Consider the following 72,089-nt stretch of genomic DNA (forward strand, 5'->3'; position numbering starts at 1 on the left):
GGTTTAACAACCCCAATCGGGCTAGTCGCTCTAGTATCGTAAACGGTTGCATAGTACTTCGTTTTTACTACACTTTGTACAGTGTAGGGAGATTTCATAATAAAGGGAATATGCCACATTAATTGTTAAGTATGGTTACCGAAGCGCTCAACAACTTATAGAATACTTTTATACACTTGCGAGTGTACGGATATTTATGGAAACTGAAATCTTGTGGTCTATTACTATTACGGAAATGATTGATTATGATAAACTAATGAACTCACCAACCTTTTGGTTGACACTTTAAAGCATGTTTATTCTCAGGTATTAAAGAAATCTTCCGCTGTGCATTAACTCATTTTAAGGATATTAATTGGAATCATTCATGATATACTCTGAAAGATGTTGCATTCGAGTCGTTGAGTTCATAAAAATTAATATTAAGTCAATTATAGTAGGATGTAATATGAAATGGTATGCATGCCGTCAATTTTTGAGGTAAAAAAAGTTTGTCTTTTAAAAATGAATGCAATGTTTGTAAAATGTATCATATAGAGGTCAAATACCTCGCGATGTAATCAACTATTGTGAATCGTTTATAATGTATATGAACGAGTCCTTTCAGTTGGTATCAGAGCGGTGGTCTTAGCGAACCAGGTCTTGCATTAGTGTGTCTAACTAGTAGTTGTTAGGATGCATTAATGAGTCTGGACTTCGACCTTAGCTGCATGTCAAAAGTTTTGCTTATTATTTTGTGTCGAAAATTACCTGCTTATCATTCTTAGGGAATCACTTGCTTATCATTCTTAGTCTAGACACATCTTACTGCATTGATTCCATGAATAGTGTATAGACAAAATTCATATCTTAGCGTATCTGTTACTGTAGACTTTGTCTGACACGTTTTCTTAATTTCCCCCATAATCTACGGGATCTTTTGTACTATACATAGATATTCTATGTAATTAGAATATTATCCGATATCCGAAAATCATTTCATAAAAAAAAAATTCTTTGCCTAACCGTGCAAGATGAATTCCGCAACCAGTTCAAGTTCATCGGATTCCGGTAACTATTCCGATATGGATTTTCACTCGAGCTCTGAAAGCAGTGTAACCGGAATGGATCAACCGATTAGCCATCATCTATTCTGGATGAATTGGGGCTGGGTTCGTAACCTCCTCAACCATTGGAGACAAGAAGAAGATGATCCTTTTCATCTACCACATTGCCCTCTTGGCGAAGAACCTGAAGCACTTACCGGCGAACCTATCCGAAACACCATTTTCTCTCTCATTTCCAGGGTATCTCGTCACGATTATATACTATACCAAAATTCTAGATCATATTTATCCACTCGTCCGAACCAACAATCACCCCGGTGTAATAGAAGAAGTCAACGAGCTTCGCGCTCGGGTAGTGGCTTTGGAGAATATGGTGCAAAGGTTACAAACACCAACAACAGCACCAGCAGCATAACCAGTACCACCATCACCAACACCAATAGTACCATTACCACCACCAACAACAACCGCATCGCAAACCTCAACTTCACAATCTGTCACAGGAGTACCAACAACAATGACCGATGAAGTATTAGTTCATAACTTCATTGAAGAAATATTCTGCGAAGAATATGTGGTTTCTAAAAGTTTTAGAGATTATTTATTCTAGCTCAAACCGAAAATCAAATGAGTTTAATATCATATTGACTCATTAAATCCATAATTACATCTGAAGAAAATATATATGTATATATATTTTCATAAAGATTGTAATTAAAAATTCTTTCGTACAAACTGTTAATGGTGAAAATATTTTAACGGGTAGGTAATACCTGAAGAATATTTAGATTTCACATTAATAAGTTATACTGTACATTCTTTGAATCTGATTCAACGGTTATTTACTATCCTACTTACATCCACGAGATATACGAATCCGTTCACCACAAAATAACCATTCTCATTAAATTTCATATTTGGATTTTGACTTACCAGAATCCAACGAGTGGCATAATGAAGAAAACATTGGACAAAATAAAATTTGTTAGAAACAAACAAATTAACTATGAGAAATTCTGTTAAGAATCCACGCTAACAAAGTCCTAGCTAACTATTCCTAGCTAACTGTTAATTCCTTATTACATTTATTTATCGCAATTTAATTATCGCAATTTATTTATCACAATTTAAATTCTCGCAATTTTATTTATTGTAATTTAATTTCTGTTATTTATTTTACGCACTTTAAATATCGGGACGCGTGTACAAGGTTTTGACATATCATATCGACGCATCTATATATATTATTTGGAATAACCATTGACACTCTATATGCAGTAATGCTTGAGTTAGCTATACAGGGTTAAGGTTGATTCTACAATAATATATATACTTTGAGTTGTGATCGAGTTTGAGACATGTATACAATGGGTCATGATACGTATTAATTAATTCGAATATTATATATTAAACTATATATGAATTATTGGACTGTCAACTGTGGACTATCGACTGTGAACTAATAACATTGGACAATTAAAATGAATTAAAATATTGATTATAACATATGCAACTAAACATTTCTTCAAGTTGCCACTTGATTTCATCGTAAACCTCATTTGTATCTTGATAATTCCAATCTGCGTTCAAACCGTTCACGAATCTTGAAAATACCTCAATCGAGAGGATGAATCAACCGCACTTCATCTACGAAAGGAAAGATTGATACATATAGTTATGCACCTGAAAACACTCGGAACCTGAGTAAACGTTTAACACGTATCTGTGCTAGCTCTTTTGGCGTTGTTATTACCGAAAATAACTTTGCAATTCCTTTTCAAATTAGTCAATTTTATCACAGCTTCAGCAAATCAACTTCTAATTTCATTCGGATTAGCCTGTTATAACCTTGATATATATGCGTGCTCTTTTATTGTAGCCGGAGAACCTTTATTATCCCACCACATTAGCAGTAAACTTACCAGGAACTTCATTACTCATTGGCTTAAGTCTCTCTGAAAAACCATTATATTTGTTCATTAAAACCCTATCATATACTCGTTCGTATCTTGTAACAAGAATTGCCATACCAATTACCGGGAATCAACAAATCTGTATTTTGAATCTCGCAACGTTTTTACATCAAAAATTATACGTATAACATTTATCGCTTAGAATTATGATCTTTCATTCTAAAATTTAGAAAAGCACCCAGTCTACTAATCAATATTCTGAGTTTTGAAAAAGCTGAATGAGGCAGCAAAAACCTGTAAACGATCTTAACAGTCGAAAGTTTGATGGTAAAGAATAGTATGTTGGCAAAGCTCAGAAAAGTTGGGACTGGAAAACGGATTGAGCAAACCATGTAGGAGGCTGTGGATAAATTACAAAGATGAAATCTACCTGCAAAGAATCCAAATGATTCAGTGTCTGCTGAAATCCTTAGCAATTACCTTGCTCTTTACTCTAAAACCCTTACGGACGATATTCTTCATCATCCTCTTATCTTAAATATTCTAAGATATCATCGTATCTTTCATTATAAATATCCCCCATATTTCTGAAGATATTTTCATAACTATTCTTAACTGAAATCTTTTATTTTTCCGCGATATCAGTATTACATCAGAAAGGAAACTGTTTTAGTTTCTAAATTCTAAAACCTTCGAGTGTAAAATATGAATGTTTTTGAAGTAGTGTTGGGAACTGAAGCATGAGTTAGTATAATATAATGACACTTGATCAACGTGATTATATTACAGTAAGTCATGCTGAGTTTCTAATGGGACATGACGATTCACAGACCATACCGTCATCATGTGCCATGTTACATGACTCTGGTATTCTATTAAACCTCTAAAAATATCAAGAAAATATTTTCTTGATAATTCAGTCTTTACCAGGATATTCTGGTAATTTGACAAATCAAGATCGTGCCATTTAAATTTCTCTCTTAGAACATTAGTTATTGTTCATTTGAAACTCCATACCTACAAATTTTGGACCATTACTTGCGAAGAGAAAATAAAAGCATGAAGCTCCGAAATAGAAATGGGAGTATAAATCACAGCAAATATGAGAAAGCATTAACTGTGGATGTCAATGATTATAGAAAGACAGAAGCAGGGATTCTGAAATATAAGGGAAGAAATAAAGCCCAACAACAACTTAGAAATTACAAACCGTGTATATCGATACATATAGTAATATAAAGAAACGAGAGAACTAAAAACACTAGAAAACCAAGAGTATAGTAGAAGTAAATAGATTCTTCCGACGGAAGATGAAAAAGAAGAATGACAGATATGAAAGTTAGGATTATATTAAGAATCAGAACTGGATGGAGTATATTGACGAATGCTTTAAAGTATGAATTGAGGGAGGAAGAATAGAAGGTATGAGCTGTGGAAATAAGGAAATGAAGAGGGTGGATTTATACTGAAATATCCGACAGGGCAATCAAAACAGATTATCGCATTTAACCAAAGAGGATCCTAATTTCCTTAATTTTCGAAGAATCAAATCTTATTTAAATTTCGAAGATTTTCCTCTAAAATTCCTTGATTTCCAAAAATCAACCGTGGCTCACCGGATAAGACGAACATGTATTTACTCATTTTCACTCTTTTGCTATAGCTTCACTCGTACTCTTCACAAAATCAAATTGATTTATCTATATTATTCAATGATGATAAAAGTCTAATTTTTAGCTCTTATGCGTCATGAAAACATACATATTGTCAGCCATGACGATCCCAATCAAATTTCGGGACGGAATTTCTTTAACGGGTAGGTACTGTGACGACCCGGAATTTTTCGACCAAAAATTAAACTTAATCTTTATATGATAACATTATTCCGACATGATAAGCAATAAATTTTGAAAAGTTTTAAAACTTTTGAAATGAGTTTCATACAAACAATTGACCAACCATTTGTTCGATGATTCACGAACGTCATAACTTGTATTATATATATACTTATGTATATATGGATTATATCTAACTTGAATATATGATAGTTAAGTATCTCATTAAGTATATTAATAATGGGTTTTATATATATAAATTGAGACTACTAACTTAAGGGTTTCGAAAACAATATATATATGTAACATTTAACGACGTAATAACCCTTATGTTAAAATGAATATATATGTATTGTATTAAGATGTATTAATACACTTTTGAAAGACTTAAATACATATATTAACATAAGTATATTCAACAAAGATAGCTATACTCGTAATCGCATTCTATTTCCTCATGAACTCTATTCGTATTTTTACGGTATTTTTACCCGTCTAATACGCAGCTTATAGATGTATAACTATTGAAAAATACACTCCTTAGCAGCCCCATTTTTGGATCCTAGCATCTTTTGTCTTGTTAATGAGTCATGATACAAAAACTCACAAGTTTACTAACCATTTTGGCAACATATGACTCAATTATTAACTTAAAATTCGTCCATATGTACCACCCCATTTTTCCATTCCATTTTCTCATTCTTTACTCCAAATTACTCTCTCAAAACACTTCTATCTTCATACTAGATCATCACCGAGCATTTTACTCATCATCTAGTTTCAAAATCAAGGTAGAACACTTCTTAAAACTCTTGTTAAATTCCTACTCTATTGCTATCTTAATAAGTTTATAAAACTTGTAAAAACTAGAACTTGTTTTGGTGGAAACTAAGCATGTTTATAAACTAATGTAACCTTACTAACTTGACTTTAAAAACACTTATTTATATGTATTATGATATTATATTAAGTTATTATAAGAATTTATAACTTGTATATATGTATAACACCTTAGAACTTAATATACAACAATTGATCTCTTTCGGTTCTTGAAAACTATTTTGACACACGAATTTAAAAGCTATCTTAAACTTTGTTTTAGAGAATATAACTTTGGATATATGTTAATATATATAAATCAAGATTTCTATAATTTTTTCATGATTTTAGACGAAGTGAAAGTATTTTTAAAAAAATTCATTAGTTGACTGATGACAGGTTTTATCCGATTCTGTCCACCGTTACAAGTTAATGGCATAAGCCTAACTTCGACTATGAAACCAAAACTTTTCGATTATGTTTTGAAAACAAAACATATTAAGGAGTCTCCGGCAACTTGATTCATTAAAAAACATGTCGTAACAAATAATTTATGAACCGAAAGATTTGGTTAAGATTAATGTTGTATGCTTAATCAATCTTACTAGAAAACTATGCTAACTAAGACCTGGGCTATTTTTCTTGATAACACCTGTTAGTGTATATGTTAACAACTAAAAAATAGAAGGATAATAAAAAATATTGAGTTTAGCTATTTTTCATAGCCTACGGACTGTTCCTATGATGAATTATTGAACTGTGCGGACAGATTTACGCACGTGTGACAAAATGAAATTTTAACTAACCTATACTTCGATTCAGAACATATGCCAATTATGGATGGTTAGAGGACTCAAATACCTTTCCAATAATGGCTCTTACACCTATAGAAGTCGAACACACTATGAAATATACCTATCGGGAGTTGACTATTTAAAATCAGGAAATCTATATAAGATTTAAAATATGACTAACAACTAATTACTAACTTAAACAGGTAAAAATATTATATAATTAATATATAAACTTGTTTTATCAATATTATATGTTAATATATATATATATATATATATATATATATATATATATATATATATATATATATATATATATATATATATGATATAGGTTCGTGAATCCGAGACAAACCCTGAACTTGTTCAGTGCCATCATATACATAATTGCTACAAAATACAGTATTGTGAGTTTCATTACTCCCTTTTTATATATATATTTTTGGGCTGAGAATACATGCGCTGTTTTATAACTGTTTTACGAAATGGACACAAGTACTAAAAATATATTCTACGTTGAGTTATACCACTTTGCATATTTTTACCTAATAGCTTGGTAATTAATATTTACATGTTGTAAGAGCATCTAAGCGCGAATCCTATTGATAGATCTATCGGGTTTAACAACCCCAATCGGGCTAGTCGCTCTAGTATCGTAAACGGTTGCATAGTACTTCGTTTTTACTACACTTGGTACAGTGTAGGGAGATTTCATAATAAAGGGAATATGCCATATTAATTGTTAAGTATGGTTACCGAAGTGCTCAACAACTTATAGAATACTTTTATACACTTGCGAATGTACGGATATTTATGGAAACTGAAATCTTGTGGTCTATTACTGTTACGGAAATGATTGATTATGATAAACTAATGAACTCACCAACCTTTTGGTTGACACTTTAAAGCATGTTTATTCTCAGGTATTAAAGAAATCTTCCGCTGTGCATTAGCTCAATTTAAGGATATTAATTGGAGTCATTCATGATATACTCTGAAAGACGTTGCATTCGAGTCGTTGAGTTCATCAAAATTAATATTAATTCAATTATAGTAGGATGTAATATGAAATGGTATGCATGTCATCAATTTTTTATGTAAAGAAAGTTTGTCTTTTAAAAATGAATGCAATGTTTGTAAAATGTATCATATAGAGGTCAAATACCTCGTGATGTAATCAACTATTGTGAATCGTTTATAATGTATATGAACGGGTCCTTTCAGTTAGTGCTTCAGGTTCTTCGCCAAGAGGGCAATGTGGTGGATGGAAGGGATCATCTTCTTCTTGTCTCCAATGACCAAGTAGACTACGAACCCATCCCCAATTCATCCAGAATAGATGATGGCTGTTTGGTTGATCCCTTCCGGTCACACTGCTTTCGAAGCTTGAGTGGAATTCCTTTTCAGAATCCGAGGGACTTGAACTAATGACGAATTCCATTTCGTACGATTGAATAAAGGATTTTTCGATATGAAATAATTTTCGGCTATCGGATGGTATTCTAATTACATTGAATACCTATATATATATATATATACATATATATATATATATATATATATATATATATATATATATATATATATATATAGCAAAATATTTCGTGGATTACGGAGGGATTTACGGAATATGTCAGGCAAAGTTTACAGTAATAGATACGCTAAGATATGAATTGGCAGATACGCTAAGATATGAATTTTGTCTATACACTATTCATGCAATCAATGCAATAAGATGTGTCTAGACTAAGAATGATAAGTAGGTAATTTCATAAAGATGGTAAATAGATGATTTCCGACTAGAAATGATAAGCAAAACTCTTGACATGCAGACACGATCGAAGTCCAGACTCACTAATGCATCTAAACAACTATCAGTTAGACACACTAATGCAAGACCTGGTTCGCTAAGACCACCGCTCTGATACCAACTGAAAGGACCCGTTCATATCGATTATAAACGATTCACAATAGTTGATTACATCGCGAGGTACTTGACCTCTATATGAAACATTTTACAAACATTGCATTCGTTTTTAAAAGACAAACTTTCATTTCAACGAAAGTTGAAAGGCATGCATACCATTTCATAATATATCTAAACTATAAATGACTTGATAATATTCTTGATGAACTCAATGACTCGAATGCAATGTGTTTTGAAATATGTCATGAATGACTCCAAATAATATCTCTAAGATGAGCAAATGCACAGCGGAAGATTTCTTTCGTACCTGAGAATAAACATGCTTTAAAGTGTCAACCAAAAGGTTGGTGAGTTCATTAGTTTATCATAATCAATCATTTTCATAATTTTAATAGACCACAAGATTTCCTTTATTCAATAATCATACACTCACAAGTGTTTAAAAATCATTCATATGGATTGAACACCTGGTAACCGACGTTAACATAATGCATACAGAATAACCCAAAAATAGAAATCCATCTGTATTAATAACTCGAAGTACTAAAGCATACCATTTTCCAGTATGGGGGGGAGTTAGTGCCCGTAGATCTACCTTTAGGATTCGCGTCAATTAGGGTGTCTGTTCCCTAATTCTTAGGCTACCAAGCTAAAAGGTGATATTCGATTCGATAATCTAACCATATAATGTAATTTTCGAGTACTTGTGTCTATTTTGTTAAACATTTATAAAAGTAGCGCATGTATTCTTAGTTCCAAAAATATATATTGCAAAAGCATTTAAAAAGTGAGCAAATGAAACTCACAATACTGTATTTTGTAGTAATTACGCATATGATGGCACTGAACAAATGTAAGGTTGGCCTCGGATTCACGAACCTATATTAATTATATATACTTATATGTTGGTCAATATCTGTATAACAATTTAGGTCAAGTCATAGTGTACCACAATCCTAATGCTCGAGATTATCATGCAAAAGTCAACAAAAGTCAATCCGACAAAAATGATTTCCAAAATCTATACATGATTACTATATAACTTAAATATAGTCATTTTATATATTTAAATATTTTTAACAGATTTTATTAGAGTAAATGATATAATTCATAACATTTTGTATTAAAATTTATATAATAAAAATATACTTTTATATATCTTAAGTAATAAAATTTATAAAGTTCATTTAATATCATGAAAATATAATGATAGGTATTATTAATGTAATTTATATTATATGTAGTAAAATATCTTTGTATCACATATTTATTCAATAAAATAATATCGATAATAACAATAATAAGTAAAAGTTGTATTATTTTGTAATAATAACAATTATTATTATTCTATTAATAAAAATAATAACAATATTTATATTTACTAAAGATGATATTAATTTTGATAAAATGATAATTCTAAACATGATAATCTTAATAATAACGATACTTTTTAATATTAACCGTAATAATAATAATATTTTATAAAAATAATAATTCTTTTCAAAATGATAATTTTTATTAATAATAATACTAAAATGATAATAAAAGTGTTATTTTACAATAGCAATGATATTTCTATTAACAATAATAAGTTTAATAAAAATGATAGTTTTAATATTAATAATACTTTTAATAATAAAAGTAATGATAAAAATAATGAAAATGATATTTTTATCTAAATAAATATCTTACCATATTTTAATTTCATCATGATACTCATACTCATTATTTCCTAATCGATTTGTTTAATAGTTTTTAATCCTCTTTTATATCGCATTCATAATAATGATAATAATTGCAATCATAATAATTAGATAATACTATATTAGTTTTAAAGATAATGATACTAATAAGTATTATAATAATATTAATAATAATACTAGTAATTATAATAATAATGATGATAGTATTAATAATAATTTCTGATAATAATAACAATAATAATAATAATAATAATAAAATACGATTTTTAAATAATGATGCATATATTAATAATGATAATATTAATAATAATAAGAATAATAATAATAATAATAATTAGGGAATAATAATAATAACGACGATAATAACGATGATAGTAATAATAATCATTTTAACAATAATACAAAAATTCAGTTGACTATAACTTCTAATATGTTCATCGAAACCATTCGATATCTAAATGAAAAGTTCTTAATTTTTCGCTAGCTTTCCAACGACATGCATATCATATACCCTATCTCAGTAGCATATGTATCTAATTCAGGATTCATCATAACCTATCTAACGATAATATCAAATGTACAAGCATGCATAATCCTATATACTCGAGCACTAGTCAGGGATACACTATTTATATATATAAGTTAAATTATGAGTGCTCACGTATCAATATTGAGATTCAATATTATAGGAAAGTACGTAGACGCAACGGAGATGATAAATACAAGATTGACCTTACGAGCATACCCTCAAACATTACCCATCACCTCCATAGCTATAACCCATAATTTCCTTAGCTCTATCCCGTTGAAAACTTATTTTGAAATCTCCTGAACATAACTCCGTCGTAGTATTTTATGTATACTAATAATATCTTGAAATAATACTGAGTAAATATATATATGTAAATTGATTGAGAGATGATAATGCTAAAAACGAACATATATTTCATATCATTATCCCTCAAGAAAGACAAGCTTTTAGTTGCAATTGTTCTATTTACAAGTGATATTCGTTTAAATAATAAAAGGTGAAGACAAAAGACAGATTCGACGAATTGAAGACGCAAACGACCATAAAGCTCAAAAGTACAAAGTACAATCAAAGTAGTTCCAATTATTGATGAGAAACGTCTCAAATATACAATAGTACAAGACGCGAAACGCAAAATACAAGATATTAAATTGTACGCAAGGACGTTCGAAAATCCGGAACCGGGACCAAAGTCAACTCTCAACGCTCGACGCAACGGACTAAAAATTACAAGTCAACTATGCACATGAATATAATATAATATATAATTAATTCTTAAAATTAATTTATATATTATTTTATATAATAAAAACCGTCGGCAGAAGAAACAAAGACATGTGAGCTGAATTTTAGGGCCATGCGATCGCATGGCCTGGAAGGCAAAAAGCCATGCGATCGCATGGCAGTAGGTAGCAGCTGACATGCCTATAAATTTCGAGCTTTGGTGCATCATATATCCTATCTCTCTATCTATCATACGTAATATATATATATATATATATATATATATATATATATATATATATATATATATATTATAATTTTAATTTTAATTTTAATTTCTAATAATAAGGATATGTTAGCGAATGTTGTAAGGGTGTAAGTCGGAACTCTGTCCGTGTAACGCTACGCTATTTTTAACCACTGTAAGTTATGTTTATGTTATTTTCATTAATGTCTCGTAGCTAAGTTATTATTATGCTTATTTAATGCCGAAGTAATCATGATGTTGGGCTAAAATACTAAAAATTGGGTAATTGAGCTTTGTACCATAATTGGGGTTTGAACAAAAGAAATACACTTGTGAAAATTAGACTATGGGCTATTAATGGGCTTTATATTTGTTTAACTAAATGATAGTTTGTTAATTTAATGTAAAGATTTACAATTGGACGTACCTATAAATAACACTACACACTCGATCAGACACGATGGGCGGGATATTTATATGTACGAATAATCGTTCATTTAACCGGACACGGGAATGGATTAATAGTTAATGGAATTATTAAAACAAGGGTGAAATTATGTACAAGGACACTTGGCGTAATTGTTAACAAAGTATTAAACCTTGGGTTATACGCAGTCGATATCCTGGTGTAATTATTAAACAAAGTATTAAAACCTTGTTACAGTTTAAGTCCCCAATTAGTTGGAATATTTGACTTCGGATATAAGGATAATTTGACGAGGATACTCGCACTTTATATTTATGACTGATGGACTGTTATGGACAAAAACCAGACGGACATATTGAATAATCCAGGACAAAGGACAATTAACCCATAGGAATAAACTAAAATCAACACGTCAAACATCATGATTACGGAAGTTTAAATAAGCATAATTCCTTTTATTTAATATTTAATTGCACTTTTATTTATTGTCTTTGTATTTAATTGCACTTTTAATTATCGTACTCTTTAATTATCAAAATTTTATTTTATCGCATTTTTATTTATCGCAATTTCATTATCGTTATTTACTTTACGCCTTAAATTAAGTCTTTTATATATTTAATATTTTACATTAGGTTTTAACTGCGACTAAAAGTTTTAAAATCGACAAACCGGTCATTAAACGGTAAAAACCCCCTTTTATAATAATAATATTACTTATATATATATATATATATATATATATATATATATATATATATATATATATATATATATATATATATATATATATATATATATATATATATATTTGTATTTTTATAAATTTAAAACTAATATAGCATTAAGCTTGTTTAAAAGATTCCCTGTGGAACGAACCGTACTTACTAAAAACTACACTACTGTACGATTAGGTACACTGCCTATAAGTGTTGTAGGAAGGTTTAGGTATATCCATTCTTTAAATAAATAAATATCTTGTGTAAAATTGTATCGTATTTAATAGTATTTCGTAGTAAAGTTAATACTATTTCCTGGTACACCTCGAACTACATCAAGTATTTTTGGCGCCGCTACCGGAGAATCTACATAAACGCCAAAAGCGCAACGCTAAATATTTGTCTAAAAAAAAACAAAAACAAAATTTATATATTTTTAAGAGTTTGTTAAATATTTAAGTTCTATCAAGTTTCTTTTTATTTATTTTTAAGTTTGTAAAAATATAAATTTTATTTAAATATTTTGTATTTATTTAAAACAAAAATTTAAAACTGAAAAAAAAAAAGTCTCGGCCCGATCACTGTAGCAGCCCATTAACTGGCCCAAAACCCTAGCTCATGCGATCGCATGAGCCCGAAGGCAAATTCTCATGCGATCGCATGAGAGTCTCTGACACGCCACAGGAAACCCTAAACAGCAATCATTACGGAGTATAATTATTAATTATAATTAATTATAACCCTAATTAGGGTTTAGGTTATTTAATTATTTAGTTTTTTTTTAATTTGTATTATTAAGTTTAATTAGTTTATTTAAATTACAAAATTAATAGTTTTATAAAATAATTAATATAAAAATAATATTTTTTATAAAAATTGTACTTTTTACAACTTTAAGTATATTTTTATATTTTATTTCTTTTTAATTGTTTTAGCATAATATTTGTATTTTTCGCTCGTATTTAATTTTAAGTTATAGTTTTTGTCATAGTTATTTTTATTTCTAGATTTTTAGGCTTTGCCGTAAAATCCCTTAAGTACTTTTTCTTTAGACTAAGATTTAGATGCTTTAGAATTTTGCGACGCCGTTTATATATTTTAGTACCTTTTTAAGTATTGCCATTTGGGATATAGTATTCTTTTTAGGCTTTAATACCTTTAGACGCAACTTTTAATTCTTAGTTTTTAATTCCTTTTTAAGTTTCGACGCGCTACTTTCTTATTTTTATTTTTCGACGCCTATTATTTTTCGACGTTTTTTGACGCGCTCTTTTTCTTTCTTATTTCTCGCCGCTCTAGTTTTAGGACATAGAATTTTCTATTTCTTCTCTAAAATTTCTTTAAATTACGAAAAATTATTTTAAGTGGTTAAATTGATAGACATCAAAATTTTCTGGTTCGTAGTAATAGTTGGATTTGTACGTGGACCGGGTTATTGGAGCCAAACAGTACTCAATTATATTGAGACCAAACGAATCATGCCCCTCTGCTGCATCTTTTGGCTATTCGAAACGTGGGCAAAATCAGAAAAGTCTATTAATTGGATAACTTATATAATTTTTCTTTCTTAAAAAAAAAACTAATAGGATATTCAGTGAATGCACCGAGCAAAACGTTCACCACATTTTGTACGTTCACCACCTGTAACTCGATCAAGACATCTAGCAAATATTGTCGCCGTTGATTTTTCTTTAGAATCGTCATCCAGTCGACCAAGTACTCCAATTCAAATTTTCGATAATCCATTTTTTGAACCCGACCTCACAATTAAGAATCCGGAGAATATTCAGGGACAATTCATAGATCCTGAACCACTAATCTTTCCTCCGGAACCACCAATCATTCAAACAGAGATTGTTGTGGAACGAACCATTAAATCAGAATCCTCTAGTGATTCAGATTCAACAAATTCAATTATGGAAAATCTGAAACCTCTAAGTATGGAAGACCGAATGAGAGCTAAACGCACTGGCCAAGGTCATGCAATTACTCAACCAGACATTAATGCGCCAGATTATGAAATCAAAGGACAAATCCTACACATGGTGACAAATCAATGCCAATTTAGTGGTGCGCCGACGGAAGATCTAAATGAACATCTTCGTACCTTTAATAGGATCTGTACACTATTTAAATTAAGAGAAGTGGAGGATGAACAGATATATCTCATGTTATTTCCCTGGACTTTAAAGGAAGAAGCCAAAGATTGGTTAGAATCGTTACCTGAAGGGGCGATTGATACATGGAATGTTTTAGTTGAAAAAGTTCTTAAACAATTCTTTCCGGCATCTAAAGCCGTGAGACTTCAAGGAGAAATTGTTACGTTCTCACAAAAACCAAATGAAACTCTATATGAGGCGTGGACAAGATTTGGAAAGTTATTAAGAGGATGTCCGCAACATGGTTTAGACACTTGTCAAATAGTACAAATATTCTACCAAGGATGCGACATCACAACAAGAAAAGACATCGATATAGCAGCTGGTGGTTCCATTATGAAGAAAACAGCAACTGATGCTTACAAAATTATTGATAACACTGCTTCCCACGCACATGAGTGGCACCAAGAAAAAGATATTGTTAGATCATCTAAAGCAGCTAGAGCCGATTCTAGCCATGACTTAGATTCCATTTCTGCAAAGATAGATGCTGTCGAGAGACGAATGGAAAAGATGACTAAGGATATCCACTCAATACAAATTAGTTGTGAGCAGTGTGGAGGACCACATTTGACAAAAGATTGTCTTAGTATTGAACTAACAATGGAACAAAGAGAGAATCTTTCATACATAAACCAAAGGCCTGGAAATAATTATCAGAATAATTATCAACCGCCAAGACCAATCTACAATCAAAATCAGAATTATAACCGAAATGTTCCATACAACAACCAACAAGGTCCTAGCAATCAACAAGTATCCAACAATACTTACAATCAGCAAAGACCTAATTTTCAAAACAAACCACCACAAACCGATGATAAAAAGCCAAATTTAGAAGATATGATGTCGAAGCTAGTTGAATCTCAAACACAATTTTTCACATCTCAGAAACAAAACAATGAACAAAATGCTCAAGCATTTAGAAATCAACAAGCTTCTATTCAAAATCTGGAGCAAGAAGTGAGCAACCTAGAAAGGTTGATAGGTGAAAGAAAACTGGGAAGTCTACCTAGCGATACAAATGCTAACCCCCATAATGAAATAGCTAAAGCCATTACCACAAGCAGTGGTATTACACTTAAACCACCTGAAATACCTGTAATTTCTGATGAAGCTATTCCTACTCCATAAGAACCACAATCTGAACAAGATAAGGAAAAAGAACCGGTAGTTGAAAAGGTTAATGAAGATAACATAGTTAAGGCTAAACCTTATGTTAAACCATACCAACCACCACTTCCTTACCCGAGTAAAATGAGAAAAGAGAGACTCGAAGCCGAGCAATCCAAATTCTTGGATATGTTTAAACAGATAAATGTCAATCTTCCTTTCATTGATGTGATTTCAGGAATGCCTAGATATGCTAAATTTCTGAAAGATCTAATCACAAATAGAAAGAAAATGGAAGAACTCTCGGCCGTTACTATGAATGCAAATTGTTCTGCAGTACTGTTGAATAAGATACCAGAAAAATTATCTGATCCAGGAAGTTTCACAATTCCATGTTTTCTGGGTAGTCTTAGTTCAATAGAAGCATTGGCAGACTTAGGTGCTAGTATAAATTTAATGCCGTATTCATTATACACTAAACTAGACCTTGGAGAATTGAAACCAACACGAATAAGCATACAACTAGCCGATCGATCAGTAAAATATCCTAGAGGGATAATGGAGAATATGCTAGTTAAAGTTGGTACTTTAGTATTTCCAGTAGATTTTGTTATTCTGGACATGGAAGAAGATTCTCAAGTTCCTCTCATATTAGGAAGACCATTCTTAAACACGGCTAAAGCAATTATAGACGTGTTCGGTAAGAAACTGACCCTAAGTATAGAGGACGAGAGTGTTACCTTTTCTGTGGATAGAGCAATGCAACAATCACAATCTGCAGATGATACATGTTATTATATTCAAACTATAGAATCACATGCAGAATTGTTAAAAGAATTTCCAGAATTACAAGGAACAGGAGAATGTTCTTTAGGAGAAAGAACTGAACCAATTGATGAAACTGAAATGTTAGCTACATTTATGGCTAATGGATATGAACCAACAACAGAAGAAATTCAAATGCTAAAAGAGGAAGACAAATATCGATATAAATCATCGATAGAGGAACCACCGACAGTAGAGTTAAAGCTACTTCCAAACCATTTGTAATATGCTTATTTACATGGTGAATCTGAATTACCTGTAATAATATCGTCTTCTCTTACTGAAAATGAAAAATCTCAACTCATTTCTGTGCTAAAAGCTCATAAACCAGCTATTGCATGGAAGATTCATGATATTGAAGGAATCAGTCCTTCGTATTGTACACATAAAATCCTTATGGAAGAAGGTCATAAAACGTATGTGCAACGCCAACGAAGACTAAATCCTAATATGCAAGATGTTGTTAAGAAAGAAATTATTAAACTGCTTGATGCAGGTTTAATTTATCCAATTTCTGATAGTCCATGGGTAAGCCCAGTTCAATGCGTACCTAAGAAGGGTGGCATGACTGTCATTATAAATGAGAAAAATGAGCTTATTCCTACTAGGACTGTAACAGGATGGCGTGTTTGTATTGATTATAGAAAATAAAATGACGCCACCAGAAAAGATCACTTTCCCTTACCTTTCATTGATCAAATGTTGGAAAGATTAGCCGGAAATAGTTACTATTGTTTTCTTGATGGTTTTTCCGGATACTTTCAAATTCCAATAGCACCCGAGGACCAAGAGAAAACCACATTCATGTGCCCTTATGGTACTTTTGCTTACAAACGCATGCCATTTGAACTTTGCAACGCCCCGGCAACCTTTCAAAGGTGCATGATGGCGATTTTTCATGACATGATGGAAGAATGCATGGAAGTTTTCATGGATGACTTTTCAGTCTTCGGTGATACATTTGAAACATGTCTAGTTAATCTTGAACGAATGCTTATTAGATGCGAACAATCAAATCTAGTACTTAATTGGGAGAAATGCCATTTCATGGTTAAAGAAGGCATCGTTCTTGGACATAAAATTTCAAAGGAAGGAATTGAAGTGGATAGAGCTAAAGTAGATGTAATTGCTAAACTTCCACATCCCACCAATGTTAGAGGAGTTAGGAGTTTTCGAGGGCATGCCGGTTTTTATCGACGTTTCATAAAAGATTTTTCTAAAATTGCCACTCCTATGAATAAACTCCTATAAAAGGATGCTCCATTCATCTTTTCAGGTGAATGCATCAAATCTTTTAATATTTTTAAAGAAAAACTCACTAATGCGCCGATCATGATAACTCCAAATTGGAATTTACCGTTTGAACTTATGTGCGATGCAAGTGATTTTGCAATGGGAGTCGTTTTAGGACAAAGGATTGAAAAAGGATTTCAACCTATATATTATGCTAGTAAGACGTTACAAGGAGCACAAACAAATTAGACAACTACTGAAAAAGAACTCCTTGCTATTGTCTTTGCTTTTGACAAATTTCGTTCATATCTCGTTCTAGTAAAACGGTGGTCTATACCGACCATTCTGCTCTTAGATACCTTTTCTCGAAACAAGATGCTAAACCAAGATTAATCCGTTGGATCTTACTCTTACAAGAGTTCGATATTGAAATCTGAGATAAAAGGGGAGCAGAAAATCTCGCCGCTGAACATCTTTCTCATCTTGAAAATCCTGAATTAGAAGTTCTAAATGAATCGGCCATACAAGACAACTTTCCTGATGAATATCTATTGAAGATAGATTATAATGAAATTCCATGGTTTGCAGACTATGCAAACTACTTAGTATGTGGATTCCTTGAAAAAGGGTTGTCGTACCAAAAACGAAAGAAATTCTTTAGTGATATAAAACACTATTTCTGGGAAGATCCACATTTGTTTAAAAGTTGTCCCGATGGAATAATACGCCGATGTGTATTCGAAGATGAAGCTAGTAAAATCTTAAACCATTGTCACACGGGACCAACAGGAGGGCATTATGGGCCTCAACTTACAGCAAGAAAAGTTTATGATGCTGGATTCTATTGGCCTACAATTTTCAAAGACGCACACCTTCTTTGCAAATCCTGTGATGCTTGTCAAATGGCCGGAAAAATAAGTCAACGTGATGAAATGCCACAAAATGTCATTCAAGTATGTGAAGTATTTGACATTTGGGGTATTGACTTTATGGGTCCATTTCCAAAATCTCATAATAATCTCTACATTCTCGTTGCCATTGATTATGTATCTAAATGGGCGGAAGCACAAGCTCTCCCAACTAACGATGCACAAGTTGTAGTCAACTTTTTAAAACGTCTTTTTGCAAGGTTCGAAACACCGAAAGCTTTAATAAGTGATCGGGGTACTCATTTTTGTAATAATCAATTTGAGAAAGTTCTTAAAAGATATGGAGTAACTCATAAAATCTCCACCGCTTATCATCCACAGACAAGTGGACAAGTTGAAAATACCAACCGAGCTTTAAAACGTATTCTAGAGAAAACCGTAGGATCAAATCCGAAGGAATGGTCCATGAAATTGGAGGATGCACTCTGGGCTTTTAGAACAGCCTACAAAACTCCAATTGAAACCACACCTTTTAGACTCGTTTACGGAAAAGCATGTCATCTTCCAGTAGAAATTGAACTCAAAGCATTTTGGGCTTTAAAGACATGTAATCTTGATTTACATGAAGCCGGACGTCTACGGTTAAGTCAATTAAACGAATTAGAAGAATTAAGACATGAAGCATATGAAAATTCGTTAATCTATAAGGAAAGAACGAAGAAATGGCATGATAAAAGAATCAGAAGTTCAAAAGAATTTAAGGAAGGAGACAGAGTTCTTCTTTTCAATTCACGATTCAAGCTATTTCCTGGAAAATTGAAATCAAGATGGTCTGGACCATTCATAGTCAAAAGAGTTTTCCCATACGGAATAGTAGAATTAATAAATTCAAATGGGATTAAATTTAAGGTTAATGGTCACAGAGTTAAACATTACATAGATAGTCCAATGGAAGTTGACAACGAAGTTAATCACAATTTCGACACCACAGCTAACTAAGTGTGGGGAGAATCAAGTCTTTAAAGGATAATATGTATTTCTGTTAGAGTTAGATTTTCTGTTTTCGTGTAGTTCTCGAAAATGGAACCCGAATGGTCTTTCCCTAGCAGACCCTAAAGAACTAGTCTTCTCCCCCCATTCTGAATTTTTATTTTTTTTAGGTTTTACGAGATGAAGACTTCCTGTGAATTAAACCATGGTCTAATGATACACGCTTTGATCACTAAACGTAATAATGACACCCTTCCAAGTGAAATAGTATCATTAATCAGAGGTAAATTAGACGGATTAAGAAAAGAATCCAGGAACGAAGATAATAAGTTACAATTTAGTAAAGGAAAATCAAAATCCACAGCGAAAAGAAGAGCTCGACACCTTGAAAGATGTCACAAATGCGGAAAATGGTTACACGAAGGAAAATGTTCGATGAATCAGACATATTCCAATACCGAATTCATTACTTTATGCAGAGATGGACCATTCATATGTTTAGAAGAAAAAACATTGAATGCTCGAGGTTACGCCTATGTAGCTATGGAAAACCAATTAGTCCGACTATCTTATGAGTGGGCTAGAGCATATCACTAAGAAATCTATCTCACAGGTAAGTATGTACAGTTTTCATTTTTATTTTTATTTTTAACCTTTTGATAATAAACGCTAAATTGTTCGCTATAAAGTATTAAATTGGTATTCAATAAAATTAGGTCTTGCGACCGAAATTATTATATCATACAAAAATTTATTACATCACTGCGAAATTTACCGTTTATTCTTAAGGTATAAATATCTTTAATCAATCAACCCAAAATATTTCAAAAATTCGTCATGAGTTAAACTAGGTTATGTAAAAGAAATTACTTTACCGAAAAGAGGGGCGTATGTTTTTGATAATATTTGATTGATTAAAGTGGGATAAAAGACCCAAAAGATTTTTAATTTTATTTTTACTTTGTTTTTAAAATTAATATTAAAATAATATTGTAAACTTTTTAAATCAATATATTTAAAATTGTAAATATTTGAAAAATTAATATTTTTAATATAAGTTTGTATGTATAAAAACAAAAATATAATTTAAGTTTGGTATGAATTTTTAATATGAATTTTTAATTTTATGCATCTTAAATTTAAGTTTTGTGTGAATTTAAAAACAAAAATTTACTTTATTTCGTTAAGTTAAAAATTTGATTTTTAAAATTCGTCTTGAGTTGAAGACTAAGTCGTTGAACCGAAATTGCTCTACCCAATGGAGGGACGAGAACTTTTATTATCATTATTTTTAATCTTATTGAACTAAAGTATGCCAAAAACATTAAAAAAACCCAAAAATCTTTACTTTTAAAACCGCGCTTTGAATTGACAAATTTTAAAATTTTGTCAAGGGACGGACTAGGACATCGATCCGAAACGCCCTCATCCTAAAAAGAAACAAATTTTTAAAATTTTATTAATTATATGTTTTAGAAGTTATAAGGTTTTTATAAAAAAAAAATTAAAAAAAAATAAGCAAATGGTACTATACCCAGACCCCCATGCGATCGCATGGGTTTTGAACTTCAACTCCATGCGATCGCATGGAGCTGGAAAATTGGCCAGGATCAAAAGGCAGTCTGTTCTGCCTCACTCCACAAACACACACATATACACATGAAAATACTCTCAAATCCTCACCAAATTTCACCAAAATTCACCGTAATTCGTCAAATTTTTCGCTCTAATCCTGAAATTGTTCAGAAGTTTATCAAAAAAGGTAAAAATTACACCCCTAAACTCTTAAATTTTCTAGTTTTTGTGATAATTACCAATATTTTACCTAATAAAATTTTGTTAATTTCTAGTGTAATTAGTGTTAAATTGATAGTATTTTATGCATGTATAACCTAGATTGATGCTATTTATCATGATTTGAAGCCAAAAACTTCAAATTTTTTAGAAATCTAGGGTTTGTGTTCTTGAGCAATTTGGGGCTTTTTGATATAAACAGGTTATGGCCGATTTTTGTCATGAATTATTGCTAAATTGAGTAGTGTAACATGTTTAGGTAACTAAATGATCCAAACATTGATCCTAAACATGATTTTTGGAGATTAAAGTGGACTTTTTAAGTCTAAAATTCATGAACTTGATTAATTTGATATAATTTCTATTTGAGACTTGTTTAATTGCTAGTAATGACTATTTTGACATGTTATTTGAGTTAAACGCTTATGAACTTTGTCTACATTTTCATATGTGCTTATTTGAAAAAGTGTAGAATTGTAAAAGTTGTGAAAATGCGTATAAGTTTAAGTTTGATTTGACATTTTATTGTGGTTAATTTAAGTTGTTATTTTGCAAACACTAATGCATATTTAGATGCACAAATTTTGTGTTTAATGTGTTTTGCAGAGAGCCGATACTGGAGGTTCATCATCATCATCATCTAGACGACCTGCTCCAGAACCTGAACCAGAAATGCAATATGAACCCGAACAAGAATCACAACATGAACCACAACATCAGCCTGATTAGCATATACCTTATTATGATCCGCTACAATTTGTTACTGAATTCTTAGTATTTCCGATACATCCACCTGTAGAATACCCAATGATTCCTGAACACACGTTGCATCCTAATCTGAGATTCGATAGACGATGGAGAGTTTACCCGGCATATCAAAGTAATAAATTCAAATTAATAACGAAAGATGTAGAGGTGCCTAGGGTAATTGATTGGGATCCTTTGGAAAGGGTCCAACTTGCTGACCGTGTTAGGGAGCATTTGATAAAAAGGTATGGCAGTTCTTCTTTTTACTGATTGGGAACGTTTATTCACCATTCGTAGACCTGTATATAAGAAATGGTGTGTTGAGCTGATGAGTACTATAGCCTTAAATGTAGATGTAGATAGATTAGATGATAGAAGTTTTCTTAGATTTATACTTGGCGGTAGGATGTACAGGATGTCCATGCTGGACATGGCCAGGGCATTACAGATTTACACTCCTAGTGAATTACTACTACCCGATTGTATGAATTTGATTAATCGTGGTGAAAGGGTAGATAGGAATTTTGATGCAAACGCCGTCTGGAGGCGTATGTCCGAATATAATGTTTTTGGGCGGGGAGGAACACATACCTACTTACATATTAACAAAGCCGAGCTTCGCATAGTTCATAGATTTTTGGCTAACTCGATTACACAGAGAGGTCACAACAAGGAAAAATTGACCTTACATGATTTATTTTACCTAAAGTGTATTCGAGACCCAAGAGGCTTTGTTAATATCCCCTACTGTGTTGGTTTTTATTTATCTAAGATGGTTGAAGGAATACAGGAAGGGGGGATAATTGGAGGAGGTATTTTTGTTACTCTCATTGGAGAGTATTTAGGTGTAGATAAGGACCAAGGGGGTCCACTTATGGAATGTAGGGAACAGGTTGAGCTTTTAGGATTGAGGGTTTATGCGGGTGCTAAGGTATTGAAGAGTAGACGCAACCAGGTAATACCCTATGTAGGTAGTCATCCGCAGGTAGAGAGAGGATCAGACGAGGAGATGGAGGAAGTGGATGACATTAGGGATGTCATTCAGGAGGCTATGACTGATGTCTACCAGCGTGTAGAGGAGGTAGATATGACAAATGCGGAGAGATTTCGTCGGATGGAGCAGTGGCAAGCTCGGAATGATTACGAGCATTTCAGGCAACGATAGCATGATAGATGGGACTATCATCGGCGTCTGATTATGAGCCGGCTGTCACCTCAGGAGCACTACGTCCCGACCCGACCAGCTTACTATCCTCCACATCAGCCCGAGATGAGACCGCCATTCACTCTCTACGACCCTAACCAGGCCTACCAGTACACCTATCACCAACCATGGAACCCGGACGATGACATGAACTGGAACCCCTATCCATGATTGATATAGTTCCTGTTGGTAATTTTTATGATTTTTATCTATTTATTATTTCTGTTTATTTATGTTTAAACACATTATATTATGATACTTTTATGTATTGTTTAATATTTTTATTATGTTGTACTAATATTTCATATTTGATTTGAAAGTGGGATTTTAAGTCCCATTTCAAATTACCATGCATGTTTATATTTGTATTGTATGTATTTTATTTCATGTACACAACAGGGTAAAACAGCACATTTTCAAAGACTGGCATTAAGTTCAGCAAAAGCTAGTACTTTTGACGACAAAACGAAAAACAAATGTGATGTAACAACAAAACGGAATGAACAAATGATGTGCACCATTTATCATTCAAAAAACAAACGCCAATATGTTTGAAAACTTTGGTAAAATTTAATTATTTTTCTACGCTAAACACCCTCAATAATTTAAATTGTTACTGATTTCTTGCAAATGAGGGCATTGCAAGATCTTAAGTGTGGGAAGGGGATAAATTCTTTCGGATTTAAAATTTTTTTGCATTAATACACTTGGTTACCATTAAAAATACTAGTAACGCAGTAGTTGTATTAGAATCTAGTGCTCTCTGATAATAAAGAACAACCCTAGTCTTATATACTGACTACCCAATTCTAGTAAAATTTTTCAAAATTTTCAATTAAATGAACTCAAAATCATGTTTATACATATTTATGAACGATAAAACTAGGTGTTAATACCGAAATTATTGTTACCTCGGAAAGGACATAAATTGAGAAACAAACCAAAATGTTAGAGTTCATTCAAAATGGAATAGAGGACAATAAAAAGGAAAATAAAAGCCAAGTGTGGGAAAAATTACTAAGTTATTTTGAACATATACCATATATTTCTGTAACAAATAATTGAAGATACTTTTGCTTTGGACTAATCTAATCAGTTTTACCCGATTTACTGTAATATATTTAAAAGAAAAGATGGATCTACACGATGAATCAATTCCATCATTAAAAGGAAGTAAAGTCTTCTGAAAAAGAAACGCGCTTCTTGATTTAGGTCATGAAGTTGTCGTCCAAACCAGCTGTAGGTTGACGAAAAATCTAGAAAAGTCATCTCTAAAATCAGCAGGAAATCCACGGACCTCAGCATCAAACAAGGTCGCCAAGTGGTCAGACTTATCCTAACCTGAGAGGATCTGTCTTGTAAAATGGGGAGGACGCTGTGTAAATTAGCTGGATAAGACTAATGAATCAGATCCCCAGAAAGGATAATCTCCTTAAAGATTAAAAATCAGATTTTAAGACTGATATTACTCAATCCTTGAGATTGACCTTAACGATTGAGAATTACAAACTCATGGAATTCAATGATATCTAAACTCGAGCTTGAACGAGAAAATATTTTGATCAACATTACAAACCGATTTGTTTTCTGAAAACCCATTTTCAATGCGTTCATTACCATTGAACGTAAAATCCTAGGAATTCACCTAGAATTCATTAGGTCACCTGAACCAAATTAGGTGTCAACCGTAAGAACGATGGTTGCATAGCATGGTCAACGACAGGACCTTGTGCCAGGCCAAAAAATTATAAGGGTGAGCTTTACTATTGCTCCTACCAAGGATAGTAATTGCATCCGACACGTTATAGACCATAATTAAAAGCATGTCAGGGGACATTGCCTTAACAGTTGCTTGTTCAACGCTTTCCTTTACAACCGGACGGTAGTTTATCGAAAGGTAATATACGGAGCAAGTATACTGGACGTGTTGCTTTCCTAATACAATGTTAGCAAGTGGGTGACACAAAACCGTAAGTTTCGAGCTAAACTTTTCAAATCTGAAACCCACCAAACCCACAAAAATATTTTGCAAACACCGGTGAAGGGTTATTCCGGAAAACTTATCTAGGGTAAAAGCTAGATTGTATTTTCAAAAGATCAAATGTTTTCATAAAGATCCAATTTCCTTAAAAGATCTAAATTTTATAGTCATGTGGGACTGTAAACCACAATGTTACTACCATTGTTTATACCGCCATATAGAAATCACTGATGTACAAAGTGTGAAGAATAAAGAAGTGATTCTAGTATTTTTATTTCAAGACTATATTGCTTGAGGACAAGCAACGCTCAAGTGTGGAAATTTTTGATAATGCTAAAAACGAACATATATTTCATAGCATTATCCCTCAAGAAAGACAAACTTTTAGTTGCAATTGTTCTATTTACAAGTGATATTCGTTTAAATAATAAAAGGTGAAGACAAAAGACAGATTCGACGAATTGAAGACGCCAACGACCATAAAGCTCAAAAGTACAAATTACAATCAAAGTGGTTCCAATTATTGATGAGAAACGTCTCAAAAATACAATAGTACAAGACGCGAAACACAAAATACAAGATATTAAATTGTACGCAAGGACGTTCGAAAATCCGGAACCGGGACCAAAGTCAACTCTCAACGCTCGACGCAACGGACTAAAAATTACAAGTCAACTATGCACATGAATATAATATAATATATAATTAATTCTTAAAATTAATTTATATATTATTTTATATAATAAAAACCGTCGGCAGAAGAAACAAAGACATGTGAGCTGAATTCCAGGGCCATGCGATCGCATGGCCTGGAAGGCAAAAAGCCATGCGATCGCATGGCAGTAGGTAGCAGCTGACATGCCTATAAATTTCGAGCTTTGGTGCATCATATATCCTATCTCTCTATCTATCATACGTAAAATATATATATATATATATATATATATATATATATATATATATATATATATTATAATTTTATTTTTAATTTTAATTTTAATTTCTAATAATAAGGATATGTTAGCGAATGTTGTAAGGGTGTAAGTTGAAACTCTGTCCGTGTAACGCTACGCTATTTTTAACCACTGTAAGTTATGTTTATGTTATTTTCATTAATGTCTCGTAGCTAAGTTATTATTATGCTTATTTAATGCCGAAGTAATCATGATGTTGGGCTAAAATACTAAAAATTGGGTAATTGAGCTTTGTACCATAATTGGGGTTTGAACAAAAGAACGACACTTGTGAAAATTAGACTATGCACTATTAATGGGCTTTATATTTGTTTAACTAAATGATAGTTTGTTAATTTAATGTAAAGATTTACAATTGGACGTACCTATAAATAACACTATACACTCGATCAGACACGATGGGCGGGATATTTATATGTACGAATAATCGTTCATTTAACCGGACACGGGAATGGATTAATAGTTAATGGAATTATTAAAACAAGGGTGAAATTATGTACAAGAACACTTGGCGTAATTGTTAACAAAGTATTAAACCTTGGGTTACACGCAGTCGATATCCTGATGTAATTATTAAACAAAGTATTAAAACCTTGTTACAGTTTAAGTCCCCAATTAGTTGGAATATTTGACTTCGAATATAAGGATAATTTGACGAGGATAATCGCACTTTATATTTATGACTGATGGACTGTTATGGACAAAAACCAGACGGACATATTGAATAATCCAGGACAAAGGACAATTAACCCATAGGAATAAACTAAAATCAACACGTCAAACATCATGATTACGGAAGTTTAAATAAGCATAATTCCTTTTATTTCATATTTAATTGCACTTTTAATTATCGCACTTTTATTTATTGTCTTTGTATTTAATTGCACTTTTAATTATCGTACTCTTTAATTATCAAAATTTTATTTTATCGCATTTTTATTTATCGCAATTTCATTATCATTATTTACTTTACGCCTTAAATTAAGTCTTTTATATATTTAATATTTTACATTAGGTTTTAACTGCGACTAAAAGTTTTAAAATCGATAAACCGGTCATTAAACAGTAAAAACCCCCTTTTATAATAATAATATTACTTATATATATATATATATTTGTATTTTTATAAATTTAAAACTAATATAGCGTTAAGCTTGTTTAAAAGATTCCCTGTGGAACGAACCGGACTTACTAAAAACTACACTACTGTACGATTAGGTACACTGCCTATAAGTGTTGTAGGAAGGTTTAGGTATATCCAATCTTTAAATAAATAAATATCTTGTGTAAAATTGTATCGTATTTAATAGTATTTCGTAGTAAAATTAATACTATTTCCTAGTACACCTCGCACACATCAAGAGAGTATAGAGAGATATATTTCAAGTTTCTATGAAATAATGAAACCTATTGAATTCTATTTATAATAGATTTTTGAATTATTAAAGTGAATTATTAAAGTGAATTTGTGACAACCCGGAAATTTTCGACAAAATTTAAACCTAACTTTGATATGATTCCGACGATTCACGAACCATTATTTATAAATAATTATGTATTAATATTAATTTTTATATTAATATTATTATTTATCATCGTTCACAAGTAGTATTACTCTAAATATTATTAATAATATTATTATTATCATTAATATTATTATCACTTTTACTAAAAGTGAAAAGATCATCATAAATATCATTATTATTAATACAACTTATTATTAATAATATTATTGTTATTATAAATAGTATTATTAAAATTTTATAATGATTATTATCATTATTACTAATAATAATTAAAATTATTATTTTTATCATTAATATTGTCATAATAATATTGTTATCATTATTTTTACCATTTATAATAATAGTATTATTGATAATAGTATTAAAAGTATAATTATTAATTGTATTATTATTATTATTAGTATTATTTTGATATTATTAATAATATTATTATTATTAATTCTATTATTATTATTAAAAGTATTATTACTTTATGAATATTAAGTACTAATATAAATTAGATAAATTAGGTATTTTGCTTTTGAACAGATCATGATCCAGCTTTATATTTTTATACCAGGTATTGTATCCATCTAAATCTGCTTTTGGTATTTTTTTTTATATCTTCTCCTCCTGATTTTTTATTATGTCGATCCACTTTTATTTATTTATTCTCTTTTGATCATGTCGCCATTTTTTTTAATCATGTTATATTTTTTATTTCTCCTATTGGTTATGATTTTGTATCTAGTGACCACAATAATGCTATAATAATCATCTCCTGCAATCACAATTGAGAAAACATATTTTTTTTTAAAACCGATACCTCTGTTCTATACTTGTTTTTGCCAAAAAGTGAAATCGAAATTTACTTCAAAATCCATAATTGCAGTGATGTTAGGAATCATGTATCTAAACTATGTGCAGAGTATCACTCTCCAATTTCTAATATCGAGCTTTAATTCGCGGGTCAAAGGTTTCGGTTTTAAAAGTCAACTTAAGTGTTCATCAAGAAATTCGAACGGGTTTCGATGTTTTGGAATAAATTGATAGTCCAGAAAGTTTATGGGAACTATTTAGAACACATTTTATTTTATAATCATCATCTAAAAACGTCCAGAGATCAAAAATCAATATTTGAGTTCATCCTTTTTATTTTTTTTTTCTTCGAGCTTCTGCTACTACTTTCTTTTCTTTTTCTTCTGTTTTAATCAGCCACTTATTGTTTCTGTTTCAATTACGCCTTCTAATTCAACTTACAAACTCGCTATTATAATTATTTGGGCTCTGGTCGATTATAATGATGAAGAAGAAGAAGACACAAGTATTCGGTTTATAAATATATAAGTATAGATTAAAAACGGAAAAGCAGACATGGAAGAATGGTTTGAGGGTGTTGCGGGTTAGCGAGAGGTCACGGGTTCAAGTCCCGTCCTAGGCATTTATTTTTTTAAGGAAAGCTCCTAATGTAGTTTTCTAGTTATTGTTATTATTATTATTATTATTATTATTATTATTATTATTATTATTATTATTATTATTATTATTATTATTATTATTATTATTATTATTATTATTATTATTATTGTTGTTATCACTAAAATATGTATTATTATTATTATTATTAACAAAATAAGTATAATTATGTTTATGAGTAAGATTAATATAATTAAGTCATGATCAAATAAAATTATCATTTTTATAATTATTATTAGTGTTATTCAAGTTATCATTATCAAAATTTTCATTATTAATATTATTAAAAACTATCATTTTTATCATTCTCATTACTAATATTATCATTATTATTTTTATCATTATGATTATTGTTGTAATTGTCATGATTTTTATCATAATTAGTATTATTTTGATAACAAATAAATGTTATATATTTATATTAATACTAACTACAATTTATATATTAAACAGATTAACAATTTATTAATCATATACAAAATAAACATATACAAATATACAAAGTAAATAAAATTTAGTACAATTTCTATATAAACTACACACTAAATATATAAATATTATAATTAATATATGTAATTATTTGATTACCATTATACGTATTAATCTATATATAAATGATTTAGGTTCGTGAATCCGAGGACAACTCTGCACTTGTTCAAGTGCCATCATACTCGTAAAATACGAAATACAGTATCCTGAGTTTCCATAGCTCCCTTTGTATATATATTTTTGGGCTGAGAATACATGCGCAACTTTTATAACTGTTTTATACGTTAGACACAAGTACTCAAACTTTTATGCTATATACATGCTTTGTCATACTAAATCCCTGCCGTAATATCGTTAATTGTTGAGGTATATGATGCACACTTAGTTATTGTGAGTAGCGCTACTGAGAGTGACGTCTCTAGTCAGTTGACCGTTGGTCTTTGACTACATAATAATAATTCAATGACACGAATAACAAGTGTCACGGGGTAACTTTTGTTTAGTAACGATATTACAAACTCAGCATTACTTTTAGATTGGTATTTCTATATAATCAACACTTTATATTGATATTTCTATATCAACTTTATTAAATCTTGTGGTCTAACACTATTATTGAAATCATTATTTATGATGAACCTACGAACTCACCAACCTTTTGGTTGACACTCTTTAGTATGTTTATTCTCAGGTCTTACATAATGCTTCCGCTGTGTATTTGTTAATTGAAAGCAACATTTCAATGAGTCATTCATGGATAATTTGAAGGACTTGCATTTGCTAATTTGATGATGATTGCTTGCTATGCTTGGAGTCTTCATTACATATCATATCAATTAAAGACATTTAATGCGTTGTTCATTATATACAATGTAACCTATTTATCTTCCGCTGCAAAGCTTAATATAACGTCTCATATAGAGTCGTTCTCGTTTATACAACTGTGATTTGATGTAATTAGTCACAAATATCCCAGGCCCTATTTGGGGGTGTGACAGATTGGTATCAGAGCAGGCTGTTGTAGAGAACCAGGTATGCATTTTAAATGTGCCTTATACAATTAGGTACTTTAGCAATGTAAGACTACAACTTTCCTTGACTATAGTGCCTTTAATTGTTGCCTTTAATTGTTAAATGTTATACTATACTTTAGGAACTTTACTTATCTTAGAATGCCGAGCCAATCTAAGAACTCTGCTAATTCCCCTAAGTATTATCCAATTACGCCACCGCATCTAAATGCGACACTATGATTTCTGAAATTCTTAACATTCCTAAGTCATCTATCATGGTTTGTGTATTACATAAGTATTACATGAAATATTATCCATGAATTTTGAAACTCCTATATTTGTTACTATTCATACTCAAACGTATATAACTCCCTGTTATATCACGTACCTATATGCCTTATGTCTTTATGGATTGGTTTGCGAACCATAAAATGTCATCGGGTTATCACGGTATACGAATTGAAAGTCTTTAATCGAAAGATTATCAGATTACATACTTATCATTTTATGATCTCGACACGTCATACTGCTATTATATGAGTATAGACACATCATATCTTATTATATCTTATCATATCTATCTCAATAAACTTTGTCTAACACTTTTCGTAAATTTCCTCCGTAAATTACGAAAATCTTTTTATATATACATATTCAAGGAGACGAATATAATATTCAATATCCAACACCCATTTCATAACAAACCCTAATTCAAATCACATAATATGGATTACTCACTTGATTCCTCGAACTCCTCGAGCTCCAATGGCAGCGTAACCGGAATGAACCAACCAATTAGCCATCATCTATTTTGGATGAATTGGGGATGGGTTCGTAGTCTACTTAATCAATGGAGAAGTGAAGAAGGTGATCCTTTTCACCCACCACATTGCCCTATTGGCGAAGAACCTGAAGCGCTTACCGGCGAACCCGTTCGGAACACTATTTTCACCCTCATTTCCAGGGTATCCCACCACGAGTATATAATAACTATAATTTCAGATCTTATTTATCCACTCATTCGAACCGCCAATCATCCCGGTATCATAGAAGAAGTCAACGAGCTTAGCGCTCGAATAGTGGCTCTGGAGAATATGGTGCAAAACCTACGAGCACCAGCAGCATCACCAGCACCACTAGTACCATCAGCATCACCACCAACAGCACCAGCACCACCAACAACAATATCTGTATCCCACGCCTCAACATCGCACTCGGTAGCTCAGATATCAACATCATATGTCCCATAGGTACCACGGAATATTAGTAATAATGAGTTAAGATGTATTGACTCATTCTTCCTAAAGAATTATATATGTATACTTTATATATATATGGATTGGAACAATAATAAATTTTTTCGTACTAAGCTATTACGTGTGAATATTAAATAGTATGTACTACTTGGTTAATTCATATCACAAAATGCTATGATGTACATCCCTCGTTAATGACTTAACAATCATTAATCACTGCTTCAGCACAATAAACTCCATTTCATAATAAACTAAATGTATTATTCAAATACATGTTTGATTTTATACTTTCATTTTCGATATACTCGAAACTTTCTAGAAAACATTATTCATGTCTTGTGAATTTCACAAGGATTTCACAAGCACCAACATCATATACCAAGGTATATCAATAACAATGAACAATGAATCATTGATTCATAACTTCATTAGCGAAATATTTCGCGACAATTATGAAATCTCTAAGATTTTGGAGATTATTTATTCTCGTTTCAACAGCAAATTAAATGAGTTTAATATTATATTACTCATTAAATCTATATTATATCTGAAGAATACATATATGAACGTATATCTTCATAAAGATTGTAATTCTTTTGTACAAACTATTAATTATGAAAATATTTTAACGGGTAGGTAATACCCGAGAAATATTTATATCTCACATTATTATGTTACATTATACATTCTCCAGTTCTGATTCAATAATCAATAACTATACTACTTACATCCACCTATGTATCCATTCACTAAAGAACAACCATTTTCATACAAATTCAGTTACATATTCTGATTTTGACATATCGGAATTTAAGTAAAGCTTTAGCAAGTGTTATCTTCCTAAAGATCACTACATTCATGAATTATATTCATTCGTATTCTATGATGAATTATCACATCAAACCACCGAACTTACCATTTCTTACTTTTGAAAATCACAACATTTCTTCGTCAACCGTTAGATCCATTGATGGATGCATCTTACGCTTAAACACTTCAAATTCAAAATTCTTGAAAACATCCTTTGAATCTTGATGATCACAATCAGCGTTTAATCATCTAAAAACGAAATTTCTTGAAACCATCTCGGATTGATAACCGATGATTCAAATATGGCTGCATTAAATGCAGAGGAAACAGAAAAATTGTAGATGGTCTTAAGGGCCAACAGTTTGAAAATAAAGAATGGTACGTTAGAAAAGCTCAAAAGAAAATTTGGAACTGAAAAACGAATTAAGCTAACCATGGAGGAGACCAAGGACAAATACAAGGACCAAACCCTATATTCAAAGAATCCAGGTAATTCTAGATCCGATGAAATCTTTAGAGAATATCTTGCTCCGAAGTTATGTTAAAAGCTTGCGGAAAATTTTTCTTCATCAACTTTCGAACTTAGAAATTCCAAAATGTCGTTATAAATATCCTCTATATTTCTGAAGATTTTTTCATAACGATTTTTGTCCGCAATTAATTATCTCTTTGCGATATTTTTAATACATCATAAAGAAAACTGTATTAGTTTTAAATATTCTGTAAAATTCAAGTTTAAATTATAAATGTTTTGAAGAAGTGTTGGGAATTGAAGCATGAGTTAGTATAATATAATGACGTCAGGCCAACGTGATTATATTACAGTAAGTCATGCTAAATTTTTAATGAAAGATGATGATTCATAGACTTTATAATCATCATTTGCCATGTTACACGACTCTTACATTCTACTTAACCTCTAAACATATCAAGAACGTATATTCTTGATAGTTCTATCCTTAGTAAATCTGGTAATTTACCAAATCAAATCGTGATATTACACTTAGAACAGTAGGTCCACTCGAAACTTCATACCTACAAATTCTGGACCATTACTCGCTTAACTTAGAGTCGAGAGGAGAATAAAAAGGCAAAGAACTCTGACATATAAGGGAAAATACAAAGCCCGATAACAACACGGAAATTACAAACCGTGTATATCAATGCGTATAGCAACATAAAGACACGGGATAATTAAAAACACTATAACCCCAAGAGCATAGTAGAAGTAAACAGATTCCTCTGGCGGTAAAAGAAAAAGAAGAATGACTGCATATATGGTCAATATAATAACCAGGATCAGAACTGGATTAAGCATTTCCTTAATCTTTTGGAAGTTTGAATCGAGAAAGAAAGTATAGAAGTGGTGAAGATAATGAAACGGAAGAAGCTAATTTATAGCGAAATTTCAGACACAACAATCGAGACAATTCACCGCATTTAATCAAAGAAATCCCAAAATTCCGTAAATACCGGAGAATCAAATCTTATAGATTACGAAGATTTCCTTTAATCCCTTGAATTCCGGAAATTAATCGTGACTATGTCAAAAATTAAAGCGAACATTTAATTTTCTCATTCACTCTTTTACGATAGCTTCGCTTATACGCTTCCTATAATCGAATCGTTTTATCCATATTATTCAATAGTGATAAAACTTTATTTTTCAACTTATATTCATCATTACAATATTCTTGTTGTAAACAATGACGATCTCTATCAAATTTCATGACCGTGATTTTCACGAACTCCTCTCTATTTTGTCTACCCTAATATTGTGGCATAAACGGTCAAAGTTTTAAATGAGCTCAATACTATTCATAACACATTTCATGTGTTCAATTTACTAAAATGCTGGTATAGCACCATCATTCCTTTTGAGGATAACCTAGTCAAATGACACTCTTGTTAATCCTTTAAATAACCTCTGCATTAATGATAAAATGCACTTCATCGAAGAACCTGTAGAAATTATGAGTTGTATGATTTTAACACTTGAAACAAAATAATATTCTATCCATTGGAATTCACCAAAGGCCCCGAGCATACCAGGGAACGTGAAGACCAAATAAAATGAAAATATCCTCACCTGTTTACAAACAACACCGATTGATGGCAACAACTAAATTTCGGGACGAAATTTCTATTAACAGGGGGATACTGTGACAACCCGGAAATTTGCGACAAAATTTAAACCTAACTTTGATATGATTCCGACGATTCACGAACCATTATGTATAAATAATTATGTATTAATATTAATTGTTATATTAATATTATTATTTATCATCGTTCACAAGTAGTATTACTCTCAACATTATTAATAATATTATTATTATCATTAATATTATTATCACTTTTACTAAAAGTGAAAAGATCATCATAAATATCATTATTATTAATACAACTTATTATTAATAATATTATTGTTATTATAAATAGTATTATTAAAATTTTATAATGATTATTATCATTATTACTAATAATAATTAAAATTATTATTTTTATCATTAATATTGTCATAATAATATTGTTATCATTATTTTTACCATTTATAATAATAGTATTATTGATAATAGTATTAAAAGTATAATTATTAATTGTATTATTATTATTATTATTAGTATTATTTTGATATTATTAATAATATTATTATTATTAATTCTATTATTATTATTAAAAGTATTATTACTTTATGAATATTAAGTACTAATATAAATTAGATAAATTAGGTATTTTGCTTTTGAACAGATCATGATCCAACTTTATATTTTTATACCAGGTATTGTATCCATTTAAATCTGCTTTTGGTATTTTTTTTATATCTTCTCCTCCTGATTTTTTATTATGTCGATCCACTTTTATTTATTTATTTATTCTCTTTTGATCATGTCGCCATTTTTTTTAATCATGTTATATTTTTTATTTCTCCTATTGGTTATGATTTTGTATCTAGTGGCCACAATAATGCTATAACAATCATCTCCTGCAATCACAATTGAGAAAACATATATTTTTAAAAAAAACCGATACCTCTGTTCTATACTTGTTTTTGCCAAAAAGTGAAATCGAAATTTACTTCAAAATCCATAATTGCAGTGATGTTAGGAATCATGTATCTAAACTATCTGCAAAGTATCACTCTCCAATTTCTAATATCGAGCTTTAATTCGCGAGTCAAAGGTTTCGGTTTTAAAAGTCAACTTAAGTGTTCATCAAGAAATTCGAACGGGTTTCGATGTTTTGGAATAAATTGATAGTCCAGAAAGTTTATGGGAACTATTTAGAACACATTTTATTTTATAATCATCATCTAAAAACGTCCAGAGATCAAAAATCAATGTTTGAGTTCATCCTTTTTATTTTTTTCTTCCAGCTTCTGCTACTGCTACTGCTTTCTTTTCTTTTTCTTCTATTTTAATCAGCCACTTATTGTTTCTGTTTCAATTACGCCTTCTAATTCAACTTACAAACTCGCTATTATAATTATTTTGGCTCTGGTCGATTATAATGATGAAGAAGAAGAAGACACAAGTATTCGGTTTATAAATATATAAGTATAGATTAAAAACAGAAAAGCAGACATGGAAGAATGGTTTGAGGGTGTTGCGGATTAGCGAAAGGTCACGGGTTCAAGTCCCGTCCTGGGCACTTATTTTTTTAAGGAAAGCTCCTAAGGTAGTTTTCTTGTTATTGTTATCATTATTATTATTATTATTATTATTATTATTATTATTATTATTATTATTATTATTATTATTATTATTATTATTATTATTATTATTATTATCACTAAAATATGTATTATTATTATTAACAAAATAAGTATAATTATGTTTATGAGTAAGATTAATATAATTAAGTCATGATCAAATAAAATTATCATTTTTATAATTATTATTAGTGTTATTCAAGTTATCATTATCAAAATTTTCATTATTAATATTATTAAAAACTATCATTTTTATCATTCTCATTACTAATATTATCATTATTATTTTTATCATTATGATTATTATTGTAATTGTCATGATTTTTTATCATAATTAGTATTATTTTGATAACAAATAAATGTTATATATTTATATTAATACTAACTATAATTTATATATTAAACAGATTAACAATTTATTAATCATATACAAAATAAACATATACAAATATACAAAGTAAATAAAATTTAGTACAATTTCTATATAAACTACACACTAAATATATAAATATTATAATTAATATATGTTATTATTTGATTACCATTATACGTATTAATCTATATATAAATGATTTAGGTTCGTGAATCCGAGGACAACTCTGCACTTGTTCAAGTGCCATCATACTTGTAAAATACGAAATACAGTATCGTGAGTTTTCATAGCTCCCTTTTTATATATATTTTTGGGCTGAGAATACATGCGCAACTTTTATAACTGTTTTATACGTTAGACACAAGTACTCAAACTTTTATGCTATATACATACTTTGTCATGCTAAATCCCTGCCGTAATATCGTTAATTGCTGAGGTATAGGATGCAAACTTAGTTATTGTGAGTAGCGCTACTGAGAGTGACGTCTCTAGTCAGTTGACCGTTGGTCTTTGACTACATAATAATGATTCAACGACACGAATAACAAGTGTCACGGGGTAACTTTTGTTTAGTCACGATATTACAAACTCAGCATTACTTTTAGATTGGTATTTCTATATCAATCAACACTTTATATTGATATTTCTATATCAACTTTATTAAATCTTGTGGTCTAACACTATTATTGAAATCATTATTTATGATGAACCTATGAACTCACCAACCTTTTGGTTGACACTCTTTAGCATGTTTATTCTCAGGTATTACATAATGCTTCCGCTGTGTATTGCTAATTGAAAGCAACATTTCAACGAGTCATTCATGGATAATTTGAAGGACTTGCATTTGCTAATTTGATGATGATTGCTTGCTATGCTTGGAGTCTTCATTACATATCATATCAATTAAAGACATTTAATGCGTTGTTCATTATATACAATGTAACCTATTTATCTTCCGCTGCAAAACTCAATATAACATCTTATATAGAGTCGTTCTCATTTATACAACTGTGATTTGATGTAATTAGTCATAAATACCCCAGACCCTATTTGGGGGTGTGACAGAAATATTAAAGTATGAATTATTAAAGTGAATTATTAAAGTATGAATTATTAAAGTAAATTATTAAAGTATGAATTATTAAAGTGAATTATTAATTATGAATTATTAAAGTATGAATTATTAAAGTGAATTATTAAAGTTAAAGTAAAGTAAAAATAAAGTTAAAGTATAGTAAAAGTATAAAACTATGTACATATAATACGCGTATAAATATATATAATATTAATTTAAATCGTTATATATATTTAATAAAATAAAATATAAATATCGTTATCTTTATTATACTGGTTAAGTAATGAGTTGTCAAAAGTGGTTCTAGATATTTATAAAAGTTATATACGTTTTAATAATAAAGTTCTTTTTAAACTGAAAACGTTTTTGTACGTTTGAAACTAAATCAAATAAATATGATAACTTTGTTTTCCAAAACTAAATATATTTAAGAATCATTTTGTTAAAAAGTTAAAATAATGAAAATCGTTATATCATAAAACGTTTTAGAAAAGTAGAGTTATATATATTCATAATAGGTTTCAAGTTTTTAAATTACAGTTTGTGGGTGAAGCGTGGGATAAAGTCCAAAAGTTAAATAATTGTATGAAATCATTTTAAGGTAAAATGTCGATATCTATTTTTTAAGTTATCTATATTCCATAATCTTACTTTCATCTTAAATAATATTAAAGTTAAATAGTTGACGCATATAAATAGAACATCGAACAGGAACTACACTAACCCTTGTCTAGTTCCCGTTAATTGACACTTTTATTCTTACTTGTAAATCACTTTACCAATTATTTCGAATACCGTTAAAAAGGAAAGGTTTCCTAAATCAAAGTGGACCTCTCAACCGAGACTCGTAATCATACAATGTATCTGATAAATCAATCATTTGATATTATCTTCTAATTCCACTGATAAATATATTGAAACAAATACGTTCATGTAAAGTATTATACGTTTAATACTTTGTTAATATTCTCAAGTTGTAATATATATACATATACATACATAATCATATACGTTCATTTAATGGTTCGTGAATCGTTGGAATGAATGTATGAACATAGTTTAAAATCCTTGAGATTTAACTTACCAAACTTTGCTTATCATGTCGGAAACATATAAAGATCAAGTTTAAATTTGTTCAGAAATTTCCGTGTTGTCACAGTCCGAACAATGTTCGAATACACGTTAGAGAATGAAACTACCATGTCATTCAAGACATAGGTGCAACATAAGGAACCCGAATGATTCCAAGCCTAAACCGCGCTCACAATTTGAGCATTCTCTTCCCCATCAACAAAGTCGGGGAGCGGTTTCGGTCTCACAAAGTTCGGTCAAGAACCTCGCAAGGTTCGGTCAGGAACCTCGCAAGGTTCGGTCAGGAACCTCGCAAGGTTCAGTGTGGTCAGCTAAAATAACATCTTTTACTGCCAATGTTTAAAGTTCACCCTTATGAACTTCTCAGGTTTCAGTCTTAATAAGAACTGCATTAGGAAGCAGTGCAACAATCGACCAAGTAACAGTGTAAAAGTGTCCAGAAAACAATCCACGAGCTGTCCAAAGAAGTCCACAATAAATCCGCAAAGTTGTTCGAAAAAGCAATCCGACAACAATCGGCAAAGTTGTCCAAATTTGTTCTAACAGAGAAGATTAATAGCAATTGAAAACAGTGAAATGTTCTTAATTAATCAACAAATTAACAGCAGTTTAGCAACAATTTAATATCATAATAACGGCAAATAGACAGCAGATCAACAATAATTAAAATCGATAACATCAGCGGATCAGTTCATATTTCGCAAATAAATCAACAATTAACACATGAACATCACGTGACACATTAATCTATCCCATACGGTAGCAAATCTTATATGCAATTTATTCAGAACAATTTGTTCTATCAATTTAACTAGACCGCAAGGCCTATTTGTATAACATCACAACTCAATTCAGTCTCCATGGGAAAAAAATTATCAATTTAATATCAGCAACGAATGATCTTCCAGCATGTTTTATGCACAATTTAACACCATGATCTATATAAAATCGTTAGATCTATATATGACAAATTATATGCAACAAGTATGTTTTAAAGCAAACAATTGGCTAAAACATGAGAACCATATTAAACATAGAGTAATTTCATAATTTGTACCAGATATTATAAAATAACAAAATACCATTAATCCTTTAACGACAAGTATAATAATTTTGTACGAGATATTAGAATCTATTCATCAATTCTTTAAAGGCAAAAAGCATTCCAATTGCACCATTGCATTATATAATCAGTATTTAAATATAAAAAATATTTTATAATTCTAATGGTGCACACTAATGTTTTAGTCTTCAACCATTTAACTAATTAAATAATACTCCATATCAGCTACAGTTTACAATCGTTAGCCATATAAGCGTTTAATATAGAACTAAACAATAGCAATACAAACAATTTTATGTGTTTAAGTTTGTAGGAAATATGTATACGAAACTGAAACAGTTATACATATTATCATAAACGAAACAATCATATAGCAATTATGTATAATATATAATCATAAAAAGAACGAAAAGATAGAACGATCTAACCGGATTAAAGGTTGAACCGGGCTTGTGTTTGACACAATTCCCTTAAACAGATTCTTCGTCTGTTCCCAGGGTACACCGGTCCGAAGCAGCGTATTGCCGGACTTGAACACTTGCCTGAAAAAATTTTCTATATTGTTCTTCATAAGCTACACACTTTGCTTGTCCAAAAGGATGAACACTATACTTACAAAAGCTTATGTAAAGTTGTATATATGTATGTGTTTTTCAAGAGCCATTCTTTCTACTACTTCAATTAGAGACTACATCTCTTGTTTTATATCATGAGAGAAAACAAAAGGATGGTGAATTAATGACAATAAAATGTCATTATTATTAACAAGTTAAAGATATGAAGAGTCACAATAATTGCAACCTTCAAACTTACTCTTTAACATCAATTTTAATTCACACATCAAACTAATTTTCCAACATGAAGAACGTAAATAGCGCCCAGATATGTATGAGATTGTGAAAGTACTTGATTATGTGTTATATACCCAAGGGAGACATGAAAATCTGGTAAGGCCATGCTTTTAATTTGTATCCTCTCTTTCCATCTATGTGTGTCCTTGATGGGTACATCCCAAACGTTAGTTCATTTGTTAATACAATGGAAACAGAATATTATTACTGGATTATTAACTAATTATATAGGTTAAGCCTTTTATTATGTACAGCAAAATATTTAAGCAAAATATTTAAGCAAATAGTTACAATGAGTTTAAACAGTCAAAAAAGGCACCTAACTGTTTTTGGTCGGTTTGATTAGAAACATAAATTGTCCGTATGATTTCGAAAAGTGTTAAAATAAGGTTGCTTATTTAGTAAATAAAATTAGTTCCAAGCTCAAATTTTGTATTACTCATAGTTGCAGGAAAGCATCATGATTATTGGACTAGATGACATAAAGTCAGTCACAGAAAATTTTGATAGAAAATTGTTAGAATTGTTGTTAATTATAATTGATGTTTAGTTTTGAATGTATCAAATTAGTGGTGATATTGGTTGAACTATTATAAATGAGGGGATGTTTTGTAGGATATGTAGACTTAGTGTTTTTAAAGGAATGATTTTATTGCTTCAAATTTTTTGGTACATCTACTTTGCAATACATGGTGGCTATTTATAGCCATCTTAAGTTGGCTAATGATCAAGCTAGAATCTTCTAGCTAATCTAGTGATTTCTACATATTATCACTTACTAAATATCTATACTTAAATATCTACTATCTATAATTAATCTAGACAATTCTAGAAAAACATTACATTTTAACACTCCTCCTTAATGTTTTTCGATGTTACTCCGAGCATGTTGCGTAGGAACTCGAACTTTGATCTTGGAAGTGCTTTGGTGAATATGTCTGCAATTTGCTCTTCAGTCTTGCAGTATTTTAATTCAATCTCTTTCTTAGCGGTGACTTCTCGTAAGAAGTGATATTTGATATCAATGTGTTTTGTTCTTCCATGAAACACAGGATTCTTTGCCATTGCAATTGCAGACTTGTTGTCGCATAATATTTGAGTAGCTTCATCTTGTTTTTCGCACATGTCTTCAAGTATTCTTCTTAGCCATTTAGCTTGATTAGCTGAGTTAGCGGCTGCGATGTACTCGGCTTCGGCTGACGATTGTGCCACCGTTTCTTGTTTCTTTGATGTCCATGAGAATACACCAGATCCAAGTGTGAATGCGTATCCGGAAGTACTTCTCATGTCATCCACAGATCCGGCCCAATCACTATCAGTGTATCCATGAAGCTTCGAGTCTATAGTGGGCTTGTACCATATTCCATAGTCCATGGTACCTTGCAAGTATCTTAAAATTCTTTTAGAAGCTCCGTAATGTATTTGAGTAGGGTTTTTCATGTACCTGGATAATAGACTCGTTGCGTACATAATATCTGGTCTTGTTGCTGTCAGATAAAGTAGACTTCCGATGAGACTTCTGAATCTTGAAGCGTCTGCTTTCTCCGATCCATCTTCTTGTCTCATCTTCTCATTGGCAACTAGTGGCGTCGCGACGGTTTTACAACCGTATAGCTTAAACTTTTTCAGGAGATTTTCTGTATATTTCTTTTGACAAATGAAGATGCCTTCATTTTCTTGACTGATTTCAATGCCAAGAAAATAGCGCATCAATCCAAGGTCGCTCATCTCGAACGTTTTCATCATGTCTTCCTTAAACTCTTGTAACATTCTCTCATTGTTTCCCGTATATATAAGATCATCAACATACAAGGAAATAATGAGAGTGTCAGAGTTACCTTGGGTTTTGATATAGAGTGTGGGCTCACTTTGACTCCTCCTGAATCCTGTACTTGTGAAGTAGCTGTCAATGCGGCTATACCAAGCACGTGGTGCTTGTTTAAGTCCATATAGAGCTTTCTTTAGCTTCAGGACTTGGTCTTCTTTTCCTTTCTGAATGAACCCTTGTGGTTGCTCGACGTATATTTCTTCTTCGAGAAATCCATTTAGAAAGGCTGATTTTACATCTAGTTGGTGAATCTTCCACCTTCGTTGAGCTGCTAATGCCACAAGTGCTCTTATAGTGTCTAGTCGAGCTACTGGTGCAAAAGTTTCGTTGTAGTCGACTCCTTGTTGTTGTGAGTAGCCTTTAGCTACTAGCTTTGCTTTGTGTTTTTGTGTAGAACCGTCAGGGTTGAGCTTTGTTTTGTAAATCCATTTAACTCCAATGATTTCTTTATTTTCTGGAGGATCAACTAACTCCCATGTGTTGTTTTTCTCAATCATTCTTATTTCTTCATTCATAGCAGCCACCTACTTTTCATCTTTCGATGCAACTTCATAGCTTTCAGGTTCTATAGTTGTGAAGTTGCAAGTCTCGTACACCTCTGCTAACTTTTTAACTCTTCCAGGTGTTGACTCTGGACTTGAATCGTCTTGCGCTAATGGTATTGTTATCGACGGAGAAGTTGGCGTAGCAGGGCTCGTTTCTCCGGTACTTTCATCTTGTTCAGACTGCTCCATTTGTACTGGTTGTTGAGCTGGAGTTTCTATAGATATCCGCGGCAGATATGTTTGCTTTTCAACTTTGTCTTCCTCCCAGTTCCAAGAAGCGTCTTCGTCAAACTCCACGTCTCGGCTAATCATGATGTTATTGGTCTTCAGGTTATAGACTCGGTAGCCTTTTGATTGTGTGCTATAGCCCAAGAATATTCCTTTTTTTTTATTTTTCTTGGAGTTTGTGACGTTTCTCCTTTGGAATATGAATGTAGCAGATAGATCCAAATACTCGTAAATGTTTTGCCGACGGTTTCCTTCCACTCCATGCCTCAATTGGAGTCTTGTTTTCAACTGCTTTCGTTGGACAACGGTTTAATATATATACAGCCGTGTATACAGCTTCAGCCCAAAAACTGTTTGGAAGGCCTTTTTCATGTATCATTGTTTTGGCCATTTCCATTACAGTTCTATTTTTGCGTTCAGAGACGCCATTTTGCTCAGGGGCGTAACCAACAGTAAGTTGGCGTTTAACTCCTTCGTCTTCCATAATGACCACTTTGATATTTTCCTGGGCAGCCTTTTTATTTCCATAAGAATTTGTTAAACTGTGTAGAGGTGTATTCTTTTCCTCTATCACTTCTTAGTGTTTTTATATAATGGCCACTAGTCTTTTCTAAGTAATTCTTGAATTTCTTGAATATCGTGAAGACTTCTGATTTTTCGCGCATGAAATAAACCCACGTCATTCTAGAATAATCATCGATGAAGAGGATAAAGTACCTGTTTTGGTTAAGAGACGGGGTCCTCATTGGTCCACAAACGTCAGTGTGCACCAGCTCTAGTATACCTTTCGCTCTCCAGGCTTTGTCACGAGGGAAAGGTTTTCGATGTTGCTTGCCCATCATACAGCTTTCACACGTGTCAGTGATTTCTTCTATGTTAGGCAAGTCTCTCATCATATTCTTCTGTTGAAGAATTTTTAGTGCGTGAAAGTTAAAGTGACCAAATCTTCGATGCCATAGCCATGATTCGTCAACTTGAACTTTCATGGCTGTGTCTCTGATATACTGCCAACGAAGCGGAAAGTTGCGGTTCTCCATTGGCACTTCAGCTATTAATTTGTAGTTGTTTTTCTTGTCACGGATAACGCATGATTTATCTTCGAAGAGTAAAGAGTATCCGTGCTCCATCATTTGGCCAACACTTAGCAAGTTACTTGCTAAGCTTGGTACTAGAAGAACGTCATTAACAGATCGAGTGCAGTTATTAGTTTGGACTGTTATAGTACCTTTTCCTTTAGTATCCACAAGTGCTCCATTCCCTAACTTAACGCGGGACTTTACGGAGGTGTTGATACTTTCAAATAACTTTTCATCTCCAGTCATGTGGTTGCTGCACCCACTGTCGATTAACCAAGTATCGTCCCTCTGTTTATTTGCGACATGACAGGCATAGAATAGCTGATTTTTGTTCTCCAGTATATCTTCACTTTCTTCCGTGAAGTTAGCTCGATGATTTTGTTTTAAACGGCAATCTTTTTCTAGATGCCCAAATCTTTTGCAGTTATAGCATTGTGGCTTCCCTTTGTGAAAGCAATCTTTCTCCAAGTGGTTTGTCTTTTTGCAAATACCACATAGAGGATAATTTTTTCTTCTCTGATCAAACCCGGTTCTGGGTTTTTCTCCTCCTCTCGACTTTTCTTCGAGATTTCTTTTCCCCTCATTATTAGATTTCTGAGACCTTATTTTGAGTTTAGACTGAAAGGCACTTTCTAGTGAGTTTTCACTACGCCTACTCAATCTAGCCTCATATGCTTCAAGAGAGCCAATTAATTCTGGTACCGACAGAGTCTCGATGTCTTTTGACTCTTCGATAGCAGTAATGACATGATCATATTTTTCTGTCATACTGATAAGTATTTTTTCTACGATCCTCTTATCAGTTATATTATCTCCATAGGCTCTCATTTGATTTACTATTTCTTTAATTCTAGAATAGTAATCTTTAACGGTCTCAGTCTCTTTCATATTTAAATTTTCAAAATCTCGTCTTAGAGTTAGTAGTTTTACAGATCTCACCTTGGCATTTCCTTGAAATTCTTCTTGAAGGATCTTCCACGCCTCTTTGGCTGTCGTAGCTCCCATGATTCGTGGAAAGACAGAAGGTGTCAAGGCTTGTTGAATGTAGCCTAGAGCAGCAGCATTTCTTACAACATTTTTGTTGTATTTTTCTTGTTCTTCCGCAGGCAGAGTTTCGACTTCTTTTGGAGTTGTAAACCCGACTTCGACAATATCCCACAAGCTTCGTGCTTGAAAATATGTCTTCATTCGGATACTCCAAAAATCATAGTTGTCGCCATCAAAGATGGGGACGGGAATATTGTATGCACCAACGGTAGTCATGGTGTACTTGAATGAACGCCCAAATCTGGCTCTTGATACCACTTGTTAGAATTGTTGTTAATTATAATTGATGTTTAGTTTTGAATGTATCAAATTAGTGGTGATATTGGTTGAACTATTATAAATGAGGGGATGTTTTGTAGGATATGTAGACTTAGTGTTTTTAAAGGAATGATTTTATTGCTTCAAATTTTTTGGTACATCTACTTTGCAATACATGGTGGCTATTTATAGCCATCTTAAGTTGGCTAATGATCAAGTTAGAATCTTCTAGCTAATCTAGTGATTTCTACATATTATCACTTACTAAATATCTATACTTAAATATCTACTATCTATAATTAATCTAGACAATTCTAGAAAAACATTACATTTTAACAAAAATACCTAATTGGAAAGAGGGGGGTTATGGTCAGGTGTATAAAGCAGAACTCGACAGTCGACATTTATGATGAAGATCTCTATCCTGGAAAGGAAGGAAAGAATCCAAATGAAATGTACATAAAGCACACCACTGTAGCTATAAAACGGATTATAAATGATGAAAGAGGTCAAGGTGAACGAGGGTTCTTTCTAGAAATTGAGATTCTTCGTATATGCAAGCATCCCAAAATAGTGCCACTTCTTGGCTATTGTAATGAACATTACGAAATGATCCTTGTCTATGAGTTGGCTCCAAATGGTTGCCTACATTATTATTTGGGAAGCGCTGAAAATGAAACTTATCTTAATTGGGTTCAACGGGTTAAAATATGTTTTGATATTGCACATGGACTGGCATATCTTCACACAAACATCACGGGAAAAGAATCAATAATCCATCGTCATATCAAAAGTGGCAATATATTATTGAGCAAGAATTGGGAGGCCAAGATTTCTGACTTTGGGCTTTCCAAATTCACTATTCACTACAAGAAAAACAGGCTTATAGGATCAATATTTATTTGGTCAAAAACGCAAAGGTCCTAAAAAACTACATATTAGGACTATTATTTTAGGGTCCTAACAGGGTCATGGAAATGGTCCTAACAGACTACTATTTAGGACATTTTAGTAATTGTGTCCTCTATGTTGATTGACGGAATCTATTTAGGGTCCTAAAAGGTATAACTAATAGGATACTTTTTCAAAGATCCTATCATAACTTGTGACCTTTTTAAAAAGGGTCATATAATGGGATTAAATAGGACCTTTATTAATGGTGTCCTATATGTTGATTGACAGAATTTATTTAGGGTCCTAAAAGATATAACTAATATGACACTTTTTCAAAGGTCCTATCATAACTTGTGACCTTTTTAAAAAGAGTCCTAGAATGGGATTAAATATGACCTTTTATTAATGGTGTCCTATATGTTGATTGACGGAATTTATTTAGGGTCCTAAAAGGTATAACTAATAGAACACTTTTTAAAGGTCCTATCATAACTTGTGATCTTTTTAAAAAGGGTCGTATAATGGGATTAAATAGGACCTTTTAGTAATAGTGTCCTATATGTTGATTGACGAAATTTATTTAGGGTCCTAAAATGTATAACTAACAGGACACTTTTTAAAGATCCTATCATAACTTGTGACCTTTTTAAAAAGATTCCTATAATGGGATTAAATAGAACCTTTTAGTAATGGTGTCCTATATGTTGATTGACGGAATTTATTTAGGGTCCTAAAAGATATAAATAATAGGACACATTTTAAAAGTCCTATCATAACTTATGACCTTTTTAAAAAGGGTCCTATAATGGGATTAAATAGGACCTTTTAATAATGGTGTCCTATATGTTGATTGACGAAATTTATTTAGGGTCCTAAAAGGTATAACTAACAGGACACTTTTTAAAGGTCCTATCATAACTTGTGACTTTTTTTATAAAGGGTCATATAATGGGATTAAATAGGACCTTTTAGTGATGGTGTCCTATATGTTGATTGACGGAATTTATTTAGGGTTCTAAAAGGTATAACTAATAGGACACTTTTTAAAAGTCCTATGATAACTTGTGACCTTTCTAAAAAGGGTCCTATAATGGGATTAAATAGGATCTTTTAGTAATGGTTTCCTATATGTTGATTGACGGAATTTATTTATGGTCCTAAAATGTATAACTAATAAGACACTTTTTAAAGGTCCTATCATAACTTGCGACCTTTTAAAAAAGGGTCCTATAATGGGATTAAATAGGACCTTTTAGTAATGGTGTCATATATGTTGGTCTACGAAATTTATTTAAAGTCCTAAAAGGTATAATAAGACACTTTTTAAAAGGTCATATTAACTCCAACATCATGAACTAGTAATAAACAATCCATGTGTTTTATATAAAGTGGAGCAAAGACTCGAACCCATGACCTCCCCATTACATACCAACATACTAACCATTTGACCCATTGTGTTAACCTGAAAGGTTTTTCTTTTTATTATATAAAATCGTTAAGAAAGTTGGAGTAATTTTGAATTTAATAGAACTCCAACAACCGGTCCTATAATGGGATTAAATAGGACCTTTAAGTAATGGTGTCCTATATATTGATTGACAGAATTTATTTAGGGTCCTAATATGTATAATTAATATGACACTTTTTTAAAGGTCCTATTATAACTTGTAACCTTTTTTAAAAAGGGTCCTATAATGGGAAGATCCAGTGACTTAATAAAACAAATAAATGGTAGGTCTTAATCAGAGAATAATGGAGTAGTTTATAATATAACTTCATGGATTAAAAGTTTGGTCAGAAACAATGCACGCAATTGTTAATTTAAATGGTTTATTGTGCGCCAAAGCAATAACATTTTAACTTACAAGAATTCAATTACTATTTAATAACATTTTAGTTATCTCGAGTTCAAATCTCAAGTTCAAACTACCAAAAGCAAACAACATAAATTTGTTCAAAGTTAATATTACAAAGTAGTAACTAGTAATAGATTAATGAAACATGTTTGGTACCAATCAAAAACTATAACCAAAAGGACGATTACATTGTTTCAAGTTGCAAAGATGCAATTACAACTTACAAACATAACATGACATAAATTGTTTCAACCTGACAGAATTACTTAATTTTAACCGGTCATAAATACAAAGATGCAACTAGAGATTTCAAACAGTGAAATTATTTCAAGGGACTTTTCACATTTAGTTGATCAGTTGGTGATCTAATGAATATTGTAATTAATTCTATTTTTTATATTGTTTATCAGACCCGTTTGCTGAAAATAGCACTGAGGACTCCGGTGCTGGTTCAAAAGAGTACGTTCAACACCGCAGGTCGTCTTACCTCAACAAGAAGAACCAGCTCTGCTTCTGCCAAGCCTTCCTAATGCCTGATGGTTCAACACTAGATTTTGGAAGATTTTCTCGCCTTCTTTTGTTGTTACTTTCTTCATCTCATAGCACTTTCCGGCACTGTTACCACAAATACCAACAATGTTAGTGTTTAATAAAAATCCTTTCAGGTAAACATAAGTAAATCTTGCTTGTGCATTCATTCAAATAGTCTTTAACACAAACTTTATGATAAGAAAACACATCATTCCAAACGGTTTAAAATCAATATGTCAAATATGTAAATATACAACACAATGAGATTCACAACACCACTATATAAACATGGTACTCCGAAACACTATCTATATTCTATATGCAAAGTTATAACAAAAAAATGAAAAATTAGAGCATGGATTCAGATTGCTCCTCAAAAATTGTAGCCTATATAACATGTCATTTAAGAAAAAACTAACATAATGTGTCTGCTTCATATAAATATAAATATGTTATTATAATGAGACTCTTCATGCTCTTTTGAATATCCCAAGTGTTTGTAAGTCAAAGCGCAACATATTCATAACACCTTAGAGACAACAATAATCAATAAAAACGAACAACTACCTGAAAATCTTTACTAGACCAACGAATATTGTTGGTGCATAAATCCCGAGTTCTATTACGTTTATTGTTCTATTTGTTATGTACTTGATATTTCAGTCATATATGTACGTGGACACTTATACTTTGTGTTTATGATGCTTAGTATAATGTCGTGAATAGGTCAAGCAGTCGGTTGGCTGCTCAAGACCATCGACCGATGGTAGGGACCATCGGTCGAGGGACTGTCACCATCGGCCGAAGGTCCCCGACCACCGGTCGATGGTCGCTGTATTTAGTATAAATACGGGTTTCGTGGTTTTGTGTTAGGTTACACACCATAAACCCTTAGGCCGTCGTATTACTTGCTGCTAATCGTCCCAAAACCCTTACCAACCGAATACACAGTCTTAGGCATCGATTCTATCAATTATTCATTGGTTAATTCGATCCCGTTAGTCTAATACGTATTCGACTCATTCTAATTAGAGTTTCCGCCATTAATCTAGATACAACGTATGATCTAAGGTCCAAACTACATCTACAAAGTGGTATCAGAGCCTTGTGTTGCCGATCCATACGTTTTTGAGTCGAATTTTTGATTTTTGTGATTAGGGTTTGTGTCAAAACGGGTTTCAATTAAAAGGTTGGAACTTTTACATTTAAATCCAGTGTTTTCGAGTGTTTTTGTGTTCAAAGGTGTTTTTGTGAAGTTTTCATCGGTTTTGTTCGAGTCCAGAACGTTAGAATCAATCAAAATTTGAGTTTTGGCCAAAAACCCTAGTTTTTTCTGCCCAGATACGTAAGAACTACCCTCGGCCGATCGTCATTGACCATCGACCGAGTGTCTTGACCTTCGACCGATAGTCACTCACACTCGACCGATCGTCTTAAGTTGAACCGGAGGACAGTTTGTGATAACCTTGAACCGTTTGTCTAGACCATCGACCGTTCGTCCTTAGACCATCGACCGATTGTCTCAGTCCTCTGACCGATCGTCTCAGTCCATCGGCCGATCCTCTTTTAATCCAGAATAATTTAATTAATCCATAATTAATCACTTAATCAGTTAATAATGTCTGATACAAACGAGAAATTAACAAACGAATACAGTGCACTTGTTATTGCACCCGGAATTCAAAGACTATTATTAAGCGAAAGTGAATCAGGATCTAACAATAAAGTTCCGAGGCTTGAAAACTTAAAAGACTTTTTAGAATGGAAAGTTAGGTTTGTGATTTACCTTAATGGACAAGATTCTCGACTTTGGGAGTGTATTGAGACTCCTTTTGTTTGGCCATCAGGGGCTGACGGTGAACCTAAAGAAACGCATGATTTTGATCCCGCAGAACGCGAAGGGTATAATCTTGAGTGTCGGTGTTATGCTCAGTTAACGCAAGCCTTGTCTAAGGAAATCTTCGGTCAGTTTAAGAACCGTTATAAGACGTGCTATACTCTTTGGCAGGCTATTGTGTCCGCAACTGAGGGTACTGCTACTTATAAAGCAACTAAAGGTAAAGTGTTGAAGGATGAGTGGAAGGTGTTTGCAGCCCTTCCAACAGAAACTTTGAGCCAGACTTTAGAAAGGTACAGGTTATTGGTTGCCGAGATGACGGATTATGGGATTGAGGTAAAAGATGATAAGGCAATAAAAGTGTTGGCACTTGGTCTTCCTGAGAAGTGGGATTATGAAGTAGAGAAGATCCAAAACCTATATGTTGCTTCTGGACGTCCTTTGACATTGACTGCATTTACTTCAAAGTTAATGGAGAAGGATATTCAGGTTGAGGCCAAAAGGAAAAGGCTTGGTACTGTAGCAGCCAATGTCACATCTAGTGCTTCTTCTTCTGGTCATGCTCCATTGCAGACAGCGTACATCACAGCAAATGCAAATCAGATATCTGCACCAAAGTCACAATCTGGTTACTTTAATGCCAAAATACAGAACTCTACAATTAAGATGATTGAGGACGTTCCGACTCAGCAGACTCAGATTCCACCTCAGACTCAGACTCAGAGTCCTATGTTTCAAACTGACAATATCAGGAAAAGATCTATTGAGTCCATTCAGGAGGACATGGCTTTAGCTGCTATCGTTGTTAACTCTTACAACGATATGATTAGTGGACAGGTTCTTAACAATCATCTCGAGAATGAAGATTATGATCAGATCGATGAAGATGAGCTAGAGAGAATGGACATTCTGTACTGTATGGGTAGCATTGTTAGGCGTGCAAGGAAGTATTTAAAGAGAACTGGTCAACGATCTTTGAGTTTAAACAGGGATTCTAAGTTTGGTTTTGACATGGCGAAGGTTAGATGTTACAATTGTGATGAACTTGGTCACTTCAAGAAGACTTGTACTAGACCACCAAAGGCTGGTTATCATGATCCTTTTCTTAGTACAACCATCTCAGTGACTCCCCAACACGTCATTGTTGAGAAGGAATCATCTGGTTCTGCTCAACCTAAAGCCTTAACTGGTTCCACAATATATCCTGATGAAGTTTGTGACTGGTCTATTCCAGTTGATGCTCAGAAAGCTAATGTTGTATTTGTGGGAAAGAGTCCGGCTGAAATTGAGGAAGAAAGAGTAGTTCGAAGAAGAGCAGGTTGTAAGGGTAAAGATAATCCAAACTGCACATGCTACGTGTGCAAGTGTGATGCAAGGTTAAAGAGAGCTGAGGAGCTTATGAAATGGTGTTTCAGAAAGAGGGTTAAGGAACAGCTGTATGATAAGTTCCGGAAAGCCAAGGATTTGTCAGACATTGAGTTTACTACTGATCCATCCGATGAAGAAGAAGGTAAAAGTTGTCATGAGGGTACTTGGTTCAGAGAAGAGTTGGGTCATTTGCTCAAGCGTGATTTTGTGAGTGGTGATAAGAAAGTTGTGACAGTTCAAAGTCAAGTTAGTTCAGATAATAGTGAGGGTAAGGAAGGTTATGAAGCTGATTATTCGGACAGCACAAGTTCGGAGTACGAATCAGAGTCAGATGCAGAATCACAGGATGGAAGGAATAACTATGCTTTTATGGCTAATACTTCCAGTAACGATAAGGTATGTACTGATTAAATTTCTAAATGTGCTTATTGTTTTGGTTATGAACAGGAAATTGAAAGACTTGAATGCGTTATTTCTAAGCTAAGTGAAATACCTGTTACTTGTGAGACCTGCCCTAAACTTAGGACTGACCTTAAGAACCTAAGCTTAGAAAATCAGACCAACAAGAAGAACTATGAAGATGCCCTTTTCTACCTTAACAAACAGAAAGAATATGTTGAGGTGATTAAGTCTCTAGAAAACCAAATAGGTCACATGAAATCAACCATTAGAGATGATGAAAAGGTGATCACAATGTATTTGGGGCAAATAGAGACTCTTAAGGCTGAAAAGGATTCTTTTAAGTTAAAATATGAGTCTGAGAAAGCTAGAATAGATAACTGGCAGAGGATGTCGTATGTGACTCAGACTTTTAATCATCCTAAACGGGAGGGTCTGGGATATTCTGAGGTTGCACCACCTCTTATGGGTGAGTATGTTAATAAGCCCGTAGAGAAGTTTAAGGAACCAGTGGTGGAACCACCATATGGTAAACCTAAGGAGACCCCAGTAGTTAGTGCTAGTAAGGTTGTTGATTCTAAGAACCCTACAGAGGTTGTTTATGAGACTGAGTCTGATACTGACATAGACACTGAGAAAGATAGCAAACCATTTGTGCCAGTGACTAAGCCAGTTACGATTCTTAAGAATCCAAAACACAGTGAGAATAGGAGTGAGAGTCTTAAGACGCCGACAAAGAGTGTAGAAAGGCCCAAACAGAGTAAGAAAAAGACCACTTTGTCTACTCCTATTAAGTTTGTTAAAGAAAATAATTCAGGAAAACAGCAGGTTAGTGTTCCTAAGGTAGAACAACCACCTAAAGGTGGGAGTTCTAATTCTGAGAAAGTGTCCAAGTATGTTCCGCCTAGTCGGCGTCAGACTATTGAAAAATAGGTTTTGACACCCCCTACGATTAGACAACGTACTGAACAGCCTAGGAGACAGTTTTCACCGATTAGACGCAGGTTGTTTAACGTTAATGATTTTGATAATGTTAACTGTTTCAAATGTGGGAGGCTGGGACACAGGGCTGTGGATTGTGGACCCATTAGACAGACACCCCGCAGGAAGATTGATCTCAGCCCAAATCGTTCTTTTTATAGAAGATCATCTTCTCCTGTGCACAATTCAAATGTGAAAGTAATTGATTCAAAGGTTTTTCAAACTAACGGTTATTATAGAAAACCATTGCCTAAAAATACAGTTTGGAGACCAAAATCTGAGGTGAAGGGTGTTCAACGTCCTGCAGGTCCTTCGGGATCCAAGGGACAATGGGTGGAATTGCCAGTTGTTGGCATTGACGGGAAACCCACTGCCATTAGGGCATGGGTTGCCCTTTCTAACTAATCCTCTTACTTTAATGTGCAGGTCGCCTACAATCCACGCTGCAGTACATGGATTGTTGATAGTGGGGCGTCCAGGCACATGACAGGGAACTTGTCCTTACTTTCTAATGTGAAAACAGTGGATGGTGGACCGGTTTCTTTTGCTGGTAGTGAAGGAGGGTTTATTACTGCTCAAGGTGTAATCGCGAATGAAAATGTCAGCTTTGATAAGGTTAATTTTGTGGAGCAGATGTCAAACAATCTGCTTTCAGTCTCTCAGGTTGCTGACAAGAAGTATACAGTAGCATTTGATGATAAACAATGCTATATTTTGAAGAAAGAATTTGTTATTCCGGAAGACATGATTCTGATGACTGCTCCCAGATGCAAGGATCTCTATATCCTTGACATGCGTAAGGCTCATGTAAAGGAAGCTACTGGCCATCAGGCTTTCGTTTCTAAAGCTACTGAACAAGAGTCTATCATATGGCACAAGCATATGGGTCATTTGAGTCTGAGGAAGATGAACAATCTAGTCCATAATGGATTAGTTGAGGGTGTTAATCTTAAAAGTTTTCATATTCCTGATGTGTGTCTTCCATGTAAACAGGGGAAACAAACGAAAAAGTCACATGCTACCAAAAAGCATCATTCTGTTAACATTCCTTTGGAGCTGTTGCATATGGATCTCTTTGGTCCAGTCAACTGTAAAACTCTCACAGGAGAATCCTATTGCTTGGTAGTTACTGATGAATATTCACGTTTTTCTTGGGTGGTGATGTTGAAGAATCAGTCGGATACTTTTGAGCATATTAAGGTGCTGATTCTAAAGCTCGAAAGTTTATATAAATTGAAAGTGAGAAAGATTCGTACTGATAATGGTACGGAGTTTAAGAACAATCAGATGCTGCAGTTTTGTAATGAAAAGGGGATACAACAGCAGTTCAGTCCTGCTTATACACCACAGTCAAATGGTGTTGCTGAGAGAAAGAACAGGACTTTGATTGAGACCGCAAGAACAATGTTAGCTGATTCATGTCTTCCGATTGCCTTCTGGGGTGAAGCAGTGAGTACAGCGTGTTATGTTATGAACAGAGTTCTCGTGGTGAAGCGTCATGGTAAAACTTGTTACGAGCTGCTGCATAAGAGAAAACCTAATATTAAACATTTCGAACCCTTTGGCGCACCTTGTACTATTTTGGTACGTGATGCTGGAGGAAAATTTAATTCAAAGGTTGTTTCTGGTATCTTCTTGGGTTACGGGAATCCGAACAAGCGGGTGTACAACAATGAGACAAAATGTCTGGAAGAACAGTTTGAAGTTGATATTCAGCGCAATGCACCGCCTCGTGTCAGTAAAGGTTATGCATGGCAGTTTGAGTATGATAAGCTTTTTGATTCATTCAATCTTCCACCAGGTGCTACAGAGGAAGAACTTCTGACTCAGATATTGTTTGATTCTCGGAATTCTTCAGAAAATGTTATCACTATTCCTACGCAGGTTGAGAATCCGATTTCTAGCGTGCAACCAAGTCCACAAAGTGTTCAAGGTAATCTTGAGTCTAATGAGGACGGGGTAGTTGATACAGATGAAGATAGTGAGTTAGATGATGATGTGGAACGTACAGTATTGACAGAGAGACATCTGAATCCTCTATATAACCAACCATCTACTGTGACTGATCCAGAACAGATAGCAGATGCAGGAGGTGTACGGAGATCGAATCGTGTTATTCTGCCACCAAAGCGTCTGGCAGACTATTATGTGGATACAAGAGGACTGCCTAGTGTCAATCCTCCTCAAACTACTACATCTGGGGCATCCACGTCAGGAGTTATCTCTACATCCGAGGTTCCCGCGGTTATTGAAAATATGACTGCAGTTGAAGATGTTCAAAGTGAAAGTGCGAATTTGGTGACAGCTTTTTATTCATCATTGAACAAGACAGGGAGAGTGTTTGTTCATGCCCACTCGTGTTATGTGTGTCAAATCGAGCTGGAAGATGTATACGAAGCTTTAAAGTACGATGAGTGGGTAAGTGCTATGCAGGAAGAGCTGTTGCAATTTAAACATCTTAAGGTTTGGAGGTTAGTCAATCCACCGCATGGTTGTGTACCCTATGGTCTTCGTTGGGTTTTGAAGAATAAGAAAGATGAGCAGGGTATAGTGATTCGTAATAAAGCTAGATTGGTGGTTAAGGGATATCAGCAAATCCCGAAAATTGACTATGATGAGGTTTTTGCTCCAGTTGCGAGACTGGAGGCTATCAGGATTTTCTTGTCCTTCGCGTCCTATATGGGTTTCAAAGTTTATCAAATGGATGTGAAAAGTGCGTTTTTGTATGGTGAGATAAACGAGAAAGTGTTTGTTGAACAACCGCCTGGTTTTGAGGATCCGCATTTCCCAGAAAAGGTGTATCGACTAGAAAAGGCGCTATATGGTCTACACCAAGCTCCTAGAGCTTGGTATGCAACGTTGTCCAACTACATGCTTGAAAATGGTTTTCGGAGAGGTGTCATTGATCAGACACTTTTCATCAAGAAGAAAGGACAACATCTTATGTTAGTGCAGGTCTATGTTGATGATATTATTTTCGGGTCTACAGATCAGAGTATGGTTGATGAGTTCGAGAAGGTTATGCAACGGAAGTTTAAGATGAGTTCCATGGGAACTATTAAGTTTTTCTTAGGTTTGCAGGTAGCTCAAACGGATAAAGGCATCTTCTTACATCAGACGAAGTATGTTGCTGATATCCTTAAGCGCTTTCAGGTAGATACAGAGAGACCAGCTAAGACTCCATTGTCGGTTAATCATGGGATTTCACCAGATAAGGAGGGTGCTCCAGTGGACCCTACTTTGTACAGGGCTATCATAGGTTCTCTAATGTACCTAACTGCTTCTAGACCAGATATAATGTTTGCGGTGTGCCTGTGTGCTCGTTATCAGGCAAACCCTAATGTTCATCATATGTTAGTGGTCAATAAGATTATGAGGTATCTAAAAGATACTCCCAGCTTAGGGTTATGGTATCCGTGTGAGGATGGTTTTGATCTCACAGCGTACAGTGATTCAGACTATGGAGGTTGCAAGAAAGATTTCAAGTCAACATCAGGAGGGTGTCAATTTCTTGGTAGCAAACTAGTAACCTGGCAGTGTAAGAAGCAGACAGCAGTGGCTCAGTCCACTTGTGAAGCAGAATATATTGCCGCGGCCAGCTGTACATCACAGGTTATCTGGATACAACAGCAACTACGTGACTACGGTTTGAAAATCTCTAACACTCCTATTTATGTTGATAATACTGCTGCCATAGCTGTCACTAAGAATCCCGTAAATTACTCTAAAACGAAACATATAGGGATTAAATACCATTTCATTAGAGATTGCTATGAGAAAAAGTTAATTGATGTAGTGCAAATTGACACTACAGCCCAAAGGGCTGATCTCTTCACAAAAGCTTTTGATAAACCACGTTTTGAATTTCTATTAAATGAGATAGGTGTTAAGTTGCTTCAAGATGTAGTTCCTGAAACTGAAATTCCTGAAACTGAGGTTCCTGACACAGAGGAATCTAAGCCTGAGACTGAGTTGTGAATGGTTAGAAACTGCTTGTAGAGTTTGAATAGTTTTGCATGATAGCTTCTAGATCATTTGCATTTTTTGTTTGCATGATAGATTAGTTTTTACTGAAATTTGCATGTTTGCTTATGTTTTTAGATAGTTTTATGCTTTTGTACAGAGAAAATCAAAAAGCCATAAAAATTGAAAAACCAGAAAAACAAATAAAAATTAGAAAAATAGAAAATCCATAAAAAGTGAAAAATCAGAAAATGAGTTGCTTGTTATGTTTGTGGGGAAGTGATTGCAATACTGAACTGACATGTAAGTTGTGAAAAACAAGTAATACAGGATGATTGATAATATGTTGGTAAACTTTATTGATCTAATTCTAGATAAAGATGATCACACTAATAATGCGTAAATATCATGATGAGGAAATCGTGGAAAGGTTTACAGCGGTTGAGGGTAGTCACCTACTTATCACTGAATATGTACCGAGAAATGATTGAACAGAAACTCGACAGACGGTTGAGGTCTCCCCTACTACGATTTATACTCGGTAGCAAAAGGATAATTTTGTGAGTCCCCAAGGTGAGCATATTTTGTCTAGGATGCATACTTGTTTCTATTTACCTTTATTACTTGGACCGAAATCCAACAACATACATATCGGGTACCCAAAGGGAGGTGTTTTCTCTAAAAGGGTTGAGAAGTGCAGTTTTGTATCACAGACACATGATGATTTTTAAAAGGCAACATCATCGGGTTCTAGATTTCCACATACGAAGATTGGTTTTCCGTGCAGTTATAACAAATGTCAAAGACAGTGGTGCGTCATCATCATGTTCAGTTGTAATCATTTATTTATTTATTTTGTTTATGTATTGTAAGGAGAAAATGCAACATCAGAAAATCCAAAAAAAAAAAATAAAAAAAAAATTGCAAGTTATGGATTGTTTATGTTTATTTATGTATTTATTTCAATTTGTAAATAACATGATGCACTACATAGCTGCAAGAGAATCATGGATCAAGAATTGAACAGAGTTTCAGAGATTCCTCGGTTATCAATGTTTGAGACAACATACATTCCAATCGGAGACTTATTTGAACGATTTCGTTATCTACATCCGAGGGGGAGAATTTATCAGATCATCAGATATAGAGAACTTAAATCATTTAGTTCACATCTCAATTAGTGAACTTTACATCTTTTGTCTGTGATATGGGATTGTGCCTATTGACCTGGATAGAGGGAATATCTTCTGGAAGGTATCTTAGTGTTCCATCACTCAAATATATATATCACTTCCATCCATCCAACACCATACATCATACTATTTCCATTTAAGTATGGGGTTTATAGCGGCCGGTATGCGTCCTTAACAGAGTATGCAATAAATTTGAGATTAACAATGTTATCTGAAACGAAAGGTATAAGTTTAAGGTAGAAGCCAAAGGCTGACAGGGTTGCTAGAAACATCGTGAGATGGTTCTGTTTAATAGAATCGAAAGTACATTGATGTGATAAGAGGACAGCGTCAACAGGTTTGTGCTCAATTGTTCTACCCGAGAAATCGTGCGATCTCAAACGAGGACTGACTTTGTGATGTAAATCTGACATTGAAAAATGTTAAAGTAATTAATCTAACGTGATCATCGAAGTCTAGGGTGAAAGTTGATGAATGTTTATTGATATATTTGAAGGTTGTTCTGTATATGCTTTAATGAATAAATTCGTGAATGAACTATGGAATAACATGTCAATATAGTTCAGTTCTGATCCCCGAATCAAAAAGATTCAATCAATTTTATATGCCAACTCACAAAAAGATATGTTATTCTTCTGGAAGTGTGACTGATGATAAGCAGTATTATTTGTTCCTATGCTGATAACATCATGAATTTGTTAATGTTAATGCTTTATGAAACTGATGTTAAAGGTTTATTATCGACAGTTCTAAAAGGTTAAATGTTACTGATTATATCTGTTATTATATTGCTGATCATGATACACTTGATCTTGTACAGTTATTTGCTTTGTGTATTTGCATGAGCATGCATTTCTGAATTAGTTTGCATTCATGTGTTAGTTGCATGTTGTAATGACCCGCTCTTTTTCGATCGTTCTATACTTATAAGATTAATATTTACATAAATTAAACCTTACCAACATGATAAGCAATCCAAATTGTTGAGATTTATGTTTTCGAAAAGAGTTTTACACAACGTTTGACCGTCTAGTTTGACCGATGATATCACGAACTATATAATATATGATAATTATACGTTTGTGTATATATATGTATATATACATATTTAACATGATTTATGGATGTTTTAATATCTCATTTTGTATTAATAACAATAAGTTATAAGTATATTTTGAAACTACTAACTTAAGTTTTCAAAACAATAACCATACGTAACGTTTTTTTTGATATAAATACTTATGACCTATAATGTTTATACATATATCGTATATATAATGTATTTAATCACTTTTTAAGGACTTAAATACATAAAACAATATAAGTGTATTCACAAAAGATATCTATATTTGAATCCTCGTTCCGTTTTCACAAAATTTCTATACGTATATCTAGAGTATATGTACTCGTATCATACCTAGCTTCTATACGTATTTACTATTGGTATATACACATCAAATCACCACCTAATCAGCTCCTATTGTTGCCCTCACCAAGAGGTAAACTCATTTTAACCTCTAGCATCAATAATTACACAAGATTACAAGCTAGAACTTTGTTTTTGTCTACCATAGGTCACGCCATTTATGGCTATATAGATGACCATTTTTGATTCAATTACTACTTCAATCTCCTAGCTAAAACACACACACTTAGAACCCTTAAACACCTTAACCATCTCAGCCTATCACCATGAAAATCTAGCTTCAAGAACATCACTTAAACACCATAAGAAAACTCTTACAAAAACACTTTAAGAATCCTTCCAAGAACACAAGTTTACTTTCAATCTTTTGATCCAACTCCATCACTCTTTTGGTTCTAGATTTTTACTCCTCTTTTACAGAAATCTTGTCCAAGTAACTTGAGGTAGTAACTTTGTTCATAACCTTATTCGATTCATATATATATAGCTATCTTATTTTATGGTATAAAATTTTAACAACAAGAACATGGTTTGAATGTTTTCAAACTTGTTTGCAAACTAAATAGATCCTTCTAACTTAACTTTTAAAATACTTCAAGACCTGTAATATATCATAAATATATGCTAACTTAACAAGGTAAAACTTGGTTTTTCAAAGAACACCTTAAAAACTGAATTTACGACGTCGGAGTGCAACCGGGGGCTGTTTTGGGTTGGATAATTAAAAACTATTTTGAACTTTGAATTGGAGGCTTATTTTCTGGAAAATTGATATTTACTATGATTATGTTAACACATAAAAATTTCATGATTTAACTCAAAGTATAAGTATTTTTAGAAAAATAATCATTTGAGGTTGTTTACATGATGGAAAATGATCAACTTCATGAGTTTCACTAAAGTTTGACCTATGACCTGTGATTTCAAATACAAACTAAGGTATTTACAGTTCATATTCTTAAATAAGGATTCGATCCAAGGAAGTGGCAAGTTGAACCAACGAAAACGGAGTTGTAACGAAGAAACTATGACCAAAACAAGATCGGATATCCAAAACTAGTTTAGCCACGAAAATAATTGGAGAAAAATTAAATAAATCACATCTTTTTAAAATAACATGATATTTTATATATATGTACTCATAATTTAATTTTATATATTTCAGGATCACCCGTAAACAATACGAGAAGATTAATCATAAGATCCCATGATTGTACGCAACACGTCATTTGACAACACCGGTACTTTATGTACGCAACACGTCATTTGACAACACCGGTACCGTGGGTCAAGATTAATCCCGACCAATATGAATACAATGGGGTTTTATTTATTTCGATGGGGGTTTTATTTATTTACTAAACACCTAAATATGAACCATTAAAATTGAATTGCTAACTACGGACTAAGAAGACATTAAAAGTATTATAAGTATATATATGTGACGATTGTTTAAAATGAAAATATATTGATATATTATATATGGATAGGTTCGTGATATCAACCGGAGACCAAGTCAAAATATATATATCTTCAAGGCAAAAGTGAGTATATAGTCCCACTTTTAAACTCTAAGTATTTCGGGATGAGAATACATGTATTTTATGTTTTACGATATGGACACAAGTAACTGAAAAATATATTCTACGTTGAGTTGTACCACTGGCATACTTCCCTGTAGCTTGGTAACTACTATTTACAGCGGTATTGTAAACGCGAATCCTGTTGATAGATCTATCGGGCCTGACAACCCCAACCGGACTGGACGACCAGTATTCAACGGTTGCACAGTACTTCGTTTCGTGACTACACTTGGTACGGTGTAGTAAGATTTCATAATAAAGGGAATATGCGATGTGATTAAATGTTAAGTATGGTTACCAAGTGCTCAACCACTTAGAATATTTTTATTAAAATGTTTACATATGAAATCTTGTGGTCTATACTTATATCGCTGCCGGCATTAAACCTATATCTCACCAACTTTATGTTGACGTTTTAAGCATGTTTATTCTCAGGTGATAACTAAAAGCTTCCGCTGCAACATGTTGAATTTAAGCAAGATCTTGAGTATGCATATTTGTGTCAAAAATAAAACTGCATATCCGAGGAATTGTAATGTAAAATATGCTAGAAATCGTATTGTTATCATCACATGTAAAGTTTGTAAGTCTAAGATTATCGCTAAACGATAATCATCTTTTTATTGTCTAAAGCTTGTATTAAAATAAGAGTTATGGTTTGTAATGTAAAATAAATGCAGTTGTTCTTTTAAAAATGTCGCATATAGAGGTCAATACCTCGCAATGAAATCATACGTTATCTAACTCGTTCTTATGGTTAAGGACGGGTTATGACATGTGGTATCAGAGCGGTGGTCTTAGCAAACCAGGTTTGCATTAAGTGTGTCTAACCGATAAGTCGTTAGGATACATTAGTAAGTCTGGACTTTGACCGGGTCTGATTTAAAAACCATTGCTTATCATTGTTGGTTAAAATTTATATGTAAATATTATGTAGTACTAATGGGTTAGTTGTTGTGTGATAGATGTCAGGCTCAAAACTTGTTATCACATTCAGCGACTCCGAACCAGAATCTTCAGATGGTGTTCCAGTCATTAACCTATCCGATGACGAAAATAATATCTTTGGGGAAGACTCACAAATTCCGAATGAACCAACTATAGAGAACCCGGAAAGTGAACCCGAGGAGGAAAGTGAACCCGAGGAGGAAAGTGAACCCGAGGAGGAAAGTGAACCCGAGGAAGAAATATAGGAAATTACAAAAGACAAGTTCGAACTAGGAAAGAAACGAAAGGCTAATGAATTAGAAAATTCAAATCCCGAGTTTAGTAAGGATGATGTGGCACCAACTCCACTAGACACTACCACCCCTATTCCCGCTATTCCTATTCGTTCTATCCCGGCATCCAGTTCTTCAGTCCCACAGCCAAAATATAGGCAGACAGCTAGGATAAGCGTTAGGCGATTCATTGAACCTAAACGTCCTAGAAAATAGACCAAACGATGCGCTGCCGTATTAAACCATGGGATCATATAATGTTTTGTATAATATTATTAGTGTGGTTTGCTTAATGTTCGATGTAAGATAAGCATATGTAAAATAGTGAAGTATGAAATGCAATAATTTTCCATGGTTAAGTATTATTTAGATGGTAGTAATTGGTTCTGTACTAAGCTATTAAGTATGGACATTAACGGGTAGGTACTACCCTAGATATAATTATAAAACGCTAATAAGAAGAAAAGGCTTTTATAATAATACCTGGTTCATATTATTAACAAGCTATAATGTACTATAAATACACACTACATCTATAATATTCCATGTGAATAATTATTTTCTTTCATTAGGAAATGGCGCGATTGAATCGAATGACGGAACAAGAAGTCGAAGAATTCATCAACCAGCGAGTGAATGACAGAATGTTATGGGTCGAAGCTGCAAGAGCTGCTGCAGTTAACCCAAATCCTCGTGTAGGATGCACCTACAAGACTTTTCAAGCTTGCAAGCCCTCATCATTCAGTGGAACGGAAGGACCGATCGGTTTAACCCGATGGATAGAAAAGATGGAGACTGTGTTTAAAATCAGTGGTTGTGTTGAAAAGGACATGACCAAGTATGCATCGTGCACTTTACAAGATAGTGCACTCACGTGGTGGAAAAATTATGTGAAGGCTGTAGGAGGAGATGTAGCTTATGATACTCCATGGGAAGAATTCAAAACAATGTTAATCAACGAGTATTGTCCAAGGAACGAGGTTAGGAAGTTGGAAGATGAATTACGAAGTCTGAAGGTTGTTGGTACTGAAATCACCAACTACAATCAGCGATTCATGGAATTAGTTTTGCTATGTCCTGAATTGGTTCCAACCGAAGAACGGAAGATTGAAATGTACAAAGATGGTTTGCCCAAAAAGGTCAAGGCAAATGTTACAGCATCGAAACCTAAGACAATTCATGAAGCTATAACCATGGCAAACGAGCTAATGGATCAGGTCATCATGGATAAGAAAGTATCCAATACTGATGTGAAGGTATCAGGTAACAAAAGAAAGTGGAATGGAAATTATGATCGAGGTAACCAACAACAATATTTTAAGAAACAAGAAATCACGCAAGGTGCGGGTAGTGGTTTAAGCTTTGGTTACAAAGGACAAAATCCTTTATGTAACCGATGCCACAAACATCACTCTGGCTACTATAATGTGGTATGCAACAAATGTAATCGAAAGGGTCATCTTGCTGAAGATTGTAGGGCTCTCGTTACAAATACAAATGGTACCAAGACTCCTGCCACCAATGCAAATAGAACTGCTTTGGCTACCATTACTTGTTATGGGTGTGGAAAACAAGGTCACTATAAGAGCCAGTGTCCGAATCCAGAGAAGAATAATGGATCTGCACGTGGAAGAGCATTTGTTATTAATGCTAGAGAGGCGTGTGAAGACCCGGAGCTTGTTACGGGTACGTTTACCATTAATAACTTATCCGCATCTATTATATTTGATACTGGTGCCGATAGAAGTTACGTGAGTAGAGGCTTTTACGCTAAATTGAATTGTTCATCATTACCTCTAGATGCTAAGTACATGATTGAGTTAGCTAATGGTAAACTAATTAAAGCCGATAAAATTTGTCGTGATTGTAAAATAAATTTAGCCGGAGAAACGTTTAAAATTGACTTGATACCCGTAGAATTAGGAAGTTTTGATGTAATAGTCGGCATGGACTGGATGTCCAAAGTAGGAGCTGAAGTTGTGTGTGCCAAGAAGGCAATTCGCATTCCTTGTAAGGATAAAATGCCGGTGATGATTTATGGAGAGAAGGGTAACTCAAAGCTAAAACTCATTAACTGTTTAAAAGCCAAGAAGTGTTTAGAAAAGGGATGTTATGCTATTCTAGCACATGTTAATAAAGTCGAAAAGAAAGAAAAAGAGAAGTGCATCAATGACGTGCCTGTGGCAAGAGATTTTCCTGAAGTTTTTCCGGAAGAGTTGCCGGGATTACCTCCATTTAGATCTGTAGAATTTCAAATAGATTTAGTACCAGGAGCTGCACCAGTTGCCCGTGATCCATATAGACTTGCACCGTCCGAGTTAAAAGAACTTCAGAGTCAGTTAAAAGAATTACTGGATCGTGGATTCATACGACCAAGTACTTCACCATGGGGAGCTCCGATTCTATTTGTTAAAAAGAAAGATGGATCTTTTAGGATGTGTATAGATTATCGTGAATTAAATAAGTTAACTATCAAAAATCGGTATCCACTACCGAGAATTGACGACTTATTTGATCAACTCCAAGGATCATGTGTGTACTCGAAAATTGACCTAAGATCGGGCTATCATCAATTACGCGTCAAAGAAGAAGATATACCGAAAACTGCTTTTCGGACACGTTACGGTCATTACGAATTTTTGGTCATGCCGTTTGGATTGACGAATGCGCCAGCTGTATTCATGGACCTCATGAATCGAGTTTGTAGTCCATATTTAGATAAGTTTGTTATTGTTTTCATTGATGACATTCTTATCTATTCCAAGAGTGAGCAAGAGCATGAGCAGCATTTAAGGTTAATATTAGAGTTGTTGAGAAAAGAACAGCTATACGCTAAATTTTCTAAGTGTGCTTTCTGGTTGAAAGAAGTGCAATTTCTTGGTCACGTTGTTAGTAGCAAAGGAATTCAGGTTGATCCAGCAAAAATTGAAGCCATTGAAAAATGGGAGACTCCTAAAACACCAATGCAGATACGCCAATTTTTGGGTTTAGCCGGTTATTATAGAAGGTTTATTCAAGATTTTTCCCGAATAGCTAAGCCGTTGACAGCATTAACGCAAAAAGGGAAGAAATACGAATGGACCTCGGAGCAGGAGAACGCATTTCAATTACTGAAGAAGAAGTTAACTACGGCGCCTATTTTATCGTTACCTGAAGGGAACGATGATTTTGAAATATATTGTGACGCTTCGCGACAAGGTTTTGGTTGTGTTCTTATGCAACGAAAGAAAGTTATTGCATACGCATCCCGACAATTGAAGATTTACGAGCGGAATTATACGACGCATGATCTAGAACTGGGGGCAGTCGTGTTTGCATTGAAGATATGGAGACACTACTTGTATGGGGTTAAATGCACTGTGTTTACTGATCATAAAAGCCTTCAACATATTTTTGATCAGAAACAGCTGAACATGAGGCAACGTAGGTGGGTCGAGTTAATAAACGACTATGATTGTGAAATTCGTTATCATCCCGGGAAAGCGAATGTGGTGGCTGACGCACTAAGCAGAAAGGAACGAGAACCAATTCGAGTACGAGCGATGAACATAAAAATTCGCATGAATCTCAACTCACAAATCAAAGAAGTTCAACGAGAAGCACTTACTAAAGAAAATATAGGAAATGAAATAATGAAGAAGTATGAGAAGCAACTCGTTATACGGGAAGATGGAATTCGATATTTTGCAAGTCGTATTTAGGTACCAAAGTTGGGAGGATTAAGGAAGTTGATATTGAATGAGGCACATAAGACAAGATACTCGATACATCCTGGAGTTGGAAAGATGTATCAAGATCTTAAGACACATTATTGGTGGCCTAATTTAAAGACAGACGTTGCAACATATGTTGGGGAATGTTTAACTTGTTCCAAAGTCAAAGCAGAACACCAAAAGCCGTCAGGGCTACTTCAACAACCAGAAATCCCAGAATGGAAATGGGATGGTATTACCATGGATTTCATCACGAAGTTACCAAAGACTGCCTGGGGATACGATACCATTTGGGTAATTGTTGATCATCTTACCAAATCTGCACATTTCTTGCCTATAAAGGAAACGGATAGAATGGAGAAATTATTACGATTATATATAAAGGAAATAGTTTCAAGGCATGGAATACCTATTTCTATTATATCTGATCGTGATAGTAGATTTACCTCAAAGTTCTGGCAATCACTACAGGAGGCACTAGGAACTCGTTTGGATATGAGTACCGCATATCATCCGCAAACCGACGGGCAGAGTGAAAGAACAATTCAGACTCTTGAAGATATGCTCAGGGCATGTGTGATCGATTTTGGAAACGGATGGGATAAATATCTACCATTAGCAGAATTCTCGTATAATAATAGTTATCATGCGAGCATTAAAGCTGCGCCATTCGAAGCATTGTACGGAAGGAAGTGTAGATCTCCTATTTGTTGGAATGAAGTAGGAGATCAACAATTAACTGGTCCCGAGATCATACACGAAATGACTGAGAAGATAGTACAAATCAAGGAGAGATTGAAAACAGCCCGTAGTCGCCAAAAGAGCTACGCCGATGTCCGAAGGAAACTATTAGAGTTTCAGATCGGTGACATGGTTATGCTAAAGGTGTCACCTTGGAAAGGTGTAATACGTTTCGGTAAAAGAGGTAAACTGAACCCAAGATATGTAGGCCCGTTCAAGATCATCGAACGCATTGGACCGGTAGCTTATCGACTCGAGTTACCGCAACAACTCGCCGGAGTACATAATACCTTTCACGTCTCAAACCTTAAGAAGTGTCTTGCAAAGGAAGACCTCACCATTCCTCTTGAAGAAATCCAAGTTGACGAGAAATTACAATTCGTAGAAGAACCAGTCGAAATCATGGACCGTGAAGTTAAACAACTCAAGCAGAGCAACATACCGATCGTTAAGGTTCGTTGGAATGCTCGAAGGGGTCCTGAGTTTACTTGGGAACGAGAGGATCAGATGAAATGAAAATATCCACACTTGTTTCCCGATGACGCAAAATAGGTACAATTTTAAAATTTCGGGACGAAATTTATTTAACGGGTAGGTACTGTAATGACCCGCTCTTTTTCGATCGTTCTATACTTATAAGATTAATATTTACATAAATTAAACCTTACCAACATGATAAGCAATCCAAATTGTTGAGATTTATGTTTTCGAAAAGAGTTTTACACAACGTTTGACCGTCTAGTTTGACCGATGATATCACGAACTATATAATATATGATAATTATACGTTTGTATATATATATGTATATATACATATTTAACATGATTTATGGATGTTTTAATATCTCATTTTGTATTAATAACAATAAGTTATAAGTATATTTTGAAACTACTAACTTAAGTTTTCAAAACAATAACCATACGTAACGTTTTTTTTGATATAAATACTTATGACCTATAATGTTTATACATATATCGTATATATAATGTATTTAATCACTTTTTAAGGACTTAAATACATAAAACAATATAAGTGTATTCACAAAAGATAGCTATATTTGAATCCTCGTTCCGTTTTCACAAGATTTCTATACGTATATCTAGAGTATATGTACTCGTATCATACCTAGCTTCTATACGTATTTACTATTGGTATATACACATCAAATCACCACCTAATCAGCTCCTATTGTTGCCCTTACCAAGAGGTAAACTCATTTTAACCTCTAGCATCAATAATTACACAAGATTACAAGCTAGAACTTTGTTTTTATCTACCATAGGTCACGCCATTTATGGCTATAAAGATGACCATTTTTGATTCAATTACTACTTCAATCTCCTAGCTAAAACACACACACTTAGAACCCTTAAACACCTTAACCATCTCAGCCTATCACCATGAACACGTAGCTTCAAGAACATCACTTAAACACCATAAGAAAACTCTTACAAAAACACTTCAAGAATCCTTCCAAGAACACAAGTTTACTTTCAATCTTTTGATCCAACTCCATCACTCTTTTGGTTCTAGATTTTTACTCCTCTTTTACAGAAATCTTGTCCAAGTAACTTGAGGTAGTAACTTTGTTCATAACCTTATTCGATTCATATATATATAGCTATCTTATTTTATGGTATAAAATTTTAACAACAAGAACATGGTTTGAATGTTTTCAAACTTGTTTGCAAACTAAATAGATCCTTCTAACTTAACTTTTAAAATACTTCAAGACCTGTAATATATCATAAATATATGCTAACTTAACAAGGTAAAACTTGGTTTTTCAAAGAACACCTTAAAAACTGAATTTACGACGTCGGAGTGCAACCGGGGGCTGTTTTGGGTTGGATAATTAAAAACTATTTTGAACTTTGAATTGGAGGCTTATTTTCTGGAAAATTGATATTTACTATGAATATGTTAACACATAAAAATTTCATGATTTAACTCAAAGTATAAGTATTTTTAGAAAAATAATCATTTGAGGTTGTTTACATGATGGAAAATGATCAACTTCATGAGTTTCACTAAAGTTTGACCTATGACCTGTGATTTCGAATACAAACTAAGGTATTTACAGTTCATATTCTTAAAGAAGGACTCGATCCAAGGAAGTGGCAAGTTGAACCAACGAAAACGGAGTTGTAACGAAGAAACTATGACCAAAACAAGATCGGATATCCAAAACTAGTTTAGCCACGAAAATAATTGGAAAAAATTAAATAAATCACATCTTTTTAAAATAACATGATATTTTATATATATGTACTCATAATTTAATTTTATATATTTCAGGATCACCCGTAAACAATACGAGAAGATTAATCATAAGATCCCATGATTGTACACAACACGTCATTTGACAACACCGGTACTTTATGTACGCAACACGTTATTTGACAACACCGGTACCGTGGGTCAAGATTAATCCCGACCAATATGAATACAATGGGGTTTTATTTATTTCGATGGGGGTTTTATTTCTTTACTAAACACCTAAATAAGAACCATTAAAATTGAATTGCTAACTACGGACTAAGAAGACATTAAAAGTATTATAAGTATATATATGTGACGATTGTTTAAAATGAAAATATATTGATATATTATATATGGATAGGTTCGTGATATCAACCGGAGACCAAATCAAAATATATATATCTTCAAGGCAAAAGTGAGTATATAGTCCCACTTTTAAACTCTAAGTATTTCGGGATGAGAATACATGTATTTTATGTTTTACGATATGGACACAAGTAACTGAAAAATATATTCTACGTTGAGTTGTACCACTGGCATACTTCCCTGTAGCTTGGTAACTACTATTTACAGCGGTATTGTAAACGCGAATCCTGTTGATAGATCTATCGGGCCTGACAACCCCAACCGGACTGGACGACCAGTATTCAACGGTTGCACAGTACTTCGTTTCGTGACTACACTTGGTACGGTGTAGTAAGATTTCATAATAAAGGGAATATGCGACGTGATTAAATGTTAAGTATGGTTACCAAGTGCTCAACCACTTAGAATATTTTTATTAAAATGTTTACATATGAAATCTTGTGGTCTATACTTATATCGCTGCCGGCATTAAACCTATATCTCACCAACTTTATGTTGACGTTTTAAGCATGTTTATTCTCAGGTGATAACTAAAAGCTTCCGCTGCAACATGTTGAATTTAAGCAAGATCTTGAGTATGCATATTTGTGTCAAAAATAAAACTGCATATCCGAGGAATTGTAATGTAAAATATGCTAGAAATCGTATTGTTATCATCACATGTAAAGTTTGTAAGTCTAAGATTATCGCTAAACGATAATCATCTGTTTATTGTCTAAAGCTTGTATTAAAATAAGAGTTATGGTTTGTAATGTAAAATAAATGCAGTTGTTCTTTTAAAAATGTCGCATATAGAGGTCAATACCTCGCAATGAAATCATACGTTATCTAACTCGTTCTTATGGTTAAGGACGGGTTATGACATGTGGTATCAGAGCGGTGGTCTTAGCGAACCAGGTTTGCATTAAGTGTGTCTAACCGATAAGTCGTTAGGATACATTAGTAAGTCTGGACTTTGACCGGGTCTGATTTAAAAACCATTGCTTATCATTGTTGGTTAAAATTTATATGTAAATATTATGTAGTACTAATGGGTTAGTTGTTGTGTGATAGATGTCGGGCTCAAAACTTGTTATCACATTCAGCGACTCCGAACCAGAATCTTCAGATGGTGTTCCAGTCATTAACCTATCCGATGACGAAAATAATATCTTTGGGGAAGACTCACAAATTCCGGATGAACCAACTATAGAGAACCCGGAAAGTGAACCCGAGGAGGAAAGTGAACCCGAGGAGGAAAGTGAACCCGAGGAGGAAAGTGAACCCGAGGAAGAAATACAGGAAATTACAAAAGACAAGTTCGAACTAGGAAAGAAACGAAAGGCTAATGAATTAGAAAATTCAAATCCCGAGTTTAGTAAGGATGATGTGGCACCAACTCCACTAGACACTACCACCCCTATTCCCGCTATTCCTATTCATTCTATCCCGGCATCCAGTTCTTCAGTCCCACAGCCAAAATATAGGCAGACAGCTAGGAT

The sequence above is a fragment of the Rutidosis leptorrhynchoides genome, chromosome 11 (assembly GCF_046630445.1).
Source record: "Rutidosis leptorrhynchoides isolate AG116_Rl617_1_P2 chromosome 11, CSIRO_AGI_Rlap_v1, whole genome shotgun sequence".
NCBI classification, from domain to species: Eukaryota; Viridiplantae; Streptophyta; class Magnoliopsida; order Asterales; family Asteraceae; genus Rutidosis; species Rutidosis leptorrhynchoides.